The 72,089-nt window shown below is 41.2% G+C and overlaps 1 protein-coding gene across 1 annotated transcript; it reads right to left on the bottom strand.

Moving 5' to 3' along the window:
- Positions 1-12,615: 12,615 nt before the first annotated feature.
- On the bottom strand, positions 12,616-52,193 carry asl (argininosuccinate lyase). The gene is made up of 16 exons (XM_060848285.1): positions 51,938-52,193; positions 47,268-47,462; positions 45,241-45,324; positions 38,996-39,052; positions 35,920-36,017; positions 30,750-30,827; positions 29,646-29,723; positions 26,638-26,690; positions 25,047-25,109; positions 22,863-22,977; positions 21,068-21,152; positions 16,943-17,002; positions 15,955-16,038; positions 15,237-15,317; positions 14,046-14,152; positions 12,616-13,113 (listed from the first exon to the last, which is right to left on the bottom strand). Exons 1-16 carry the CDS (start codon positions 51,950-51,952, stop codon positions 12,966-12,968), a joined length of 1,401 nt encoding a protein of 466 aa, XP_060704268.1. The 5' UTR covers positions 51,953-52,193; the 3' UTR covers positions 12,616-12,965.
- Positions 52,194-72,089: the final 19,896 nt, after the last annotated feature.

The following is a 72,089-nucleotide window of genomic DNA, read 5'->3' as shown; positions in this document are numbered from 1 at the left end:
TTTTGATTAGGTGCACCAGCACGTATACTTCAAGAGGCTGCAGTTAAATTGATTCCTTTGGAAACTTGTCAACAGGTCAATTGGTACGGCAGCCGCATAAACGATAAAATGATCTGTGCGGGTTTTGCAGGTGGAGGCATTGACGCCTGTCAGGTAAAGTCCAGTTTCCTTGGTTGATAATTTGAGAATACCACTTCATGTGCTCGATGCACACATACAGTCCACAAAATTCATGATATGTGATTAGCCTGGCCCCATTTTGTTTTTCAAATGTAGGCAGAATGCAAATATTGCGTTGCCTTTTATTCACATGATCGTAGCACACAGCCAGAGGTCAAGCTGCACACCTTTGCAGTTTGTATGAAATTCTGAGCAGCTTGCACAAGTTAAGCTGACCTGTACCAGACAATAGCTCTTAAATGAGAGATTAATTTTGCTAAAATGAGAGAACAGTGATGCTAGAATGACATTTTGCCTTGGCACAAGAATGATACTGCCCAGTACTGAGTGGCTTTTAAGCTTTTCTGAAACAGCAACAGAGGGTTTATTACAGCAGGCAGACAGGAGGAGAGTGTGCTGCACAGCTGGCCCTTCAGACAAACAGTCAAGGCAGGGGGTGGGGGTGGATAGCCATCACAGTCAGTCCCAGCAAGGAGTGCTGCAAGAAGTTCACTGACATCACACAAGCAGTCAAGGTCAGTGAATGCAGTTTGAAATGTCATAATAATTGCACCAGTAGCCTCAGCAGTCAGCTCCATGCAGCACATCTCCATCACTCACCTCACAACAATCTCCATTTCGGATTTCCACCCAAAATTCATAGCTGTGAAGGAGAAGCTGTGGAACTGGAGAATTGATATTGCATCCACATTGGTTACCACCCACTTCCGTAGGTGCTCACCAAATGGTTGTGCCTTCATCAAGGGGAAGTTGTTTGGATAAAGAAGATCTTGGCAAACTGTAACCATCATGCTAGAGATGGCAGAATTCCTTTCAAAAGGTCTAGGCAGCAGGAGTGTTTCTTTAAGCACTCCGGTCGTCTGCTCAATTGATATTTTGCGTGACATTATAAATCTTGTTTATGCTGTCTATATTGCAAATAAAAGCACCTGAATCTTAAAGTGCTGTAAGCTGCAGGGCTATGGGCTATGTACAGGAAGATGGGATTAAAAAGGGCATCTGGGTGTCTTTTGGTTGGCATGGACAAGACCGGCCAAATAGCCCCCTTCTGTGCTGTGTCATTTCTAATGTTCTAAGGTAAATTAATGTTCAAATACTCAATTTTATTGCATTGCGCCTTCCTCCACATTACGTATAAAATAAAACAAAATGCAAATATATAATGCTTTCTTTGTGCTTGCAAACAGGCAACACATAATGATACTGGTCTGCCTTTTATTTTTCCTTAGGGTGATAGTGGTGGACCCCTATCATGTCAGCTTAAAGGTACAGATCGGTTTTACGTGATTGGAGTTGTGAGCTGGGGACAAGGCTGTGCACAGCGCTTTAAGCCTGGTGTTTACACAAGTACAAGCACATACGGTGATTGGATTGAACAGAAAACTGGAATATTGATTTCCCAAAGTGAAGACTCTGGTGTGGAATTTGAAATTGACAATGGTGATGCAGGAACAGAGAGTTTAACAGAAAAACAGTCAGTGCCCCCCACTGTACCTAATGGTCTGGTGAAGCCCATCTCACTGGTGCGCAGAAACACACCAGGACGAGCTACTCCCCTTTTAAATCTGATTATTATTTTGTATCACTTTTATATTAGTTGTAGTTCCTGAATCAAAACCTTTCTTTTTATAATTAAAACACTTTTTCCTTAAAGAGACAGACAATCCTCAGTAAAATTCATGAATCTATAAGGTTGCCAGATGAGTGGGTTGCAATATACTGAATGATGTGGAGAGTTTTGATACTTGTTGGAGCTGCACTCATACTTGGCTGACATGTACGTAGTACATGATTGACAGGCTTTTGCAAAATTAGGAGATGAGTTATTTCTCTCAACTCCCAACATTTGACCTGCTTATGTTGCCACAGTGTTTTTGATACTGTTCAATTAAAATTCTAACGATATAATGACTAGCAGTGCCATTGAAATTCAAGGAGATGTGATTAAAGATTGTCTTGTTGGAGATGGTTATTGTCTGACATTGTGTGATTCATTTGCTGTCTAGCAATCCTGAAGAATATTGTTGCTCCTCTGATGCATATGAAGATGGATTGCTTCATTACCTAAGTGTGACCATGTTCAACATCCCCAATGCTGACCCTTTGCTGGATGTCATTGTGAAGGCTGGGGAGATTTTAGACCAAAAACACTGTCTTGAAGAATTCTTGAAGCAATGTTCTGGGAGAGATTGACCTCCCATAAAACCACGATCATCCTCCTTTATGCTGTGGAGCATGTACACCTGATTGCTACTGTGAAGCCTTTTTGAAACCAAATTTGGCCAAATGCTGCTTTGATGTCAAAGGTCAGTGTCAGGCTCGACATCCCTCTTGATCTTTTGTTCAAGGCTGTAATAAAGTCTGGAGCTGAGTGATTGTGGCAGAACTCAAACTGAGCATCAGTGAGCAGGTTAGTTTTGAGCAAGTGCTGATTGACAGCATAGTCAAGGACATGCAATTTTCTGATAATTGAGAACAAACAGATGGGGCGATATTGGCTGGATTGAATTGGTCCAGATTTTTGTAGTTTGGACACACTTGGGCAACTTTTCATGTTGTCAGATAGATAAGTGTTGTGGTCAAACTGGAACAGCTTGGTGAGAGGAATGGCTGGCCAGTTGTGGATTACAAATCCTCAGCATGACAGCTGGTGAGTCATTAGTGTCTGTAAGCTTTGCTTTGTCGAATGCACTTAGCCATTTTGAAGGTAAGCAGTTGATCCTCATGTATTGGACAAGGAGAATTCTTCCTCTGGGCCCCAAAGATCTTTCAGTTAAGTCATCATGAAAAGTTGGGAATAATGCATTTCTCACCTGCCCTCCAGACTCTGTTTTCGTTTCCATAAATCTCCAGGCTTTAAGATGCAAGTTTGGCTTCACCTAACATCTGATGTGCTGTGGCCTTTTCAAATTTGGAGAGATTACTGGCATCATTCAATAAAAAGGCACTTTGTCTTTCTTTCATTTTGCATTTGAAAATGAGGAAGAGACTAATATAAATTTTATTAAACTGGAACATGACTAGTTCACCAAAAGGTTCGAAAGCTCCTGTTGTCATTTTTTGAGCAGTTTACGAATACTCGATACTTGTGTTATGTCAGACCTTTTGTTTACAAAATGCATGATCTATTCAGATTAAACATATTATCATTTATTTGGATATTGCTCATACAATCTTTCAAATAAATCATGAAGACATTTCTATAATTTGAAGCCTACCAGCCATGGAGATGTTTAGACTATTTACAGTGTGGAAACAGGCCTTTGGCCCAACAAGTCCACACCGACCCGCTGAAGCGCAACCCACCCATACCCCTACATTTACCCCTTACCTAACACTACGGGCAATTTAGCATAGCCAATTCACCTGACCTGCACATCTTTGGACTGTGGGAGGAAACCGGAGCACCCAGAGGAAACCCACGCAGACACGGGGAGAATGTGCAAACTCCACACAGTCAGTCGCCTGAGTCGGGAATTGAACCAGTGTCTCTGGCACTGTGAGGCAGCAGTGCTAACCACTGTGCCACCATGCCGCCCACTGTGGCAGTGATGTGCTCACCATAATGTGCTCCTATATTTAATGTAATTAACATACCACCGAGGCCTTAGTATCTGAGTTTGGGAGTGCAGAGACAGCCTCTATGCTTCCTTTTATAGAGGTCTGTGATTTTTTTTCCCTCTGAAGTGGAGAAGAAAGTGTTTGATGGAAAGGCTTCACAGCAGAGCCTGTACGGATAATACTGTGCCTGAAGAAGACAAGAGGTGGAAGGAGTAGCACAATAAGGCTAAAGGGAAAACAGTACAACAGGTTGAATCATGCTTGGTTTAATGGGCCATAGGTATCTCAGCACACCTGCGACACTGTCCCGCATGCTCAAAAATCTTTTTGCAAAGGATGAGGAGAAAAATATTGTGCACTACATCGCTCATCTTAGCCCTTTCTGCCCTGAGACAATGGGAGGGATTGAGAGAGATGGAAGTGGCTGGCATAGCTGTTGTGTTGGTGCAGTTAGGGAAAGCTGGTGAGTTACCCCAAGTGAGTGAGTAGGAAGTGCAGAGGCTTGCAGGGTTAATATTGGGGGGGGTGGAAGGGGATGAGGCGTTTGAGGGCAAATTGAGGGAAAATCTTTGTGCAACATGAGCCTTAGTGAAGGGATATGCATTAGCCAAGTTTAAGCAAGTTTGAGGCATCCGAGAGAAGATGGTAGCACTTACCTTGTGAAGATAATTAATCTTGGGCATTTCTGAGTGTTCCTTCAGCCTGTGGACACTGCACGTGGTTACTACAGACCAGGCTGGCAAGGTCTGGCACTGATGTCTCCCCGAGGAAACAGGATGACCTTACTCCACACCACTCCATACATCAGGACTTCTAGTAATGTTCAAATTTGCCTTGTTGGCTGTTTCTGAGGCAATTCTTCCCACTGTCTTTATGGTAAAGGGCATTTCTTGGCTTATAGTGTTTGAACTGGTGCACAACTGGGATTTAAATATGATATTAATGTTGGAATACATAGAATATCCCAGTAACAGTGAGTACCTATGTATTGCTGCTGAGTCTAAGATAGAGTGAATGGTGCTGTCAAACATGGTGCATACTGAATGATGTGAACAGTGGAAAATGGTATGAGAAACTCACTAGAGTATACTGAGAGAAACCATCTATGAATTTAAATTTAACTGATTTTTGGGAAAACTTCCGTCCCTGGTCTAAAAATTGGAGACCCACCATGTAGGAGTGAAAATAGAAAACATGTGACAATGAAAGGATGGTAAATATTTGGACCTCTCCTGCAAACAGTGGTCGATAATACAGTTGGTTCTGCTATAATGCACATTTCTTTAACGTGAATTAGCTATAAAGCAATTTGAAGAATTTAGACCATTATTTACAGTATGCGAATTTTCCTTATCTGTATTGGTTGTAATGCAATTCTGGCCCCATTCATTTAAATGGTGCTGTTATTATGTAATATTCTTATCGCTAAAACAGAACTATCACATTCTATCAAAACCAATTGTACTCCAGCAGTTAATTTTAAAATTGAGATTGACAGATTGCTGTTAACCAAAAGTATTCCTAGGTTTGGACACTGACTGAAATATGGAATCGGGTCATACACCATCCATTGATATTGAATGTTAGTCTCAAATACTTAAATGGCATATTTCTGTTCCTGTTGGTTCTTATAATCTTTATTTTCTTATTACTACTGAAATGTATACTGAAACATTGATGATCAAAAAATCTCTTTTATGCTTTGATTACTTTTGTGTTATGAAGTTGAAGGTGTGTATTACACCTTTAAGGGAGAATGACTGCAGGCACAAAGTGGACTGGACAATTTGAAGATGTCACATTTGAGCTGTAGCTCAGATGCTGAGTTGTTTTCACACCAATTCTAATTCAACCAGTTTAAATTATGCCCCAAGATACTAAAACCCAATTGAATTTGAATTTTACTGTTTTGACAACATCAAACCAATGAGATGATCTGATGGTTTGGGGTATAAAAAGCAGGCATTCTGGACAGTTAGCTACAGAAAGAGCACCATCCGCCATTTGAACAACTGCCCGCAACCCTTCTCTCTGAAAGGTACCTGTTTCATATGAAACATCTGTGCAGCAGATGACCTGGGGAATCTACAAACAGATGAAATTCAACACCCAAAATGACAACTGGTTTTGAAATTGATTTCCTGTAAATTTAATAGAGGCTTTATCAGGTCAGAGTATTGATATAGAATGGGAGGTAGATAACAATTTTTTTAAGAGAAAGAAGGTTTACATTAGTAGTTAGTTGTTCTTTAATGTTTTCTTTTGGAGTTAAAGAATAAAGTTGTTATTTTTTTCCTTTTTAATGGTGGAATTTGGGTAGTTTTCTGTCACTCATATTTTAACAGATTACGAGTTGAAGTGAGCTTTTCTGTGTTTGGTTTGAATAGCAGAAGGGTTTACCCCGTGTTGTAACAATTGTAACAACATGAGGTGGATACTTCCAAAATGAAGCTCAACCCTGATAGCAGCAAGTGTTTTAATTTGCCAGATATTTAGCAAGGTGCGTTAGCTCAAATTGTTAATGACATAAAGTTGACCAAAGCTTTGCATTGCTGCTTTTCATAGTTAAATACTTATCTAAATTTAATTGGATAGTGTTTGGTGATATTTAAGTACTTATCCTATCAAGATTAGAATTAAAAGATTAAAATTAATCATTTCAAGATTTATCTGTTTAATGCCCAACCTTTCTTAGTCAACATCTTTCCAGAGCAATTGCCAAACATATTGAACTGCTCCATTTAAGTTCACCAGTGTCAACATCAACACAGAATTTCATAAATCAAGTTCCTATTTTCAACTGAGAAACATCTCTTTGTATCATCCAAATAATTGTCATGAAGCTGCATTATCATTAACTATCATTTTTGGATATTATTGGACTTGTATCCAGATCTTGAATTTTTTTTTGTAAGAGTACTTTGGCTACAGAAATTATATTGTTGCCTTTTTATAAAGGACACACCTGCTTGACTGGAGTCGCCAAGTCTACGATACTTTCAAAGTGAGGTCACATGACACAGTTTGTAGGTGTCATAAAACTATTGGATTTGAACATAGTCAGAAGTAACTTGTTTAGTGCGACATCTCTCTCTTCCATGAAATCTCTCTCATCAAAGTTTGAGAGTTGTAATTGCACTGGAAAGCCTCATCATAAGTGGAACACTTGCAAAGGAGAATTTCAAGTTCAAACCACTGTCACCAGAAATGCAATTCAGCCAGCCATTAACATCCAGGAAAATACCGCGTGTAAAATTGAGTTTAAATTACAACTAATTGCTGTAAAATACTTCTGCATAATGATCAAGCAGGTGAAACAAAAATTATAACCTGTTTAATTGTGGTCTGTGTAGTGCACTAATATCAATCCTGTCAACCCTACAAAGTCCTCCTCACTAATATCTGGGGGCTAGTGCTAACATTGGGAGAGGTATCTCACAGACTAGTCAAGTAACAGCCTGATGTAGTGATACTCACAGAATTAAATCTTACTGATTATGTCTCAGGCACCACCACTACCATCCTGGATATGTCCTGTCCCACCAGCAGGACCCAGCAAAGGTGGCAGCACAGTAGTATTCAGTTAGGGGCGAATTGCCCTGGGAGTCCTCAACACTGACTCTGGACTCCATGAGGTCTTATGGCTTCCAGTTAAACATGGGCAAAGAAACACGCTAAAGAAGGGCTTATGCCCGAAACGTCGATTCTCCTGCTCCTTGGATGCTGCCTGACCTGCTGCACTTTTCCAGCATCTCAGCATCTGCAGTCCTCACTTTCTCCAAAGAAACACCCTACTGATTACCATTCACCATCCTCCCTTAGTTGATGAATCACTACTCCCCCAGTTTGAACAACACTTGGAAGCTTTGAGGATGACAAGGTCACAAAATTGACTCTGGATAGGGGATTTCAATGTCCACCACCAGACATGGTTCAGTAGCAGCACTACTGATTGAGCTGGTCAGTCCTAAAGAACACAGTTGCTATACTGGGTCTGCAGGTGGTGAGGGAATGCACAATAAGGAAAAGCATATTTGACCTCATCTTTACCAATGTGCCAGCTGCAGATGCATCTGTCCATGACTGTACTGATAAGAGTGACCACCACACAGTCCTTGTGGAGACAAAGTCCCAACTTCACTTTGAGAATAACCTCCATCATGTTGTGTGGCACTAGACAGACTTCAAATACTTCTAGCAATTAAAGCCTGTGCATCCAGGACACTCTGAGGGCCATCAACAGCAGCAGAATTGTGTTCCAGCAAACCTGTAATCTCATGGCCCGGCATTATCCCCCACACAGCCAGAGGATTAACCCTGGCCCAATGGAAAGTGCAGGAGGGGCATGCCAGGAACAGCTCTAGAGACATCCGAAGATGTGGTGATAAAGTCAAGCAGAGTCAGCATAGCTTCATGAAGGAAAAAAAATCATTCCTTTTTAAATTTAAATTACAGTGTGATGGTGTGACCAGTGGAGGAGCAGAATAAGGAAAGGGATCAGTGCACCCTTCCTAACTCTGTTGTATTAATGGAATTTCAGAACTCAACTTGTGTAGATTACCAATGTGTCCAAGTTATTTTAGTCAGTGCATTTAATGTCCATACAAATGAAAAAAGGCAGTTAAAACTATATAATCTCTTAATAATGTGACCAACTTGACAATTAACAGCGAGAAATTTAATTAATTATAAATGTTTCCAAATTATGGGCCTGGATTTTTGCTTCAGTGGTGTTGTGCTATCAGGAAAATTCCCAGCTTGCTGCATCCACCCCAGGAAAGGTGCTCCTAGTGGCAGGATCTTTGTCCTGGGATTTGAGGGAGGGTTAGGGAGGGTAGGATGAAGTTGGGTCTGCCTTCCTGCATTCAGATTGGAGTTGGCCCCAGGGACCATTAAATGCCAAAGCAAGCCGATTCCCAAATACAACTTGGTCTGTAAGAATTCCTTCCAGTTGCTTTGTTAAATATTAGGCCTTTTGAACCTCACCCCTGAGCCATTCCTTATGCTGATACATGTCGACTCTTGTCAAACTATGTTCCCAGACACCATCATGGACCTCCCAATTCACTATGTCAAATTAGTGCCAACTCATAACGATCATGTCATCACTTTAAGAGGGAACATGGTAGCGATTAAGTATGTAAAAAGGGTTGAAACAATGACTGCAGATGCTGGAAACCAGATTCTGGATTAGAGTGGTGCTGAAAAAGCACAGCAGTTCAGACAGCATCCGAGGAGCAGGAAAATTGACGTTTCGGGCAAAAGCTCTTCATCAGGAATGAGTAAGTATGCAGGACGTAGAACATGTGACCAGCAGCCAGTACACAGTTGAGTTTGCAGAAGGTTGCATGATGGTGTGTAGTTGAACTTTCCTGTAAAAGTTACTGAATCTCTGTGACAACTCCATCTGCTCAGCAACCCTGTAGCACCTCTTGAAACAAGCAGTGTTTAGGATACCTGTCCTTGTTTCAGATTGGTAAGCTTGTGGAAGCAAACACAATCACAATAATGTCCTCCCACCAACCCCTGTGATCCCATATTGGCACCAGATAGCCAAGTTAATGCCAACTCATCTTCACACCCACCACTATATAGCCCTGTGCTAACCTAGTGCCACTCCTAATCAACTGTGCCTCCCCACACTTTACACTACCTCTTCCAGTATCCACAAAGGCAGGAGCCTCGCTGACATGAAATAAAATACACTAGCTATCTACTTCAGATATCACTATATTTAAAACCCCAATTCAAAAAAACCATTCATTTACATCCATTCATATACTTAATCCCTTTTATATAAAGAAGAATTAACTCCTCATCAAGGACACAAAATCCTTTAAAACCCTGTTTCAGCTGCCAAAAACACGGTGAATATACAGCCCCCACCTCCTGACCACTCACCCATGATAATGAGTAGGTGTGGAAAGCAGCCGAGCTGTAATAATATGATGATCAACTATAAAGGTATAACTTAGGGATATATTAAAAAACAGCTACTGAAACTCTATGCACAATTTTTTTTAAACTCAGTCACTGGCTTGCTACTTTCTCAATTTTTAAAGAGCAGGTTATTTAAATAACTTGACAGAGGTGACTGAGGAAAAGATCAAGGGGACTCAAAGCACAGAGTGTGGAAAGAAGGGTCTGGTGGGGCCATTACATTAGAGCTGGTAAGGTAAAAGGTGTACTGAGCTGTAAGTTACTGTATGCATTACCATCGATGAAAGGATTTTAAAGTGGATTGTACTGCTTGCACCCATGGTAAACTTCTAACAAGCTGCAAACAGCTTATGCCCTTTCAGTTGGCAGAGGGGAATGCTGACCAATTCAGTTGCTGGATCAGTGAAACATTGGGCTTCTTGCCCATTTCTGCCTTAAACTATACCTAGACTTTTATATCTTCCATTAGGTTTGACTCCAAGAGAGCAAAAGGGTCACAGTGCATGCTTAAACCTCCATTACAAGAAGACTAGAATCAGAAAGTCTCTTCTCTCACGTCACAAATTACACTTTCACTGAGAGATTTCTTTTCTTATGGATGGTTTTCAACAATAAGTTAGATTAGTAAATATGTGTAGGCAAAGTGGGAGGCAAATCTGTTTAGGAGACAATTGACATAATCCATTCCACCAATTATTGTTACGTTAAACATAAAGCTCGAAACTGATTCTAGAACATGAGAGATAATTAATGTTTGTTCCATTAAAATCAAGATTAATATTAATATTTCTTTGTCACCCAAGTGTCTTCTTATTGAAAGGAAAATATATGGGTAACGTCATGGCAAAGGGAAAATTATTTGGAGCTTAGCTCAGGTTAAATCAATATTCTATCTGCCAATTCAGGTGCATTCAAAATTCCACAGTTCTGTTGAAGCAGCACAGGGCTTTTGTGGTGAAACTTCATCCATCAATGAACACTTCCAAAACACAAATTGCATTTTCTGGTGCAACTTTGATTTGTGTAAGTGTACCTATAATATTAGCTAAATTTGAAATTTAACTCGTAGGTTGTGATAGGATTTGAAAGACACTGGCTGAATGGAAGATATTGGTATGATAGTGGTATGGTGGCTCACTGGTTAGCACTGCTGCCTCACAGTGCCAGGGACCTGGGTTTGATGCAGTCTTGGGTGATCATCTGTATGTAGTTTCCTGTTCTCTCTGTGTCTGCAGGGTTTCCACCAGGTACTCTGGTTTTCTCTCACAATCCAAAAGAGTTGGAGGTTAGGTGAAGTAGCCACGCTAAATTGGGAGGAAGTGAGGAACTGCAGATGCTGGAGACCAGAGTTGAAAATGTGGTGCTGGAAAAACACAGCAGGCCAGGCAGCATCCGAGGAGCAGGAGAATCAGGCATAAGCCCTTCTTCAGGAATGAGGCTGGTGTGCCAAGCGGGCTGAGATAAAAGGTAGGGGGGAGGGAATTTGGGGGAGGGGCACTGGGAATACAATAGGTGGAAGGAGGTGAGGGTGATAGGCCGGAGAGATCGGGAAGAAGATTGCAGGTCAACATGGCGGTGCTGAATCCGGGGGTTGGGACTGAGATAAGGTGAGGAGAGGGAAAATGAGGAAGCTGGAGAAATCTACATTGATCCTGTGTGGTTGGAGGGTTCCTAGGTGGGAGATGAGGCACTCTTCCTCCATGCTAAATTGCCCCTAGTGTCCAGGGATGTATAGGCTAGGTAAATTGCGATAATAAGTACGGGGATAGGGTGGTGGTTCTTCAGGGGGTCAATGCAGACACAGTGGGCTGAGTGGCCTCTTTTTGCACTGGAAGCATTCTCTAAAAAGCATGTTCATGAACAGCAATTTTGAGACTTCGTCCAACTGAACAATCTGCTGTGCAACTGTTCCTAGTCCTTGACTTGGACCACAAATATTCCTCGGATGGATAGTCAACCCGATCTCCGGTTTCTGTCAACGTAATTCTGAAATGGGTAACAAGACTTGAGAAAAACCAGAGGTGGACTAAATAGATTTTGCTGTGAAATGGATCATTGGCCAAAAGACCTACACTGCCACCTGATAGAATGATTTGGAAGTGCCGGTGTTAGACTGGTTTGTGCAAAGTTAAAAATCACAAAACACCAGGTCCAACCAGGTTATGTGCTTCCAAATAAACCTGTTGGACTATAACCTGGTGCTGTGTAACTTTTAACCTGATAGAATGGTTTCAACAGAATCCAGGCAGAGATCAGGCATTGAGTCACCATGACACTATGTAGAGACTATATAGTTGGCCTTTCTTTTAAAAAAAGAACAGATCAAATGGACCAACCTTTGTCTTTAAAATGCATTCACTGCAGCACTCAATAATGCAAAACGTATAAAAGGTTCTGTTTTTTTTTTGTTTGGTCCAGGCGTTTTTCACTGCTTTGTGCACATTTGAATCCCCTGCTACTGATATTCTAGCATTTTACCCATAGAGAATAGATATCCCTATAGCATGGATGGTGATCTTTCTCTCAGCAGTGAGGCAAACAGTAATATGTAAATAAATATCTGAAATAAGAAAAGCTGGTTTGAAATTCTTTTCAAAAGAAAGTGCAGATGGATTCCTGTAGCTGTCCTTGGTTACAATCTGTGAGAGGGTGCTTATGAATGCCTCAGTTTATATTAACTATTATACCCCTGACTTGCCCATTGTGCCTATTGTAAAAATCACCCTCAAAATGAACAGGACAGTGTTAACAGCAACCCACATATAAAGCAGCATTCGAGCATTGAACCAGGCTGGATATCTGCATTCTCAAAATGGTTAATAACTGCATCAGTTTGAGATTCATCGTTCACTCCCAATGGGCAGTAATACTTGGCTGAGCCAGAGATTAAGCTGGAAGTGCATGTCTGCGTAGCACACTGAAATCAGTCTCAGACTATCCCATCAAGTTTTATTTTGAGGAAGCTTTTATCTTAGAGATCAATTATGAATGATACTAGAATACAGTAGCATGGTCTAATCTTTATCAATATAAACATTCCCCAGTTTAAGTGTAGATTTCAGCTCAATCCATTGTCAATTATCAATACTCAATTTGATACTAAGGCCACAGCAACTTGCCAGCCCAATATCACCTTAATCAAAAACATTTGCTGTTTAGCAGCAGTTTCTCCCCCAGTAGAACTTTGCCCATATTTAATAGCTGGAAAGATTTGATGTACATCTGATACAAATTTCTTGGATGATCAAGTCATCTACTGCCAGCATAAACGTGAGCAGACAACTTTAAGTGCTCTGTCTTCTTTTTAGCCAAGCTCTCAGTTGCTCGATCTGCGAAGTCACACTACTGCGTGCAGTGCCTCCGGCTGCTGCATACTGCTCCACGCTGTTCTCGTAACTCCATACCTTTGACACATCGGTCTCAAACAGAGGGCTTTATAGAAAAATAACTCATTTTATCAAACACAATTAGACCTTTGTTTCAATATACAATGCAAAGTAATATGAACCAAACACTTGTGGCAAAAGCTCAACACACGCTCGCCCTAAACTATCATTGGAATTACTCTAGATGGTCTCTTTCTGTTTAGTTTCACACCTATATCCCCATTTCAAATGGAGAAATTATGCTACAGTGGACACACAAAGAACAGAGAGGGAATTCAAATGAATTGTAAAACTCTTTCCTAGGTGTACAAAGATTTTCCAATATTGGAACAGCCTATTTTGTGCCTTAAATCTAAAATTATTTCCTTCCTTATTGTGGTACTTACAAATGAATACAAAATAAGACCTTTAGCCAATAAACCTTAAGCTATGCTAATAGTTGAAACAATACCAATTTATAGGTATAAAAGCGCCATCGATCTACTTTTCCCACAATAGATCTAAATAAGTATTAGGAAAAACTAACAAACAAGTTATCCCTTCAAATACAATGGAAAAGCATTCAGTTTGCTTTCAGGCATCCATTGTTTCTCGAATTGCAATGGTCAGATGCAAACAAGAAACATTGAAAATAGTTCATTTTTATCCTATCCCTACTGGTGGTGTTCTCATCACTCCTGCACTTCCACATAAACTATTTTCACCAGCACTGTTTCAGCCTATCCTGGACTTGCTGCTGCTTCTTCTCTACCTAAAACAGCTGCACAGCAACAACTGCCTACCCACCCTTAGGCTGACCCTATTCGCTCCTCACATTACCCTCTTACACATGTTTACTGTCTCCATTCTTTAATACCAAGGAATAATATTGAAGATGTTCCAACATGAACAGTGAACTCTTTCGGACTTACTACTTTTCGATGTATTGATGTCTATTCTTACCAATGAAGGTGAATTCAATAGATTGATAATGCATACCTAATGGTCTTCAAATCAGCCAAGGACAGATCTTTTACTTCAATACCTTTCTTTTCTGCCAAATAGACAGCTCTTCCAGAAGCACTGTGAGCATCTCTAAATGGCATCTACAGTGAAACAAATGTAGTCAAGAATTCAGGTGTAATCACAAACATAACTAAAGGATATGCCCATGTGAACAGGCCTGTGTGCACACGTGCGCGTACACACACACACACACACTTGAATAATTTGAGAATTTCTAACTATAAATGTACAATAATGTCACCATCATTTGTGGACTTTTTGTGGTATTTAACAGGACTAGGTAGCACATTTCCATTCAGAGTAACTTTAGAAACTAGAATACGAGAGTGTTAACCAGCCTGAGCTGAAAATTCTGAATAATTGAAACCAAGATTAGATCCCTGTAATAATTTACTTAATGCATGATAAACGATCCATCTGAATCTGTATTTCTAGGGATTATTTTATGTAAAAACAAAGAGTTAGTAGATTTTAGTCTATTATTGCTCCTGAGGTACCATCAAATGGCGTGAGGAACAGAGGAATCTGTGTATTCAGAAAAGCCTAAAGGCATATGGAACATAGATGCACACACCAATTTTGTTAATGGAATTGATAATATTTTTAAAATTTCTTAATTAAAATTGGCATGGAGTAACCCTTTTGGGAAAGAAATAACTTTGTGACTTGTGTATTTGTTAATTGGTCACAGTAATTATTCTAATGAAGTAGATTGGATATATTATAAGAGATTATGCAAACTAATCACAATCATCCTCAGTAAGAGGCTGATCAAATTGAGAGTTCTGTGGAGTAGATCAGAGTTGTACAGCAAAGCAGCGAATCTTAATATCCAGTCAAAAACTTAAAGGCAACTCATTTTACTGTACTAAATATTCTGTGGCTCCTGATATAACAGCACGATGGTAAAACTAAGAGCTCTAAGCTGCGATGCATTAGCTGATTGTAAACAGAATTGTTTGGAATTGATCAATGGAAAGAGCAGATGAATTTAACTTTCTCAATATTGTTATTGACTGGTTTCCTTCCTAAACTGCAATGTCTTTCTTGCCCAAAGAATACCAGTTGCTGAATGTGGACAGCTGCTACATTCACCGAGTATCACTTACAGGCATTTAAAAAGGACACACAGCTTCAGCTTTCACATATCGAATAAATACTCACTTTCTTTCGAACTAAGTAATAGGCCAGGTCAGTAGCTAGCACGTCTGAGCTCAAAGCCTTCTTCATGGCGTCTTCATGAACCTTCAAGGAAAAGTCGCATCATACACGATTAATGGGAGTATCTTCTCCAAGGGGCGAGGGGGTCAAAGGTTCCTCCCACACCATCCACATAAGATACTAGCCTTAAGTAAATTTGAAATGATGATTAAAAAACATGAGAACTAGAAGACTGTCAAGGACTTGATTAATATTCTCAGCATAAGACGTTGGTTCCTGATTTCTAGAAATAGTTAATAAAAAAATTAAAATGTTTTCCCAAGCATTAAGGCAGCACCTCGACAACAATGCCCAAAATACATGGGGTAGGCGGGGGGCAAATGAGTCAGACAAGTCTGATGTGATACAATATATATTTGGGGCAACCAAGGTTATTTAATAAGAGTCCATAGTGTTGGTTGTGTTACATCAGCATTGGTAGAGGATTGGCGAACTAATAGTGGGGGGGAGGGACAAGGGGGGACAATTTTAAGATGGAAACTTGTTACTGGTGGAGGGCCACAGGGATTACTGCAAGGACCACAATTTGTTTTTACTGTTTATGTTAATGACTTGGATAAGGGAAGTCAATGTACTACCGCCAAATTTGGGAATGACACAGAAATAGGTGGAAAGGCAAGTGTTGAGGATGACAGAAAGACCAAAAGGAAGAGGCCATTACCTTTAGTGTAGAGAATACACCTGATGCTACTTGCAGTACTGCAGTGACTGCATCAATGGCTTCAAACATTGCCTCCTTGTCTTCCTGTAAAAGACAACCAGATTCTCATAATTTTTAAAAGGGGAATTTCCTTCTTTACTTCCATCCTTCCTCATCCTAATTTCCTCCCCACCCCCACCCCCTCTCCACCTCCCAGACTGGCCAATATATTGCTGATACACAGGGAAATGGCACAGGAGTGTGGAATTTGGGCTAGTGCCAAAATTGGGAGAGCTGTTTCACAGACAGTCATACACACTGAATCATACCTTACACACAATGACTCAGGAAACACCATCACCATCCCTGGGTATGTCCTGTCCCACCAACATGATAAACCCATCAGAGGTAGCAGCGGTGTGATATCCATTCGCGGTGGGGTTGGGGGGGTTGGCAGTTGCCCCAGGAGCCCACAACACTGACTCTGATCCTGGAAAGTTTCATGGCATCAGGTCAAACACGTGCAAGGAAAGCTTCTGCTAATTAGCATGTACTGCACCGCCCCACCACTGTCCACCATCAGCTGATGAATCAGTGCTCACCTCATGTTGAGCAGCACTTGGAGGAAGCTCTGAGAGTGACAAGGATGCAAAATGTACACCTGGATGGGGGATTTTAATGCCTACCCACCAAGGTGACTCAACAGCAGCACTACTAATCAAGCTGGTCAAGTCCTAAAGGAGCTAACTGCTAGACTGGGTCTCCAGTAGGTGGTGAGGGAACCAAGACAGAAACAGTCAAAGTTTGGTATTTAGAATATGAAAGAGCTCTATGAGATATTATGAAACATTTACCTGAACTATTTCTTTGACATTATATTTAAACACTAAATTTCATCTTTAAATATCACTGTAAAGTCCATATAGATATTGAGGAATTAAACCAAGTTATACGAATGTCTGCAACTTAACTGAAGTAGAGTGAATATCCTGAATCAGATCCTGTATACCTGCAAGTCCTTATTGTATGTGCTTGGCAGACCTTTAAGATTCATTAAAAATCCAGAGCACTGTAAAATAGAAAATAAAAAGTCAACTTCAATAGGAAACCAGATATGGGGATTGATGACTTTCAAATGTTGTCATATTGAGTGAGTTGGTTGGATACAGAGACAGAAGGGCTGCTGGCAAATTATCAATTTTACCAGTGCACGTTATATTATCCCAATCAGTAAAAATTGCATTGAAACTTCAACTTATGCACTGGCGCTTTATTGAAAATGAAGCATTGCTGTGAGACAGAATCAACGAAAAACTTTCTTTACACAATTTGCAATTGCATCAGACAAATCATTCATTGAGGAGATGTCTCTTCAGTCAAGAATCTACAGCTGGTTACAGCGAGCCTAAGCTGGGGCAGGCACTGACATGAGGAGGGATTGTGTTCATATAACAGCTGCTGAAAGTTTACACAAGAACCAGACTCAGCTGTAATGCCTGTAGTGGATGGAGAGTCAGCCAATGCTCATTCCTATAGTTCATGTGAACCATGGACACTTGGGTATGGTATTGGAAGTCAAGGCTGCTATGAAACTGGAACTCAGCCAAGAGGATGGGGGTGGCAAATTTAAATTGTAGCTCCCAATAGGGAAATGGGTAATTATCTGACGAGTAAAAACAATCCAAGGCCATGGGGAAAGGGTGGGGGAGTGGGACCAGCTGAAATGCTCTTGCAGGGAGTTGGTATGGGCAGGGGGTTGAATAGTCTTTTTCTGTGCTGTAACCAATTTTCTATGCCTTGCTGCAGAATTCAGGTTCTAATGAAAGAAATTAAGTCCACATGAACTCTCACAAATGCTGAGAGACAACAGTGCTGAGTCATGTCAACTTTGCAGATTGGAGTGAATATATGTGGAAATAGTAAACATTCCCATATCTGATTGTGACTAAACACACACGTGGTTTAGAATATGCAGTGATTTCTCAATATCTTGGTGACTTCTCCTTTTAAAAAGGAATGCAATTTAGAAATTGAAACACTATATTTCATGAACAAATTCCTCTACGACACAAATACCTAAAGGGAAAGGTAAATGAGCTGTGAAAGAGAACAAAGGAAGTGGCTTTTAAGAATGCCAGATATAGTAGTTAGCCTGAGGATGGGGATAATTTATAACCCAGCAAAGGAGAGCCAATAGACTAATAAGGCAAGGGAAAATCGAATATGAAAGCAAGCTAGCAGGGCAGGGCTAGTAAAGGCAGACTGTAAATTCCTATTGGTATGCAGAATGAAAAATGTTAACAAGGAAAAATGTGGGCCCAGTACAGATGTGGAACTGGAGAATTTATTGTGGAGAGCAGACAAATGATGGAGAAGCTAAACAGTTACTTTGTGGCTATCTTCACAGCGGTGATACAGAAAATCTCCCAGAAGTATTAGATAACTCAGAGACTCGTGTAGCTGAGGAGCTTAAATAAATGAACATTAGTGAAGAGAGAATACTTGGAGAAGTAACTGGTTTGGGTATTGAGGTCCTCTGAACCAGGAGAGCTTCAATCCAGAGTGTGGAAGGGTATCACAATAGGTTATCTATAGATTCTGGACAAGTTCCTGCTGAATCAAAAAGTAGCAAATGTTACGCCACTAATTAAGAAAGTAGAAAGTGGAAGAGAAGAGAACTGTAGCTCTGTTGGTTTTATGCTAATAGTGGACAAAAATTAAAAATCTATTATAAAGGATGTGATAACTGACTATTTAGAAAAGAACAACAAAATTGGACAGAGTCAACATGGATTTATGAAAGAGAAAGGGAAATCATGTTTGACAAATTGGAGCTTTTTGAGGATGTCATTTGCAGATAGAAAATAATCAAGAAACTAATGGATTCTGGTCTTTATATCTAGAGAACTGAAGTATAAGAATGAAGAAGTTATAGTGCAGTTATGCAAAACCCTCATTTGACCCCATTTAGAGTACTGTGAGCAATTCTGAGCACTACATCTTAGGAAGGACATCGTGATCTTGGGAGTACAATGTAGGTTTACAAGAATGATACCTGGACTTCAGGGGTTCAGGTATGAAGACAGACTATACAAATTAGGCTGGATTTCTCTAGAATTTAGAAAGTTAAGGGGCTTTCTGATTGAAGTATTCAGGACATTAACAGGAAAAGACAGGACAGACAAAGATAAATGATTTCCACTAGAACTAGGGGGCAGTGATCTCAATTTTTAGACAGACTTTTCAGGAGAGACGTTAGGAAGCTCTTCTGCATAAAGGGTAGTTGAGTTTGGAACTCTCTTTCATAAATATCAGCTGATGCTCAGTTGTACATTTTAAATCTGAGATAGTATCTTTGTTTAACAAAAGAAAACTAAGGGATGTGGGCCAAAGGCAGGTATATGGAGTTAGGCCACTGATCAGCCATGATCTTATTGAATGGTGGAACAGGTTCAAGAGGCTGAATGGTCTACTCCTGTTTTTGTTAATCTTCCTGTAGACAAAAACCAGTCGTTATGATGTATTTGGATTTTCAGAGGCTTTTGAGAAGATCCACACAGGTTAGTAAATAACACCACAAGAGATTGCAGCAGGCGGTGACATATAATGGTATGGATTAACAATGAGTTAATGAAAGAAAGCAGACAGTAGGAATAAATTGATCAATCTCAGGATTATAGACTGTTACTTATGGGGTATTGCAAGGGTCAGCGCTAAATCCACAATGGTTCAGTCTATGTCAATTATTTGAACGTGGGACCAAGGGCAATATTTCCAAATTTGCCAATGACACTAACTTGAGTGAAAAGGTAAGAAGAGGCTGCAAGGCGACTTGAAGAGGACTTGGGCAGGATAAGTGAATGGGTTGGACCATGGCAGATGGAACATTATATCAGTAAGTCTGAAGTTATTCACTTTGGTAAGATTAAACAGAAATGCAGAATATTTCTTACATGGTGGGAGGTTGGGAAGATCTGGTGTCCAAAAGGATCTGAACATCCTTGTCAATGAGTTACTAACAGACAGGATGCAGGTGCAGCAAGTAATTAAGAAGGTAAATGCTCTGATGACATGAATACAGAAATAAAGATGTCTTGCTACCGTTATACAAAGGCTTGGTGAGACCTGGATTACTGTTTACAGCTTTGATCTTTGTGTAAGGAAGGATATATGTGTTGGCAGCACAATGGCTCAGTGGTTAGCACTGCTGCCTTACAGCACCAGGGACCGGGTTCAATTTCAGCCTTGAGTAACCACCTGTGTGGAGTTTGCACATTCTCCCCGTGTCTGCGTGGGTTTCCTCTGGGTGCTCTGGTTTCCTCCCACAGTCCAAAGATATGCAAGCTAGGTGAACTGTCCGTGCTAAATTGCCCATAGTGTTTGGGGATGTGTAGGTTAGGTGCATTAGTCAGGGGTAAATGTAGCATAATAGGGTAGGGGAATGGGTCTGGGTGGGTTACTCTTTGGAGGGTCGGTTGGACTTGTTGGGACGAAGGGCCTGTTTCCACACTGTAGGGATTCTATGATACTTACCACAGAGGGAAGGCAACAGAGATTCACCAAATTAATCCCTGGAATGACAGGACTGTCTGATAAGGAAACAGTGAGAAAACTGGATTTATATTCTTTAGAGTTTTGAAGAGTGAGAGTTGACCTCCTTGAAACTGACAAAATTCTTAAGGGACACAACAAGGTGAATGTAGGTAGGATGCTGGTGACATGAGAAACAGGCAACATAATCTCAGGATAAGGGGCAAGCCATTTAAGACTGGGATAATAGGAAGTTTCACATTCACAGCGATGATCTTTGGAATCCTCTCCCCCAGAGCTGTGGAAGCAGAATCACTGAACAAGTTCAATAGAGAATGCAATAGGTTTCTGGAGATTAATGACATGAAGGAATATTATGGTAGTGCAGAAAAATGACACTGAGGAGATGATCAGCCCTGATCTAGGATAGATTCGATGGACTGAATGGTGCACACCAATTCCTATTTTTAGTTTGTATTTGAACCTGGTGTTGACATTTGAAAAGTGCAGCTCAGTTATAAATACGCATGGAGTCAGAGCGAAGAAACAGCTGAATGAATTAGGGGCCTCAATTAGGCGGTCACAGACATTTCAACATACTCACCCGTCCAAACACACGACCTGCCTTGCCTCGAATCAGTTCCAGGCTGTCCGCATTCTTCTTCTGGGGCATCAGGCTACTCCCAGTGCTGGAAGCACATGAACATTTTTATAGCAAGTATTTAAAAAGTACCCCATCCAGCCAAATAGACACACCTAAATGAACCCTTCTAAAGGGAAGTGACAGAAGCCTTTCAGATAGTTTCATTACTAATCATATCGAGTGAATGCAACTTCCTCTGGAGGAGTATGCATACTCAACAACTACTTGAGGAATCAGTTCTCTAATGTCACTGCCATAGCTTAGAAACTTGCCTCAAATCTAAAGCAGATAGGCAGAGCCAGTCAACATTCGAGCACTGAGTGCCCACTCTCTCCCAGTATAACACAGAGGGTAGCTCCTTTGTGTGCCCTGCACCCCCATTTCCCTACTGATCCTCTTCCTAGATTTCCTACAATGCAGATACAGGCAACTCAGCCCATCGTGTTGACATGGACCCTCTGAAGAACATCTCACTCAAACCCACACCTGCACTCTATCCTATAACCCTGCATTTACCGAGGCTAATCCACCTGACCTGCACATCTTTGGACTGTGGGAAAAAAACGGAACACCCAGCGGAAAACCACGCAGACACGGGGAGAATGTGCAGAATGTCACCCAAGGCTGGAATCGAACCTGGGTCTCTGGGGTTGTGAGGTAGCCGTGCTAACCACTGAGCCACTGTGCCATGCTTAACAGCCACGTAATCCTCTGGAGCAGCCAGAACTGGAGTTCTGCCCACCTACCTCAACTGTACAGTGGGTGAGACACATGCATCCCCTTAAAACTTCTAAGTTCCTCTATCTGCCAGACACTAATGAAAAACATTTAGATGCAACAGCTGAGGCAGGTACAGCTGACATGATCTACTTTGATGACACATCACCCTACCCAGGAGTTTCAAGACTCTCACAAGAGGCCAGCATTAATGGTATATTCAAACATCTACGAAATATAAATTAGACTCAAGTGCAAATATTGAAACTGGGAATGAACTCTAGCCTCCTTGTTAGCTGTCGTAACAGTAACTATTCAATATTCCACTAGACTGACCAGAGTGATTAACTGAGCTAATGAAAAGAAAATCAACTACCTCTTCTTTTTCTCTATTAGTTTCTGTGTAAAGTCACAGTTTCACTTTACAGAAAAAAATCTTACAGGAAGGCAAACATCTACATTCAAACCAAAAGCACAACAGGAGAAATATCAAAAATAGTTACCCATAAAGAAATTCTATGAGCAATAAATGGCAGCAATTTTTATACCTTGAACAATGAGATGAAATAGATTCAGGCTTCAGATTGAAATGCTCTTATTTAAAAGATCACAAGATGTAGGAGGAGGAGTAGGTAATTAACCCATCAAGTATGCTGTGCTATTCAATGACATAATGGGTGATCTGATAATCCTCAACTTCACTTTTCTGGCTTTTCCACATAACTTTTGATTTGCTGACAGATTTAAATCTGTGTCTCAGCCTTGAACAAACACAATTACCCTCATTATAGCCCTCTGCGCTCAAGAGCTCCACATATTCACTCACCTCCGAGAGAAGAAATTCTTCCTCACCCGTGTCTTCAACGTGTGACCTATTAATGGATTTTCGTTTTGCACATTACCAGGACCTCTTTCTATAAACCGTGAGCATAATTCTTCAACTGCCATCTGCACCCATGGAACGTTTACATATTTAATTCGAGATAAAATTTTTAGCAAACCCAAACATTGGCATCAACAGAAAGTATGACTAAATTACCTATAGGCATCAGACAAGGTTATGAATCCAAATTCTTTGGTGCTGTAAATGATGAGGTCCTCAGATACTTTGCTCAAGTGTATCAAACACAAGGAACACCAGAATAGAATCTCACCTTTAATTAATCAGAGGAAAGTATTAAGCGCATAAACTATGAAAACACACACAAGTACAAATGCACACATGTACATTTTTGTTATGACATTATTTATTTCAAATATAATGGGACAAGTTATTGATATTTGTCAAAAAAGGAGAAATGAGGAAAGGGCAAAGGTCCAGTTGAACGTTCCTGCAGGGAACCAGCAGTCACATGATGGGCCAAATGGCCTCTGCACTGTAGCCTTCAATAACTATATTGTTCTATTCTGCTTCAGAGGTCTCATTGAATTTCCTCAGTTCCTACCTGACCAAAAATATATAAATACACGTTGATTTAAACACTGCAGGAAATGAAATCAGAAAATGCTCGAAATGCTCAGTAGGTCAGGTAGTATCTGTAAAGAGAACAGAGGTGCAGCCTGTCCTACTGACTGCTTCCAATGTTTCAGTTCTCAACTTGCAGCCAATTGTGCAATTAAGGAAGATATCATTACAGGTCACAACATAGCTTTAGATGAAGGTAATTTAATCATTCTAGCTCATTCATGGAGACATGACCATCCCAGCCCCATCTTTCAACTGTTTGTGAAATAACGCTGTCATTTTTGCTTCCACTACCATACTCAGAAGTTCAATTCACTGCTTGAAAAATACTAGTTTAAAAAAAATCTGGTTTGTTGACTCCAGACCTAGTGTAATTTGGTTGACTCTTCATTGTCTTCTGAAGTGACCCAGCAAGACACTTGGAGGGTAGTTAGGGATATGAAGTAAATACAGGGCCATGCCAACAATTTTCACATGCCAAGGACAATTAAAATAACAATCTTGGAAGAGTTCTAAACTTGCCTTTTGTTAGTATGTCAGTATTATTATATTTTACAGATAGTTGATTTCCTTTTCTGTATAAAATTCCCAAACAACAATCCTCACATGCCCTTCTTTTTTTTAAAATTAGCATTAGTACCAACAAGCCCCCATACAGAGAAATTTGCCAAAGAAAATTCCTCCCACTTCATATCTCTCGTAATACATCCACTTCATGCTTCTTCTGTAATTGAATCTTTATCATGCTCCATTATTCAGTTTCACATTCTGAATGCTTTCCTTTGACATGTTTTGTTATTGTAAACCTTCTAATCCCACAGAAATTGTTACTCAAAATCATCTAGTTCACTTTTTGTCTAACTTGTCTCATTTGAAATATTGGGTAGACTTGGAAACTCATGATGATCTCTTGTGCACTTTCCACCAATCCCTGCTCCCATCATTGTTGGAGACCAAATTATGTTTCCAACCTCTTTAATCATTAAAAGTCAACCATCACAAAGAACAGCCAACCTGACAACACTCACTGAAAGAACTCCCCCTCTTTCACCCTAACGTCAGGCAAAATTCATTTGACCCATTCCCATTCATAGACAGAAATGTTAAGTCATAAGACAATCATAAGATCATTTACCTCGTAAATAGCTAATTTAAGTTTTTAAACTTTGTCCATCCCAGTCCGGCATCGGCACCTCCACATCACAAGGTTTTATTCATATTTAACATTTCAAAATGTGAAGATAGACAAATAGAATATATATTATAGCAACAATCTACATTCATATAGTGTGGTTGATGGAGTAAGGGCCCAACATTGTACAAGAGCATTCTTAACACTGGCACCAAGTCACAAAAATAAACTAGGACAGGTGCCCAACCATAAAGAGGTTGGTTTTAAGAAGGGTCTTGAAGGAGGAGTGAGAGGTCAAGAGCTTTAGGGAGAAAGGTTGAGATTTCATACCCTTGGCAACTGAAGGACAACAGGTCAGAGGTGAAGGGTTGTAACTTCTGTGTAAAATCCAGACATGAAGGATGCAAAATACTGGAGTCGTGAGACTGTAGAAGATTAAGGCTACCAAAAAGACTGAAGCCACACACAGTATTTGAAAACTAGAAACTTAAAAGTTAGTCAAAAGACAGCAACATCCATAAGAATTGCCAAAGGTTAATGGATCAGGTGATGCCACGTTACAAAATCAATTTACTCTTTATATACTCATTAACAAATTATTTACTTAGTGAAGGGACTATACTTACAAACAAAGTCTCGTCCACTGGTTGCGTCCATGCTGTTCAAACTGATGGCATCGAACTGCAACTCTGAAAGTCAAACAAACAGATCAACAATTGGTTTAATGCAGTTTAATTCTCAATGGGAAAAAACAAATTCATTGAAGATCCATTTTAAGTATTGTATATCTCTGACAAATTAGATGAGGAAGATGACACAACATATTGGATTACTTCTCAAAATAATTGGCAGTCAGATGTGAGTCATTCTTCTCTCCACTGCCTGATTGCTTTGGGTAATCTGTAGCGGATAGCATGCAAATTTCCAGCCTAATTACTCAAGAATATTTAAACCCACTAGGTCAATTTAGGAAAGTCAATAATTTTATTTCATACAGTCATAGAGTCACAGAGATGTACAGCACAGAAATAGACCGTTCAGTCCAACCCGTCCATGCTGACCAGATATCCCAACCCAATCTAGTTAGGATCCTATTCATGTACCCAATCAAATGTCCCTTAAATGTTGCAATTGTACCAGCCTCCACCACCTCCTCTGGCAGCTCATTCCATACACGTACCACCCTCTGAGTGAAAACGTTGCCCCTTAGGTGTCTTTTATATCTTTCCCCTCTCACCCTAAACCTACGCCCTCTCGTTCTGGACTCTCCCACCCCAGCCTATCCATACCCCTCATAATTTTGCAAACCTCTATAAGGTCACCCCTCAGCCTCCGATGCTCCAGGGAAAACAGCCCCAACCTGTTCAGCCTCTCCCTGCAGCTCAAATCCTCCAACCCTGGCAACATCCTTGTAAATCTTTTCTGAACCCTTTCAAGTTTCACAACATCTTTCCGATAGGAAGGAGACCAAAATTGAGCACAATATTCCAACAGTGGCGTAACCAATGTCTTGTACAGCTGCAACATGACCTCCTGTACTCAATACCCTGACCAATAAAAGAAAGCATACAAAATGCCTTCTTCACTATCCTATCTACCTGTGACGCCACTTTCAAGGAGCTATGAACCTGCACTCCAAAGTCTCCTTGTTCAGCAATACTCTCTAGGACCTTACCATTAAGTGTTTAAATCCTGCTAAGATTTGCTTTCCCAAAATGTAGCATCTCGTATTTGTCAGAATTAAACTCCATCTGCTACTCCTCAGCCCATTGGCCCATCTGGTCAAGGCCCTGTTGTAATCTGAGGTAACCTTCTTCGCCGTCCACTACACCTCCAATTTTGGTGTCACCTGCAAACTTACTAACTGTACCTCTTATGCTCGCATCCAAATCATTTATGTAAATGACAAAAAGTAGAGGACCCAGCACCGTTCCTTGTGGCAATCCACTGGTCACAGGCCTCCAGTCTGAAAAAACAACCCTACACCACCACCTTCTACCTTTGAGCTAGTTCTGTATTCAAATGGCTAGTTTTCCACATATTCCGTGAAATCTAACCTTGCTAATCAGTCTCGCATGGGAACCTTGTCGAACACCTTTCCTTGTCTTTGTTTTGCATTTCTTGAAGTTAAGTAAGCTGGCTTAATTATCATAACTATTTAGCACAATCCTAACCAATTACAAATACTTGAACATTTTTATATGTTTGGAAACTTACCCTTAGAAAGGAATTCTCTGTCAATCGGAAATGGATTTCCAGCAATAGCACCACTAGGATTAAAATAATAGCTTTCAATAAATAGATTGTAAAACATTTCTAACATTGATGCAGTTATTGGACCACTGTTCTGGTTTGCTCGTGAGGAGATGGAATTACCACATGAAGAATTACTTTGAATCCCTACAAAATGCATTCATGTAAAAGATGAGAGATGACTTTCTTCACTATAAAACTGCAACATCTCTTGACTCCCCACTGGTATAACAACAAGGCATTTGATTCATACCAAGTCATTCATGTGTCGTCCATGTGTCTGTGGTTTTCTATCAGTTCAGTGGATTGAGAGAGTTAATAGAGCTTTGTGTTTAAAAGATAGTAACTTGATTTCAAAAAACTCAATGCAAGGCACCACATGACTAAATTTATTGCATTTCAAATAAAAACACTCATCACAAAAATATGAAGAAAGACATTTACTTTGTGTTTTCAAATGGGGAATAAGTGCCTGAACTTCTTGCCAGTCAACGTCAGAAGTACTTTTGGAAAAAATAGAACAGGAAACTAATCCCTGAATAACAGAATGATGGTTAACGCCCAATCTTAGTTTGGATGGTTGACAATGAGGAACTAAGATCTCAGTTTTGTGGCAAAGATCATCAATGCAACACTGAGGGGCAAAGCAGAGAAAATTAAAGGAAAAAATGTACTTGGCATTCAAAAATGCAACAATCCTGATGGTTTTGTATTCAATATATCTGTGCATTACATAACTAATGGAAATTTTTCTAAACCTGCACATAGTTCTTTTTCAAATAATCTAATTCCCTTTTGAATCTAATTCAATTGAACTTGTCTCCAAGACACTCTCAGGTAATGCTTACCAAACCTGAATATGCAGGATCAGGGCTTTTCCTCATCTAATGTTTGCTTCTATTATTAATTATTTTAAGTACGTGTGGTCTCATTCTCAATTCCCTCTCTCACTCTCAAGTGGGAACATTTTCTAATTCCTGAAGAAGGGCTCATGCCCAAAACGTCGATCCTCCTGCTCTTTGGATGCTGCCTGACCTGCTGCGCTTTTCCAGCAACACATTTTCAGCTCTATAATTACTGTGTCAAGTTCATGATCTTGAATACCTCAATAGGTTGCAACATAGCTTTCTCTTCTACAAGAGATACCATCCCAACTTCTCTAATAAATCTTCATAACTGAAATTCCTTGTCCCTGGAACCATCTATGTAATCCTTTTCTGTATTTTTTCCACTCAGAACTGGATACAACATTCTAGCCAAAGCTAAACTAATGATTTATGTAAGATTAGATTTCCTACAGTGTGGAAACAAGCCCTTTGGCCCAACCAGTCCACACCAACCCAGACTCATTTCCCTCTGAATAATGCACCTAACAATGGGCAATTTAGCATGCCCAATTCACCTGACCTGCACATCTTTGGACTGTGGGAAGAAACTGGAGCACCAGAGGAAACCCACACAGACACAGGGAGAATGTGCAAACTCCATACAGACAGTCACCTGAGGCTGGAATCGAACCTGAGATCCTGGTGCTGTGAGGCAGTAGTGCTAACCACTGAGTCACCGTGCCCCCCCCCAGTAAGTTCAATTTAAGTCCTCACTCAATGATCTTATTAATAAAGTCTAGGATGCTGTGTGCTTCATTAACTGTTCTTTCTACCTCTCCTACCATGTTTATTGACTTCTACATATATAGATCCAGCTCACTCCAAATCATTTTAGAGATGTACTAATCACTTCCTATTCATGTACCCATCCAGATGCCTTTTAAATGTTGTAATTGTACTAGTCTCACAACTTCCTCTTCGCATATGGAATGAATTACCAGAGGAAGTGGTGGAGGCTGATACAAGTACAGCATTTAAATGCATCTGTGATGGGTACATGAATAGGAAGGGTTTCAGGGATATAGGTCAAATGCCAGAAAATGAGACTAAGTTAATTTAGGATATTACTTGGCATGGATGAGTTGAACTGAAGTTTCTGTTGCCATGCTTTACAACTCAATGACTCTTTATTTTATATAATCTCTCCGGGTTCCTACCAAAATGTATCTGCTCACACTTCTCCGCATGGAACTTGATCTGCCATCTACCTGCCCACTTACCAACTCATCCACATCCTCTGAAATTCTATACCATCTTCATCACAATTTATATTCACCAAGGTGTACATGATTAATTTTGTCAGGAAGATTAATGGGGTTGTAATGTTCAACACTGAGAAGGAAAGCAACAGTTGCAGAGTGAGGGTATATTTGCTAAAGTAATTTTAGTATTGATAAATGCAGGATATGAAGAATAAAGTTATATTTTACTTGGAGTAGAACAGCAGAGATCATGGATCAAATACAGAAATCAGTAGAAGTAGCAATCAGGATAGACAAAGGCAAATCAAGCATCAGGATTTAGTTGTAGAACTGAAAGAGAGAGAGTCTACAATAATATTATATTGGAACTTGGTTAGACATCAGTTGCATTTAAAAGGACACAGAAGCACTGGAGAGATTGCAAAAATATTTACAAGGATGGTAGAAGTTATATCTATAAAGAAAAAATTAACAGGTTATGTCTCTTTTCTCTTGAAAAGACTAAGGAGCAGTCTAACAGAGTTCTTTAAAATCATGAAAAAGAGTTTGATCATTTAAGACACAGTGACAATATTTCCACTTGTGGGTTACAGCAAAACTCAAGTTTACAGACAGTGTCCAAGAAATCAAAGCAGTGGTTTGGGCAAATAGTAAATGTGCATTTACAGGGATGCTAGGTAAGTTTAAAATAGAGAAGGGATTAAAGGATTATATTTAAGAGACAGATACGGACAAACAAAAGTGAGGAGGTTTGAATGAAAAACCAATGCAGGTTAGGGTGAATAGACTTTTTCCTGCGCTGTACATTCGACATAATTGTATATATTACTTATCTCTCTAAGGTAATATAGGGAGATAGATATAACATACATAGATATCGCACCTTCCCAATGGCAGGACATTGGTTCTTTTCCTAATTTCCTCAAGTCTCTCGGCATCACGAGACAAGGCAACAGCATGGCTAGAGCACAAAACAGAAATGTTCTTTTCACAAAAGGTACCAACAAAATAACTTCTTACAGTTCTGTAGTCAACACCTTAGTTCACTTATATTAATGTTTTTTCTGAAAACTGGTGTTAACCATGATGGGTAACAGTATGCTGGTGCCAAATTAAAATCAGTTACATTAACGTAACAATTTCAAGATGCCTCACATTGATACATTGATGCCAACTTCGATCACTATCACGTCATGCAGTATCCCACCAACCACAGAGGAGCCAATCATTCATTTTTAGCAACAAATGCCGGAGGTACTCCTATAGGTCAGACGATGGAAGAATTCACTACTCCTCTTGGAATAGTGTCACAAGATCTTCTTCCAAGTATGTAGACAGGCAGAGTTGATTGCACGTTTTGGTAGGGGATTTTTAAAAATATATACTCTTTATTGGAATATGGGTGTTGCTGACAAGGTCAGATTTTGTTGCTTATTACTATTTGCCCTTAAACTGTGCAGTTTGTTAGGCCATTTCAGAGGGCAGTACAGCTAAATGTGAATCACATTGCTCTGGGTCTGGACACTGACGTAGGTCAGACCAGGTAAGGATGACAGATTTCCTTGCCCAATATCAAAGTAAGATTGCAACCATCTATTGCATAATCTTTAAACATTTTTATTCGGCTGATATCGAAGAAAATCCTAGCCTTCAAATTGGAAATAAAAATTAACTCCAACCATCCATAAGTAACATCCACCCATGTCTCATAATTGAAATCACTGAACTTCACCTACCAGTTAAAAAAAAGACCTGTAGTCTAATTCTAGCTGTTTCTTTACAAACCTCTGAACAGATTGTGTGATATTACAGAAGTCATTAGAAAGTAAGTGTTAATGGTGTGAAAGCACCACATAGTATGCGATGGTTTGATGACATTTTTTTTTGTCTTAACAAAAATAACTGTGGACCTGATAAATATTCTCACTTGCCACGCAACTTCCAAGTTTCAGCTGTTTAATTTAACACCAACTAAAATAGTGATCACCTCAGAATCCAGTGACTCCATCGAATTGGCTGTGCTCTTTGCATATGAGTGTATCCAGGAAAAAGGATATCAATTTCCCTAATGGATAAAGGATGCATTATGATTAACACATGGAACAGAAACTATTTTAAAAATGCAGTAACAGAATAATGTGCTTGAGGGACAGACAGAAAAAGTAGTTGGCAATTCACAAAAGAAAATAATTGAAATGAGCAGAGACAACCGTTTGGTCGGCGCAACATCGAGGGCCAAAAAGCCTGTACTGCGCTGTATTTTTCTATGTTCTAACCCATGAAGAGGGGAATCATTTAAGACTCCAGAAGGTGCTAACTGTAAATGGCAGCCTGTGATAGACATTTCAATAAGGCAAGAAAAGGCTTAGAGATTTGAAACTGTTTCGTTGCAAGTTTATTGTTTAACACAAACACCAGTTTCCACCTTTCCCTTTTGGACCATTTCCCTGTCCGCAAGCTAACTCCTCACTTGGGAAGGTTCAGCTCTTTTTTCCTTTTGTTAAAATCAAATCTGTTCAAAGATGTTATTACCTACTTTGGAGCAGGTGAGACTTGAATCCTTGCATTCTGGCTCAGAGGTACCATAACAGAGCCTTAAGAACCCAGCTCTTTTTAAAAAAAAATCCACAAATATTTATTACACATAACCGAATGGCTTTTTCCCCATCACCAAAACACATGTGCCTAGTCGAGGAGCACTGCTTTCAATGCTGGGGCTACAAATATTTGCAATATACATTAATCTCTAACTTTCACTTGTTTGACATCGCCCAATTTTGAATTCCTTCCAAATTTGATTGATATGTGCTTTCTCCAATTCATTGGTGCCCCTCACAAAAACAGCATAATGATACCATAAAGTTTTCCATTATAATACCAACAGAACTTTTCTGGGTCTGCCTTCAGTTCAGAACACACTAATGTTAACAGAACTACCCTTACTGAAAAACACCACACTCCAAGGGTGTCATGGTCCATTGTCAGTATTTGTGGCCTCAGCACTGATCCCTGTGGCACTCTACTAGCTGCAAATTTCTATCCTGCAAATTGCCTCTTTAACCTAACTCTGTCTTATAGTAGTTAACCAATCCTCTACCAACACTAATATACTACACCCAACACACAGGCTCTGAACTTGTTATGTAGACAAACATGTGATACGTTGTTAAATGCCTCCTGAAAATCCAAATATATTGCAGTACATCAACAGCTTACAATTTATATATCTTGCTTGCTCCTTCCTCAGAGGTTCTAATGAAATGTTCAGGAATGATTTTCTCTTCATAAGGCCACGCTGACTCTATTTGATTCTACTATGCATTTCTATATGTTCTGCTCTTAGATCCTTTATAATACATGCTAAATATTTCCCAATAACAAATACTAAGTTTATTGCTGTATAATTTCCTGAATTTTATCTCCTTCCATGTTTGAATTAAAAAAGTGGTCCATGGGCAGTTTTCCAATCCTCCAACTTTACAGAGTCTAAGAAGTCTTGGAAGATTGCCATCAATGCATCCACTGTCTCTAGAGTTATTTATTATAATATCCTAAGATGTATTCCATCAGATCCAGGGGTTTACCAGTCTTTAGCCCAACTCGTTACCCTAGTACTTTTTCTCTGGTGATAGCTGTTGTATTTGCTCTCCATTTCTTGCTCCTTGATAATTTAGAATTCTTGGAATGCTATTAGTGTCTTCTACGATGCAGACTGATATAAAATGTTCTTCAGTTCCTGACATTTTCTAGTTCCCCATTATTATTTCCACAGCCTCATTTTATATTCATACTTTTCCTCCCCTTTCTTTTCATACATTTGAAAAAGCTCTTGCTGCCTTTCTTGATATTACTTACAAATTGACATGCAAAGTCTATTTTCACCCTCTTTAATATTTTTCTGTGTTCTATTATTAACACTTTCCCATCTTGTCCAACAGCCTTTTCTGGCCATTTCCACTCCATGTCCTCCCTTCTTATAGTAAACCATGGCCATCAGAACCAAAATCTCCCTGGATGATCTGATGCGATATTTCAACACTTTTTTTCTGATACCTCATTTTTAAGGGAAACTTTTTAACCAACATATAATGAACTTAGCTGGATTTTTTGAAAAATCTGATTGTTGCTCCTAATACTGGAGGTTAGTCTTACAGCAGTGAAGACAATTTTGGGTTTTGGGCCATATCCCCTAAACAGTGTTTTGCACGTACGACCCATGCCAGTATTGGTTGTAACTTACATTTCAGTTGATCTGCCAGTAATTTGTGCAATAGATCATCAATTATTGCATGGCTTCTTTTACGCAAGCCATTGCTGAATGGACTTTTTGCAGGAGTATGTATTACTATAAGATTTAAGTTTCTACACATCCCAAAATCCATCTTTCACATATTCATCGCCATTATTCATTAAGAATTTTGTAGTGATCAAACTGTCTACTGTCCCACTTTCCTAAGTGTCTGTCCACTGTAGTTTTTCTGTCCGTATTGTTGATCACCATGAATATGCTAAACCTGGATGCCCTATCTACAAAAATGTAATAAATGCTATTTCAATTTTTGTCCCAGATCTTCAGATCCATTAAATTCCTAAGCTAAAGGTATACTTACAACTGGGTGAGGTGATGTCTTCAATGCACATCACATTACAATGTGATTAATTCTACAAAAATCAGAATCCCTACAGTGTGGATGCAGGCCATTCAACCCAGCAACACAGACCCTCTGAAGTGTAACCCACCAAACTCACCACCTACCCTATCCCTGCATCTCCTGTGGCTAACCCACCAAGCCCACACATCCCATAGTTGGACACTGGGTAATTTAGATTAGATTAGATAGATTAGATTACTTCCAGTGTGGAAACAGGCTCTTCGGCCCAACAAGTCCACACCGACGCTTCGAAGAGCAACCCATTCCCCTACATTTAACACTACGGACAATTTAGCATGGCCAATTCATCTGACCTGCACATCTTTTGGACCGTGGGAGGAAACCAGAGCACCCGGAGGAAACCCACACAGACACGGGGAGAATGTGCAAAGACAGTTGCCTGAGGTGGGAATTGAACCTGTGTCCCTGGCACTGTGAGCCACCATGTCTAGTTAGAAGGTTATTTTGCTCAGTCGCCTGGATGGTTGTTTGTGATACAGAGATATGATAACCGCATAGGTTCAGCACCTGAATTAGCTAAGGTTACCATGAAGGACTCTCTTTCTCAAACTTTCCCTTTCCCTGAAGTGTGGCGACCCTCAGGTTAAACCACCACCAGTCATCGCTCTTTAATTAGAGAGCAGGACTGCGGTTCAGTAAAACCATGATGGCATTACCGTTTACACCTCTGGAGCAGATTAGCCTTGAACCCTGGACACTACCAATGCATCACAATAGCCCTTATAATCCAGCTCCTTTTTTTTTTAAAAGACCTCACTACAATACAAATTAAAACACATCAATTTACAAGCATAATCTACCAAGGGCAGAAGAATAATTCTTCCTATAACTTTATATCATACAGTTTTTATCCTCGTCTACAAAATAGCCACTTACTGTTTAGCCTTAACCAGCGCAGACACAAATTTTATTTTAATCTACCTGCTCAGACATATTGTGAGACATGTTATGACACACTTCTGGAGCAAGTGGGACTTGAAAACCCATGCCTGGTGGCCAGAGATAGGTTCACTAGCAATGCAAAGCCTAATGAACATCACTTGTTATCAATCAACTCTGGAACTGTTCTGGTTTACTCTTAAAGGGACCTACATTTCTTACAGTGACAGTCTGTCTGGTCTTCACTATCCAAGTTTAATCACTCCCCTCGATAGTAAAATAACGGTTTGTTGGATGGTACAGCTCATTAAGTAACAAGTATTAAGAATCAAGGAAAAGGTGGGGAAGGTAAAATACACCAACAATCCCACTTCATATCATTACAGAATTATATCGTGTGGAAACAGACCCTTTGGTCCAACTAATCCGTGCCGACTACAATCCCGAACTAAACTAGCCCCGCCTGCCTGCATTTGACGCATCGACCTCCAAACATTTAGATAAGTACTCGAGTAAGAAATGTCTTTTAAGTGTTGTAATTGTTCCACTTTCCACCACTTCCTCTGGAAGTTGCCTCTCATGTCTTTTTTAAATCTTTATCCTCTCACCTTAAAAGTATTCCCCAGTCTTGAAATTCCCCACTCTAGGGAAAAGACATCTGCCTTTCACCTTATCTACACCCCTCATGATTTTATAAATCTCTAGAAGGTCACCCTTCAACCTCCTATGCTCCAATGAAAAAAGTCCCAGCCTCCCCTTATAAGTCAAACCCTCCAATCCTAACAACATCCTGATCATCTTTTCTGAACCCTTTCCAGTTTAATTATTTCCTTTCTATACTAAGGCCTTCTGATGTAAGCGATGTGCAGTAAAGGTAAAATGGAATGAAAATAAATAAAATAGGACTTAGTTTTGCTGACCTCCAACAACCCGAATTGGCTTTTGATTCTGTGAGTATTACAGTGACTCTTGAGTCAATGCTAGTGGAATAGGGTTCTACAGCAGTTGTTATTTTCCCTCAACTTTAGGCAAAATGAAAAGGAAGTCAAAAAATAGTCACAGTCTTTGCTCCCGCTCATCAAAGTAACTCATGCAGGAAATGTGAGCATGCAAAGGGGACGGGAATACGTATGGCCCTGATTTGAATAATAATCTCATTTCATGGTCAACAGCCTTCCGTTGGCCAGTATCTGGGTTCATCATGATGAAAATAAATGGTCATTCAAGGGAGGTGTCAGACAGCTGCGTACTCAAGAGCAGTTCATGGGTTCAGCATCTAGTACACAGGAGCTTAAGGGTAAGTTCGAAAGATAAACTTGAAGAAAAATGGTGTCGGTGATTAACCTGGCTATACTAGTGCCATACATCATGACAGAATCATGATGCTGTAGCTAGATGGTCAACAACAAAGTGAACCACAATAGACAAAGCCCAAAAGTTTTACTTTGAGTAAATATAAATTCCCCATGGAAATCAGATTTTCTGCTCAGCTTGCATTACATAGATTGAACAAATAATTTCAGATAAATTTGTTATCTGTGGATTAATTAATTTTTAAAAATCCTTTACACTCTAACTGCAAAGAGACACAGAATAAAAACTTACACAGCAGCCCTTTCAACCATTGTTTTAATCAACTGCAGCAAGTGATCCATCAGAATGGAGATATTATCTCGTAGCCATAATCTCATATCAGTTACTACCTTTAAAAAAAAACATTGTGTTCAGTTAGGCATAGAATATATTAGAATGGCAAATAGTGTGAAGTTCATTATCTGAATCCATCAACATACAGCCCAATGTGAGGTCAATGATGCAAAAAAATTGGTCTAATTAGCATTTTGGGAATTGCTGCAGAACTGAAGTGGATTCTTTTCAAAAAGGCCTTCATCTCATACCAAAAGATAAACATTTCTAAATTGACATTTTACAGCTCATTGGCAAACATATAAAATACGTCAACAGTATGCAAGCTATCTTGGTAAAACAACATCCAATTTACGTTTTAAGTGAAGCTTACTTGCCTCAATTCACTAGAATTCACTCAAAATATTTCTTGCACGTCTTTTTCAACAACTAGGATAATTAAAACTGAGCCAAAGAGAATAAATTACCTCAGGGCGTAATCCGTGGTCTTTGCTGAATTAAATGCTCTCAATTAAAATGTCATAGTTCATCACAGTATCCTTGTGAAGGAAATTGAAATTACCTAGTATGTAAACAGTGAACTTGTAAAAGGTTTTCAAGGCCTTGGATAATACACTACTGGAATAATGTTTGGGATGACAGCCAGTTAATGTGGGAAATTAGAGAAGCTGAGATATTTCTCCTGAGAGCAGAGGTTGAGGAGTAATTTAACCAAGGCCTTCAAAATCACGAAGGGCTTAAATAGAGTAGATTAAGAGAAATGGTGTTAGAATTTTGTGGGTCAGACAAAGTTTAAAATATTGGTAAAATAATTGGGATCGTGGGGGAAAAAAGGAAAAAAAAGCAAAGCCTTTATAATAATAAACGCAGTAATGTTATTCTTTGTTGTGTGAAGAGTCATATTGGACTCAAAAAATGTTTCCTCTTTTAACATCCACAGATGCTGCATTAAAAACTCATACATGTCTGAAAAAGAAACACTTTTGTTCCTGTTAGAATTCTAAGCACATTCTAGTAATTTATTATTATTATGGATTCCTCCAATCTATCTACTTAAGCCTGTTTTTGAAAATCAATCTGAACTTGCTTTTCCTTTAACTTACTGTGAAAAGAGTGGTTTATAGGCTGTTAGGTCACTGATGTAAGTCATAATTTTGCCTCCCAGCCCAGTCTTTCAGGTGACTCTAAGGTTTACCTCCCTTTTTCCTGGGAACAAATCTGCTTTGGGTTACGATAATTGGCTGCTTCCAAATGTAACCCCTTAGGTGCTCAGGGACATTTTGTTTTAATGGTCTCACGGCCTTTATAAAACTCATTTTCACTATAACAAGCTGTAAAATGATTAGATTACGTGTGATGATCTTTTCTGCAAGATTCTGCTGTTTGGTGTACTGCATATATTTTCCTCGATGGCTTTTCTTCACAAAAGTCTCAGCCCGGATATTTAACATGTGTTGTCTTTTTTTACTTAAAGCTGTACCAGAAATCATGTGAAAAGTCAGGTTTCTGATTGTTTCTCCAGCCAGATACTTTCAGGTCTGCTTCTCAATCTTCACGACTAACATGATTTCTTCGGCAGTGTATCATGAGCTACCACCATCTTTTGCCATAAAAGCAGAAAATGCTTCACAAAAAAAAAATCATACTGGACTTGAAACATTATCTCTGTCTGTCTACTCTCTCTCTCCACAGATACTGCCAGACCTGCTCAGTTTCTCCTATAATTTTTGTTTTTAGATCAGACTTCAAGCATCACAGTATTTTGCGTTAATTCCATATTTTGTCATGTGTTTATATGCGATGTAATAAATTGTGGATCCAGACAGACTGGTTGAAGTGAAGTCAACAACTGCCTACAGGTTTATTGTTCAAAGTAACACTATTTACTAGACTTGAGTACTAAACATTATCAGATACAACAATCCTTTACTCGGCAGTGACTTAGGAAATTACTAATCCTTTTTTTAAGTGTCTTCACGTATTCTTTGCCTCGCCTTCAGGGAGTCACATATTCAAGTATGCTTCTTCCAGATAGCTTTAACTCCACCCATACTGTGGTATTTATACCCAGTTATGCGTACCTCTTTGACATCACAGCAACATTACTCAAAGCTCCTTTTTTCAAAAACAACAGTTGTAATCTATAACGTATTATTGGTGCACAAGGTTTGTGTAGGGATTTGTAGCTCAGGTGCTGGTTGCAGTTGCTGTGGGTATGTTTGCCAAGCTGGGAATTTGGTGTGCAAACATTCCGTCCCCTGTCTAAGTGACAGCCTCAGTGCTGTGGAGCCTCCTGCAAAGCACTGCTATAGTGTGTCAATTGGAATTTATTTGGTTTTGTTCCTGCTACTTCTGGTTGCTGGTTGCAGTGGTCAGTATATTGAGTCTAGGTCTGTGTGTTTGTTGATGGAGTCCGTGGATGAGTGTCAACCTTCGAGGAATTCTCCGGCTGTCCTCTGTTTGGCTTGTCCTATTATTGTTTACGATATCCCAGTTGAATTTTGTGGTTCTTGTTGTCTGTGTGTATAGATACTAAGAACAGCTGGTCGTAGTGATTAGTGGCTAGGTGATGTTCATGAATGTGTTTACAACTAGCAATCCGCATTCATGAACATTAACTAGCCACTAAATGCGACAACCAGCTGTCCTTAGTATCTATACACACAGACAACAAGGACCACAAATTGAACTGGAATAACACAACAATGATCATAGGACATTCCAAACAGAGGACAGCCAGAGAATTTCTAGAAGTGTGACACTCATCCACAGACTCTATTAACAAGCACATAGACCTCGACTCAGTATACTGACCACTGCAACCAGCAACTCGAAGTAGCGGGAACAAAACCAAATAAATTCCAACCGACACAGTATAGCAGCACTTCGCAGGAGGCTCCATGGCACTGAGGCTGTCACCTAGACAGGGGACGGAATATCTGCATACTAAATTCCCAGCTCGGCGAAATACCCACAGCAACTGCATTATTAGTGCACTGCAAGACATTATGGTGCTAACACAAATCCAATTTACCTGGTCATTCCTGCTTCGACCAGTATGCAATTTTCCTCCAGCTTCTCCAATCAATTCCTGAAAGTAAAAGAAAATCACACCAATTTTTTTTAAAATCAGAACAGATCAGAAGACATTAATAATTTTTGTTGACATTATATGAGATCTGCAAATACAAATATGGCCTAGATTTTGCTCTAATATCAGTAGTCACACTATCAGGGCCCAATATTCCAAGGCAAATCCGACATTAACTTTGTCTAAGACGACAGCAACAGATAACAATAAACATTGCCGTCAGAGGTTCCCTGCTCTTCCACAAGTTGCATTCACCAATAGAGTATGTACAAACATAACTTCAATGCAATGATCTTCTGAGCTTATGAGTTGCTCTGAAATAGAAAGAGCTGAGAAAAATTAGGGATAAAGCGTTCATAAGCAAAGTTAATTGAAAACAGCATAATGAGGGATAATTACTGCTGAATAATATCTCAGGCCCCAAAATATTAATCTTGTCAACATGAAATTTCATTCCTTGAGACAAATTTTTTTGCTGAAGATTTAGAAAATGATACATACTTATTATGTTTTCTATTAATCAGTCTTTTATCTTTCACTTAATATCAGTTAGAATGTCCCTTCCTCCCACCATTTTAAAATGGTAGCCCACCATCTCCTGGTTGTACATGCCCACAGTTTTATGGTCTGGGCAGCATAATATTGTGCTGAAAATGTGTTGCTGGTTAAAGCACAGCAGGTTAGGCAGCATCCAGGGAACAGGAAATTCGACGTTTCGGGCCAGAGCCCTTCAATCAGGAATGATGAAGGGCTCTGGCCCGAAACGTCGAATTTCCTGTTCCCTGGATGCTGCCTAACCTGCTGTGCTTTAACCAGCAACACATTTTCAGCTCTGATCTCCAGCATCTGCAGACCTCACTTTTTACTACAGCATAATATTGTGGTCAGTTACAATCTCAGTTAATCTTCAAGTACTTAACTACACTTGGCCAGTGGTCTGCAAATGTCAGCATCTGTCCACCCTCAGTATTAAGTCATAGAGTCATAGAGTATTAGGCTTGCTTCCCCACCTCAACAAAAATACACCAGTCTCCAGTGTCTGTTTCAGTGCGGTGGCTTCGACAGTGAATGTGTTAGTGCCAATTCAACCAGATTGAAGGTCATTGTGACATGCAGTGTGTGAAGCAGGAGGTCGAAAATAAAATACCGTATTTTTTAAATATTCTTTCATGGAATGTGAGCATTGCTGATTGTGAAAAGTATTAATTGTCCTTGAGAAGGTCAGGGTGAGCCACCATCTTGAGTCATTGTAGTTCAATTGAGTGGCTTGCTCAGCCATTTCAGAAGCCATTTAAGATTCAACCCAATCACTGGAGCACTGTGTGTAGACTGGACCATTTAAGGATAATCTTAGCTTCATTTTCCATCCTAAATCTCCCAATTCTCTTTGTTTTGACCCCTCTACTGAATATGCATCACAGCTGAGTAGCTACAGCACTTTGGGATTAAAAAGAAATACAATCTCACAATCCTTTGCGTGATTGATTTTCTCATTGTCTCAGTCCCAAACAGCCTTTATTTTGAGACAGTGATCACCTGGTTTTGGATTTCCACAGCCTGAGAAAACATTGTGGCGAAAGTGAGGACTGTAGACGCTGGAGATCAGAGTCAAGATTAGAGTGGTGCTGGAAAAGCACAGCAGGTCAGGCAGCATCTGAGGAGCAGGGAAATCGATGTTTCGGGCAAAAGCCCTTCATCAAGAAAAAGCTTTGAAGGGCTTTTGCCCAAAACGTTGATTTTCCTGCTCCTCGGATGCTGCTTGACCTGCTGTGCTTTTTCAGCACCACTCTAATCTTGACTGGGAAAACATTGTCCCAAAGTCAACCCATTCAACCATTTAAAATGTTTTAAAGGGTAATGACCCCAATTTTACTTTCTCCAGAAATGACCAATCAACGTCTCAAAAACAATCTCCTCATTTGCCCTTTGTCTGGGGAGCTCGGGTAATTTGCAGGTTTACAGAGTGTGTAAAAGAGCAGATATTCAGTAAGTCAAGTCTTCACTCCCTTTGTATTTCTCTGTGGTTTGCAAGGGTTTCCTAAGATGTGAAATTATATCTGTCCCTACAGCACGCCTGGACCCAACACTGCAATTTTTTTTCCTGAATTGGTAAGGAGGGCCATCAGCCCTGCTCAATTTTTATTGGAATCTTCTCCCAGTGTGGTGGGATACATGAGATCCCAGCAGTGACAGTAAGACTCAGACTCCCCACTGACTCAAGTCCCTTGCAAGAGTTTTGAAAGGATCCAAAGAGGCTTAGCTCCCCCTCTTAACCAAGGATTTTCTGGGTATTGATCTCCATCGATCACCAAAAGGCCCCAAACCTCCCAACCTCTACATTCGATGACAAAGTGGTGTTCCAATTTCTTTTGAATTTTTTAGGCTTAAAGCTGAGTCTGAATTTGGGTCTATGTTTGTTTTCCTGGACCTTGTATGATGGCCAAGGGAGGAAAACCATGAGAAACAGGTTCCTCACAGGTGGAGTACAGTTCTGAGAAACCATTGGAAAAAGCTAGCCAATTACAGGAAAACCTGTTATTCTTGTTGAAGACGCTATGCTGCAATCTATGAACCAGTTAAAACAAGTTTTCCTCATTTTTAGAAATTTCTAAAAAAAATACAAATTTCTCCCACTAATTGTATGCATTGGAACAAGTGAACAAATATTCTATTCTTGCACAGACTTCTCTCTAAATCTTTCACAGTTTTCAAGACTGGAGAGAAAAGCACAAATGGCCAGGGGGCTGACAGCAGAAACAAATCAACCTGAGTCTTTTGTGCAACCTTCATCTCTTTTGTGTGTTATGATCTCTGTAAAATCTTTTAAATCAATTCAAACTTTAAGTTATTAACTAAAAGAATGAGAGGGCATGATCATTACTCTTAATATTTTTGCACTCAGACAAAAATAGTTGACTAAATACTGCTCTTTGTAGGCAACATAACACTAATTGGCTTTATGGTATTTGCGGGTGATTTTTATGTTCTTGAAAGTAGACGACTAAAGACAAATTCTGGTGTGCAGCATGCAATCGTTCCTCATCGAAGACTGTGGTGCTGGAAAAGCATAGCCAGTCAGGCAGCATCTGTGCAGCAGGAGAATCAATGTTTTAGACATAAGCGCTTCATCAGGAATTCCTGTCACAAACTTGTCAGATCCTGTGCTTTTCCAACACCACACTCTTCGACTCTGATCTCCAGCGTCTGCAGTCCTCACTTTCTCAGAGATGAATTCTTTTCTGTCAGGTTTTATTAAAAATACACTTGTTAAAAGACAACTTGTTCATTAACTCACCATGAGCCATTACCTTGGGAGATGTACTAGTGACTCTGTGTTGACATATGCATGAAGTTTGTTTTAGATCTGTCACATATCACATGCTCTAGGGAAATCTAGCTAACAGACTTTACTTGTCCTATCTTTCAATATGTCCCTGTATCTCTGTTTCACTGCATGTGAGTGATAATCTTGGGACAATTTTGTTATGTTTTGAAGAATTTCCTAAATCTACCACAATAGGAAAGCCTGCTGTGATGATTCTTTATCCCCCAGCCAGACCAAATCTCCCAATGTCTGGAGAAGATGCCTCTCTTTGATTAGAGACCATCTCCCTCACAGAACTAGCTTGCAAAGTCATGCAACCTTTTCTGTCTGTTGACCACACACAACCTCTGCTGTGATAGTCATTGATCTGTAGAAGAGTCTGTATTCTGACCAAAAATAAAGGCGTCTTCAGCCCTCTGCCCCAAGTCAATGTGAAACACATTAATGCCACACATAGGCAGAAATGATAACAACTGATTCTTGATCCAAACTTTCTTTCATCTCAAAAAGAAACGGCTTATTGTGTTCAATACAATACCAATTACACTTTCCTGAGGCTTTGAGAGACTTGTTCCTGAACTTCCTGACTCCCCAAGACCGACCTGAGAACGATTAGGAGAAGCTGTCCCAGAAAGTCAGATTTTGATTCTGGTGAAGGCCTGTCTTGGTACACTGCCAATTTGTCATGGCAACGAAGGCAAACCAAACAAAAAGTCCTCCAGCACACATGCCTCACAGCCTCGACTGAATTGACTCTTTTAAAGGGAAGGGCTCATGATATAAACCCATTCCATGTGTTTAATTTTCTTTAATCCCTAATGAAAAAACAAACACTTGAATTCAAATCCCATTTCAAAGCATTTATAACCACTTGGAGTTGTAAATCAAACTGGCAGGAACTCTGGTGTGATGATGAAAGATTGTGACATCAGTCATGCAGCATTCATCCTGCAATGATTGCCCTCAAACTTATGTCAGAGGACAGTTTTTTTATTCAAATATTCAAAGATCAGAATGACAAATGCCGAGGTGATCCTCTTGAGAGTTCCAGTGAACTTGTCAGATCCAAAGTGTTTCCACACTCACATTTCAATATGCCTTTGAGCACTGGAGTACTCCGAAAGTATGGCTCACAATCATTGAATTTGACATAGAACCATATCCAAAAGTGTAGCCTCCCTTTCCAAAGCACTCTGACAACTTTAGACTCTCTCGTACCAAGTCCAAAGTATACAATCAGATTGTGCCCATCCGACTAACGAAAATCAGATCATCCTGAGGCAACTGCACTTTAATAGGTAAAAGTGCCTCTCTGGACTCCAGATGTGCGAATTAGAAAATACCTCTGTAAAAATAGTGGGTTTTATATTTGTGGGTGAGACTTCTGAATTTGGCTTCTCCTGCCAATTTTGTAGAGATGGAGAGGCTCTCCATCTGTGTAAAAGTTCAGGCCTCAAATTCAGTTGGCCACAAGAACACTACTGCTAATGTCACCAAGCATAAACAATTTTCACCTTCTTCTCCGTAAAACAATTCCAGCCTCTAATCTCTAACAATCAAACCAGTTGGATCAACTATCAAGTGGACATAATTTATCTTACATTTAAACTACAATTTACAAAACAAATTGTAAAAACCTTCAATTGCAATAGCAGTACCTTCAGAGTATCCAATCATAAAGATTTCTGCACAGTGATCCCCAAACCCCTCAACTTTGTTACATGCTGTTCCCTTGTTAAAATCTTCCTTAAAGTGGAATGCTTTGACACTTTTCCGTAACTCTTCATTCAAAACCTCATCAGCACTTTTCCTTTTGCTACTTTGAATGTTTAATAGTGCCATATAAAGCATTACTAAATAACAATAACCAACAGCTGGTAGCACCTTAAATAAAAAGAACTATTTACAAGCAAACTCCAGATCAATTTTGATTAATAAATATAGTCTTCCATTAAGTTGCTTACTCATTAAGGTTAGTCAATATTTACATTATTCATGAAACAACTTGGGAGGCATAGAAACTAAACTATTCACAAAGCAAAAAAACTAAAAAGAAAGTTAGCTTAAAATTCCCACTTTACAGTCAGTAAAATGGCCTAAAGTAAATACAGCATTTTGAAACAATTATTGACAAGGGGCTACCTTGGGGACTTAAAAACAGATTAGAATGAGCAAGTCAAGATAGTTAGGATTTATCCCTTACATACAGCAGATCCAATAAGAGCAATGTTCATTAGCTCAATCCGAGAATGATTAGTGATTACTGCATTTAATGATAAATTTGTTGACGTATGTAGCAATTAAAGTGCCAATCAATAACCTGTCATTGAGACTGTTTCTGATGCGTCAATTCTTTTCTTGTATTTCTTGCTATCCAAACACGAGATTAATTAATATCAAACTACATGTCCAGTTGATAACATAAACATACAGAACTGCGGATACTGGAAATCTGAAACATAAAACGAGTGCGAGAGAAATTCAGTAGGTTGGCGTAATCTGTACTGGGACAAACACAGTTAATTTCTCAAACCCAGTGACCCTTTGTCAGAATGGAGTTTTGAAACATTAATCGATTTTCCTCCCACTGATGCTGCAAGATCTGTTGTGTTTCCCCAGCCCTCTCTTGTTTTTGGATAGTTGATAAGAAAGTTATTCCACAGACTGACACTAAGATAATGGCATCGACTAGCAATGGATTTTGAACCAAATAGAATCAGAACATATGGGAATGTAATTCAGCTCATCAAATCAAATTGCAATACCAAACCTAAATTGGAATATTCCTGAGGTTGTCCTTTCACTTAGGCTTTCAAAAAAAACCTCACATTTTGAGAAAAATATACTTAGTGATCACCCTTACCTTTAGTCTTCGTTCATGGGCTGTATGAATGTCTTCATCTCCTTCTTTAATCTGGAAAGTTTCATTTAGCCATTCTTCATAAATCTATCAATTGGAAAGTAAAATCTTTCAGGCTCCATTTGTACAAAGGTAATCTCATCTCCTTCAGTGCGAATCAGAGTCGCAGCTTTCAGAAACACTGGCGTTTAGGCTTTGGAAGAAGATGAGCACTGCTTTCTGCACCAAGTTTATTTAACAGATTTATGCAAAACAGAAACTGGGATTGAGATCTTTAGTGCAATGAAGGTTACGAGAAGATTAAATGGCGGCGTTCAAAATAATGAAAAATTCTGATGAAGTCAATGAGACACCATTTCCTTCTGCAGGAGTGATGGATTTAAGATAATTGGCAAGACCAAAACAGAAAATTAAGGAAACATTTTTAAAAACATATATAAAGTTGATACTCGGAGTGCTCCAAGTGCAAGGCATAACAAAGCAGATTCAATAGTAACTTCCATAAATAAATTAAAACACGAATCATATCTAAAGAGAAGGATTCAAACAGCAAGATTTTCCATCAGACCTAAGAAAATCTGCTAACTGAACTAGATAGAGTCATAGAGATGTACAGCATGGAAACAGACCCTTCGGTCCAACTCATCCATGCCGACCAGATATCCCAACCCAATCTAGTCCCACCTGCCAGCACCTGGCCCATATCCCTCCAAACCCTTCCTATTCATATACCCATCCAAATGCCTCTTAAATGTTGCAATTGTACCAGCCTCCACTATATCTTCTGACAGCTCATGCCACACACTTACCACCCTCTGTGAAAACGTTGCCCTGTAGGTCTCTTTTATATCTTTTCCCTCTCAACCTAAACTTATGACCTCGAGTTCTGGACCCCCATTGCAGGGAAAAGACTTTGTCTTTTATCCTATCCATGCCCCTCATAATTTTATAAACCTCTATAAGGTCACCCTCAGCCTCCAACACTCCAGGGAAAACAGCCCCAGGCTTTTCAACCTCTCTCTATAGCTCAGATCCTCCAACCCTGGCAACATCCTTGGAAGTCTTTTCTGAATGCCTTCAAGTTTCACAAAATCCTTCCAATAGGAAGGAGACCAGAACTGCACAGTATTCCAACAATGGCCTAACCAATGTCCTGTACAGCCACAACATGACTTCCCAACTCCTGTACTCAATACTCTGACCAATAAAGGAAAACATACCAAACGCCTTCTTCATTATCCTATCAACCTGTGATTCCACTTTCAGGGAGCTATGAACCTGCGACTCCAAAGTCCCTTTGTTCAGCAACACTCCACAGGACCTTACCATTAAGTGTGACCTTACCATTAAGTGTATAAGTGCTGCTAAGATTTGCTTTCCCAAAATGCAGCACCTCGCATTTATCTAAATTAAACTCCATCTGCCACTTCTCAGCCCATCGGCCCATCTGATCAAGATCCCATTGTAATCAGAAGTAACCTTCTTCACTGTCCACTACACCTCCAATTTTGGTGTCATCAGCAAACTTACTAAGTACACCTCTTATGCTCACATCCAAATCATTTAGATAAACGATGAAACTTCAAAGCAGAATAACTCAGACTGCACCTCTTCCATCTACTTACTGCATCCAAAGTTCTTAATGATCAGATTCCTTACGGCATTGCTCAGGCACAAGGCTCTGGTTACTGATTTGATGATTCTTTGATTGAGACCACCACATGTTGCAGTGTATCAGGAGGTGAGACAGCCATTGTAGTTTAGTAGTCTATCATGGAATGCCCCACTTACATGCTCATCAGTCCAGCACTTTCCTGTCCATTGGATGTCAACTATGAACTATCAATCAGAAAATCCCAATCTACAATTTGCACATGAACACAAAAATAGAGTTTTGTTTCACTCAATTTTGAGTGGTTTTACTTTCACAAAACTCTTCAATAACTGACTGTGGAGAGACTACAGTTGAATTAAGGACATGAGATCTCATCACTTTAATAGTTAGGTCAAATCAGTGCCAAGTTTCTTACCTTGTCCAATCCATTTAGAATTTGATCCATTTCCGTTTTTGTTACCAATCCAGCTTTTTCTAAAGCCTTTACGTAGGCTTTGCTTCCTTTAATATCTTCAGCCCACATTCGCTTATCATAAGATATGGAGGAATTAAACTTCTCCATAATCGGATCAATGGTTCCTACAAATCTTCCACCCCATAGTTTGGTTTCCTAGTGGAAATGAAAATCATTGGCATTGACTACAAAGTTTGACTTGACTTGCATACCAAGAAATTCATTCACCATAGCAAGTTTTGAGAAGATTTGAAGCTCAGGTTGAGGTTTTGGATGTAGGTTTGCTCGCTGAGCTGGAAGGTTCATGTTCAAACATTTTGTTAGCCTACTAGGTAACACCTTCAGTGGGCCTCAGGCAAAACAATGCTGAAAAATCCTGCTTTCTATTTATATGTTTGGGTTTCTTTGGGTTGGTGATGTTATTTCCTGTGGTGAAGTCACTTCCTGTTCCTTTTCTCAGGGGATGGTAAATGGGATCTAACTCAATGTGTTTGTTGATAGAGTTCTGGTTGGAATGTCATGCTTCTAGGAATTCTCATGCATGTCTTTGTTTGGCTTGTCCAAGGGTGGATGTGTTGTCCCAGTCAAAGTGGTGTCCTTCCTCATCTGTGTGAAAGGATACTAGTGAGAGAGGGTCATGTCATTTTGTGGCTAGTTAGTGTTCATGTATCCTGGTGACTAGTTTTCTGCCTGTTTGTCCAATGTAGTATTTGTTACAGTCCTTGCACCGTATTTTGTAAATGACATGAGTTTTGCTCGTTGTCTGTATAAGATCTTTCAAGTTTATTAGCTGCTGTTTTAGTGTGTTGGTGCATTTGTGAGCTACCATGATGCCAAGGGGTCTGAGTAGTCTGGCAGTCATGTCCGAGATGTCTTTGATATAGGGGAGAGTGGCTAGGGTTTTTGGATGTGTTTTGTCTGCTTGTTTGAGTTTGTTGCTGAGAAACCGCCAGACTGTGTCCATTGGGTACCCATTCTTTTTGAATATACGGTGATTTGCCTCTGTTCTGCACAGTTCCTTTATGCTGCAGTGTGTGTTGGCTGGATGAAGTAATGTTCTGGTGCAGCTTCGTTTGTGGAAAGGACACCACTCTGACTGGGACAACACATCCATCCTAGGACAAGCCAAACAAAGACACACATGAGAATTCCTAGAAGCATGGCATTCCAACTGGAACTCTTTCAACAAACACATCGAGTTAGACCCCATCTACCACCCCCTGAGAAAAGGAGCAGGAAGTGACTTCACCACAGGAAATAACATCACCAATCCAAAGAAATCCAAACATATAAATAGAAAGCAGGATTTTTCAGCATTGCTTCGCCCGAGGTCCACTGAAGATGTTATCTATTCGGGTTACAAAACCTGAAAATGAACCTTCCAACTCAGCAAGCAAACCTACGTCCAAAATTCATTCACCATGTTACACTGCTGAAACAATAATGTATGATTACATGATAAATTGGGAATATAGTCTATTGAACTGTTAATTTTAAAGATAAACTTCTAAACCCTCCTGGCACCCTCAGCTGCTTTGTTCTACACTTTAGAAACAAGTGAGACATATTCCTTTGCCCTGACAAGGGTGTGTTTACATACAATGTCATAGCACCAACAGTTGGCTGGTTCCCTTGCTGCACCCTGGGCCATTTTACTGGATGGGGAGGGAGTTAGGGGATCTCAATCAGTTAAAGGCCGATTGAGAGAGATCGGCAGGGCTTTTCCAAGTTCCAAGGGCAGCGGGGAAAATGGTAGATGGCTGGAATTGGCCACCGTGCAGCAGGCCTTGGTGCAGGGAGGGGAATACTCAGAGATGCCCAGCTAGTCTGCTGGCTTTCAGCTGCAGTCACGGGACACCCTATGGAAAGGTTTCCCCCAAACTCGCCAACAGTGGCTTCTTGGTTTTATTTTAACTTTGAAAAATGTTGGAGAAGGGCATCCTTCAATGGTGTGCCCCCATCCTCACTTGCCTTTAAAGGCACCCTACTGATGGTTCCTATTGGCCCTCTGGCTTAGAGGATATGCCCACTATCCTTAACTGGTCAGCAGCCTTGTCCTCTGGTTCTTAATTAACCAATACACGAGTAAAAATTCCCGGTGAGTTACTGTTCCCCCACACACTGCAACTTTCTAATTCCACCCTCCCTCCTCTCCTCACAACTCTCCTTCCCCCTTCCCCACACTGGAGTCTGCCAGTCGGGGTCTGAATTCCATAGGAATGTGTTGGTGTCAGTGTTAGAATGGAAGCAGAAAGTATGTGTGAAGGTTCTACATGTTACTGCATCAATTCACAGAATGAACTGAGAATGGAACACCTCAAGCCGACAAAAACTATTTTAAATTAAGTGTTTGTTATGTTGCTTCTCCTTCAGTATTCCAATGAAATAAGGAGCACAGACCTTTACTGCTTAAAAATACATGTAAAAAACAGAAAATATTTCCCCTCATAAAGAAGGTGTTGAAATTCAATTAAGTTGTGCTGCATTTTGGGAAAGCAAATCTTAGCAGGACTTATACACTTAATGGTAAGGTCTTAGGGAGTGTTGCTGAACGAAGGGACATTGGAGTGCAGGTTCATAGCTCCTTGAAAGTGGAGTCGCAGATACATAGGATAGTGAAGAAGGAGTTTGGTATGCTTTTTTTTATTGGTCAGAGGATTGAGTACAGGAGTTGGGAGGTCATGTTGCAGCTGTACAGGACATTGGTTAGGCCACTGTTGGAATATTGCGTGCAATTCTGGTCTCCTTCCTATCGGAAAGATGTTATGAAACTTGAAAGGGTTCAGAAAAGATTTGCAAGGATATTGCCAGGGTTGGAGGATCTGAGCTACAGGGCAAGGCTGAACAGGCTGGGGCTGTTTTCCCTGGAGTGTCGGAGGCTGAGGGGTGACCTTATAGAGGTTTACAAAATCATGAGGGGCATGGATAGGATAAATAGACAAAGTCTTTTCTCTGGGGTCAGGGAGTCCAGCACTAGAAGGCATAGATTTAGAGTGAGAGGGAAAAGTTAAAAAAGAGACCTAAGGGGCAACTTTTTCACGCAGAGGGTGGTACGTGTATGGAATGAGCTGCCAGAGGATGTGGTGGAGGCTGGTACAATTGCAACATTTAAGAAGCATTTGGATGGGTATATGAATAGGAAGGGTTTGGAGGGATATGGGCTGGGTGCTGGCAGGTGCTAACTAGATTGGGTTGGGATATCTGGTCGGCATGGACGGGTTGACTGAAGGGTCTGTTTCTGTGCTGTACATCTCTAAGACTCTATGCCTCCTGCTCATGATCAAGAATTACTTCAAGTTATTTTGTAACAATTTGAACTGATGCAGGAAATACACATCCCAGTTAATTATGTTTCAGAGGCTGGTTCAGCTCAGCAACATATGCAACTCTTTGTGGAACTGATGAAAATAACGTGCATTGCAACACACAGGAAAACACTCCAAGACTGAGCAGATCTACCTCAAATTGCTAAATTGCATGTCATATCCACACAGGGGAGAAAAGACAGGGTAAGTAAAGAACTTACACACAACTCTGCCATAAAAGACATCAATTGGCATTAACCAAACGTGCCAACACCCAGAGAATGGGGATAAAGTTAAGTATAAGGATGCCAAGATTAAAAGTAACCAACAGACACATAAGTATCTGTCTCCTCTAGTGAAATATAGACTTTCATCCTGTAACCTCTCTCTGCTGTCCCATGTTAATAAGGGGTGTCTCAATCAAATGTGTTCTGAATGGAAACTATCATCTTGGCTAATAATGTAACATTGTACAAAAAGGAAAATATCATCAGGATTTCGCCCAGTTGTGAGAGCCCTCCAAATCACTTCAGTCCACGCTCCTCTACATTGGGGAAACTGGACGCCTCCTAGCAGAGCGCTTTAGGGAACATCTCCAGGACACCCACACCAATCAACCACACTGCCCTGTGGCCCAATATTTCAACTCCCCCTCCCAATCTGCCGAGGACATGGAGGTCCTGGGCCTCCTTCACCGGCGTTCCCTCACCACCAGACGCCTGGAGGAAGAACGCCTCGTCTTCCGCCTCGGAACACTTCAACCCCAGGGCATCAATGTGGACTTCAACAATTTCCTAATTTTTCCCTTCCCCTATCTCACCCTAGTTCCAAACTTTCAGCTCAGCACTGTCCCCATGACTTGTCCTTCCAGCCTAACTTATTTTCCACCTATCCACTCCACCCCCCTCCCTGACCTATCACCTCCATCCCCTCCCCCATTCACCCAGTGTACTCTTATGATACTTTCTCTCCACCCTTCAGACTCTCTGCCTTTATTCCTGATGAAAGGCTTTTGTCTGAAACGTCGATTTTACTGCTCCTCTGATGCTGCCTGACCTACTGTGCTCTTCCAGCACCACTGATGCAGAATCTGGTTTCCAGCATCTGCAGTCATTGTTTTTACCGTGTGAGAACAGTTTGTTACTGCCCCTGCACCTTCCCGAGCCACCATTCACAAAATAAGAGGGAGCTAGGCAACAAAAAAATATAGCACAGATATATAACAGGGGGCAAAGGGAAAATCACAACAGCAGGAGACAACCTCCCCTTGACCTGTAACAGTGGAGCTAAGTCTTGAATTTAAAACCACGATGAGGAAAACATTACCTTTGAAGTGGCCATTTCGAACTCAAAGATTCAACACAGTCGCAGATATGTTCACGCTTCAGAAAAGGAGGTATGTCCTTGATCCGTCTGTGTTATAAACACGTATCAGTGTTTACACAGCCCCAGAATGTTCGGTTCAGCTCTGGACACCGATCTTTAGACGGGCTACAGCACTCTGTGGAACACACTGTCAGCAAACGGCTGTGTGTCTCTCTCTCTCTCTGTGAGTTCAATTCTAACCCGTTTCAGCACAGACACTCCCAGCTCCAGGAAGCGGAATGCAAATCTCTAACTGAGGCTGCTGGGACTCGTAGTCCACATTCAAACCTGTCCCAATCATTCCGACCTCAATATAAACCACTCACCCAGCCCTGAAACAAAATAAACCTGTCTCCGCTGACAGGTTCAGTGTGTGATGGTGTTCTCTGTGATCCTGAGCTCTGCCTTCCAAACTTTATTCACTTGAATTTAGGTTTATCTTACTTATATTGGGAGAATAGGAGGAAGTCTTTACAGGAAACATAGTGTAAGGCTGTATGGTCAAAGTAAATGTGGGTTTGTAATGGAAATCATTGGCCAGTCTATCTCCAGAAATGGAATTAGACATGTTGAGGAAGGGAACAGACCCAATAAAAAAAAACTGCAGATACCTTTGGATCCAAGGTAGAGGAACAGGAGGCTGGAAGAACACAGGAAGCCAGGCAGCATCAGGAAACGGAGAAATCAACATTTTGGGAGTAACCCTTCTTCAGGACTGGGGGGGTGGGTGTCAGGGGAGCTGCAGATAAAGGGGGTGGCGGGGTAAGGGTGGTGAAGTAGTGATAGGTGAAGACAGGTAGACAGTACAACCTAGTTGGTCGATGGGAGGAATGAAAGGATGGTTGGTGGCTGAAAGGAAGTATTGGTAAGTGGAATTGTAGGGAGGGGAAGGGGCTGGGAAGGGAGTTGGGTGATGAGAGGGGAGGTTACTTGAAATTGGAGAACCTCATGATGAGTCCTCCAGGCTGTAGGCTGCCCAGGCAGAAGATGAGGTGCTGTTCCTCCAATTTGCAGTTTGATTCACTGTGGCAGTGGAGGGGGCCAAGGATGGTCATATTGGAAAGGGAGTGGGAAGGGGAATTAAACAGGGCAGTGACTGGGAGATCCGATCGGCCCCTGTGGGCCTGGCTGAGATGCTCAGCGAACCATTCCCAAAGTTTATGTTTGGTCTCCTCGACATACAGAAGACTACATTGGGAGCACTTGATGCAGTAAACTATGTTGGAGGAGAGGACTGTTTGGTGTAGTCGACAAAAAGGTAGGTGTAGCTAGGACCCATACCAGTGCCCATGGCCACCATTTGGATTTGGAGGGAATAGGAGGAGTTAAAGGAAAAGTTACTAAGGGTGAGACCTAGTTTGGTGAGGCGGAAGAGGGTATTGGTGGAGGGAGCCTGGATAGCTCTGTTGGAGAGAAAGAAGCTGAGGATCTTAAGGCCATCCTTGTGAAATATGGACGTGTAGAAGGACTGCACATCCATGGTGAAGATAAAGCGCTGGGGCTGGGAAACTAGAAGTTACTGAAGAGGTGGAGAGCATGGTTGGTGTAGGTGGAAAGTGCCTGAACCAAGGGGGAAGGGTAGAGTCGAGGTAGGACCAGATGTGTCTGGTGGGACAGGAAATCTCCATTTGCCACTCCTTGGCCCATTAGCTCATCTGATCAATGTCCCATTGTTCTCTGAGATAATCATCTTTACTGTCCACAACACCACCTATTTTGATGTCAACTGAAAACTTAGTAACCATACCTCCTGCATTCACACCCAAATTATTTATATAAATGACAAAAAGCAGTGGACAGAGACCTCCAATCTGAAGAACAACCCTCTACTACCACCCTTAATCTCGTTATCTTCAAGCCAATTTTGCATCCAATTGTCTGGCTCCCCCGGATCCCATGTGATCTAACCTTGCTAACCAGTCTGCCTTGCTGAAGTCCACAGAAACAACATTCTCCACTCTGCCATCATCAATCTCCTTTGTCACTTCTTCAGAAAATTCAATAGTTAGTGAAACCGTGATTTTCCATGCACAAAGCCATGTTATCTATCCCTGATCAGTCCTTCCCTTTCCAAATACACATAAATCCTGTACCTCAGAATCCTGTCCAACAACGTACCCACCACTGTTGTCAGGCTCACCGGTTTATAGTTCCCTGGTTTTTCCTTACCATCTTTCTTGAATAGTGGCATCACATTAGCCAATCTTCAGTCTTCCAGACCTCACCTGTGACTATCGATGCCACAATATCTCAGTAAGAATCCCACCAATCACTTCCCTAGCTTCCCACAGAGTTCTCGGGTACACCTGGGGTGCTGGGGATTTATTCACCTTTATGCATTTTAAAACGTCCAACACTTCCTCTTCTGTAATATGGACACTTTTCAAAATATCACTATTTATTTCTCCAAGTTTTCTAGTTTCCATATCCTTCTCCGCAGTAAATACTGACGCAAAATTCTCATTTAGTATCTCACCCATCTCCTGTGCTTCCACACATAGAAGGTCACATTGATCTTTAAGGGGCTCTAGTTCTCCCCTAGTTACTCTTTTGGAATTAATGCTCTTATAAAATCTTTGGATTCTCCTTAACCCTGTTTACCAAAGCTATCTCATGTCCCCTTTGTGCCCTTCTGATTTCTTGCTTAAATATACTCCTACTGCCTGTATAATCCCCGAGGGATTCACACTATCTCAGTCATCTATACCTATCATCTTTTTCTCGACCAAAGCTTCAATTTGTCTAATCATCCAGAACCCCTCCCTACACCGAACAGCCTTGCCTTTCACAATATCAGGAACATACTGTCTCTGAACTTCTGTCATCTCATTTTTAAAGGCCTCCCAACATCCCTGCCAACCCTTTACCAGTGAACAGCCTGCCCCAACTAACTTTTGGAAGTCTCTATCTGATACCATTATCATTGGTTAAAGTCCAATTTAGAATTTTAACTTTTTGATCATTTCTATCCTTTTCCATAATATTTTGAAACTGATATAAGTATGATCATTTGCCCCAAAGTTCTCCCCCACTAACACCTCAGCCACTTGCCCTGCCTTATTTCCCAGCAGTAGGTCAAGTATTGCTCCTCTAGTAAGTACATCCAGATATAGAATAACACTTAACAATTTCCTCCTGATGGAGAGAGCTGTCAAAGAGGAGTCTGAGTTCTGCGGATCACCATTCCGAACTCTTTTACCACAGAGGCCAGAAATGCTCTGAATCTAGATTTCACATGGATCGCAGTTGCTGTGTTAAAGTACAGAAGTCAATGACACTCCCAGGTGAATACAGCATTTCAAAACATTTTGCGATCCAACGACATAGGTAGGAAGAGGGGTGGGGAGGTCATTCAGGAGCTTAGGGATTTAGGCTGGAAGCTAAAAGCTAGGACGGGCAGAGTCATCATCTCTGGGTTGTTGCCGGTGCCACGTGACAGTGAGGCAAGGAATAGGGAGAGAGTGCAGTTGAACACATGGCTGCAAGGATTGTGTAGGAGGGAGGGCTTCAGGTATTTGGACAATTGGACTGCATTCTGGGGAAGGTTGGACCTGTACAAGCCGGACGGATTGCACCTGAACGAGAAGGGCACCAATATCCTGGGAGGTAGGTTTGCTAGCACTCTTCGGGGGGGTTTAAATTAATTTGGCAGGGGATGGGATTCGGACTTGTAGTCCAGCAAGTAGGTTAGCTATTTTTCAGGATATCCAAGAATGTAGGGAGACTGTGGAGAAGGTAGCATTGACAGGGAATACTTGCGGACACAGAGATGGGCTCAAGTGTGTATACTTCAACGCAAGGAGTATCAGAAATAAGGTGGGTGAACTTAAGGCATGGATCGATACTTGGGACTACGATGTTGTGGCCATCACGGAAACGTGGATAGAAGAGGGACAGGAATGGTCGTTGGAGGTTCCTGGTTACAGATGTTTCAGTAAGATTGGGGGGGGGTGGTAAAAAAGGAGGGGGGTGGCATTGCTAATTAGAAATGGTATAACGGCTGCAGAAAGGAAGTTCGAGGGGAATCTGCCTTTGGAGTGTTAGGCCGGAATCTCGGGATTCCGGTCTTCGCGAGTTCTTTGGAAGGAGAGACCGCACCAGCTTCTTTAGTTTGGAGCAGAGCACCGTTTATTTTACAGAATCACAACTGGCAAACTATACAACGAATTCTACAGCATGCAATTCGTTGGAGAAGGCGTTCTGCCCCTCTGCTCAACTTTGCCCCAGTTATACCCCTCGCTGGCCAGTGCTCCAGGTCAGGTGTCCACGTCTGACCTTCCTGTTGGCTACTCGTTCCCGGACAAAGCGTTCCGCTCTCTGGTTGGATGGTTTGAACTGTCTGTCCGTTTGCCTTGGAGCGACCAGTCCCGTAGACATTGTGGGGCCACTGGTCCTGCTTATTCAATTAGTGGTTTACCAGAAACAATAGTTCATTACCATTTAAGTGAATAGTTTCGATGGTTCAATCGACAGCTCAACTAATCCAATTAGCAATGTCTACCGGTTACAAATTCCAGAGGTACAATTAACAGGCTGTCTATCAGCTAGCCTCTGATCAGATTAGGAGGCCAGGCCAGCAGTTTCCAGTTCAGTAATCATGATAGTTTAACCATTTCAGGCCCGGTATTAGAAGCACTTGTTACAGTTATAGTTTTTTCCCTCCCTAGATCCAGTGTGCCCACCCCACTAGTACAATTACCCCAACAGGAGGTAGTATGGGCTGAAGTCAGAAATAGGAAAGGAGCAGTCATCTAGTTGGGTGTTTACTATAGGCCCCCCAATAGCAGCAGAGATGTAGAGAAATAGATTGGGAAACAGATTTCGGAAAGGTGCAGAAGCCACAGGGTAGTAGTCATGGGCGATTTCAACTTCCCAAATATTGATTGGAAGCTCTTTAGATCAAGTAGATTGGACGGGGCGGTGTTTGTGCAGTGTGTCCAGGAAGCTTTTCTAACTCAGTATGTAGATTGTCTGACCAGAGGGGAGGCCATATTGGATTTGGTACTTGGTAACGAACCGGGACAAGTGTTGGGCTTGTTAGTGGGTGAGCATTTTGGTGATGGTGACCACAATTCTGTGACTTTTACCTTGGTTATGGAGAGAGATAGGTGCGTGCAACAGGGCAGGTTTTACAAATGGGGGAAAGGTAAATACGATGCTGCAAGACAGGATCTGAGGATCATAAATTGGGAGCATAGGCTGTCAGGGAAGGATGTCGTTGAAATGTGGAACTTTTTCAAGGAACAGATACGATGTGTCCTTGATATGTATGTACCTGTCAGGCAGGAAAGAGATGGTTGTGTGAGGGAACCTTGGTTGATGAGGGAGGTTGAATGTCTTGTAAGGAGGAAGAAGGAGGCTTACATAAGGTTGAGGAAACAAGGTTCAGACAGAGCGTTTGAGGGATACAGGATAGCCAGGAGGGAGCTGAAGAAAGGGATTAGGAGAGCTAAGAGAGGGCATAAAAAATCTTTGGCGGGTAGGATCAAGGATAACCCCAAGGCCTTTTATGCGTATGTGAGTACCATGAGAATGACGAGCACGAGGGTAGGTCCGATCAAGGACAGGAGTGGGAGACTGTGTATTGAGTCGGAAGAGATAGGAGAGGACTTGAATTAGTACTTTTCTTCAGTATTTACAAATGAGAGGGACCGTATTGTTGAAGAGAAGAGTATGAAACGGACTGGTAACCTAGAGGGGATACTTGTTAGAAAGGAAGATGTGTTGGGCATTTTGAAAAACCTGAGGATAGACAAGTCCCCCGGGCCTGACGGGATATATCCTAGGATTATGTGGAAGCAAGAGAGGAAATTACAGAACCGTTGGCAATGATCTTTTCTTCTTCACTGTAAATGGGGGTGGTGCCAGGGGACTGGAGAGTGGCGAATGTTGTGCCCCTGTTCAAAAACAAAGGGAATAGGGATAACCCCAGGAATTACAGGCCAGTTAGTCTTACTTTGGTGGTAGGCAAGGTAATGGAAAGGGTACTGAGGGATAGGATTTATGAGTACCTGGAAAGACACTGCTTGATTAGGGACAGCCAGCACGGATTTGTGAGGGGTAGGTCTTGCCTTACAAGTCTTATTGAATTCTTCGAGGAGGTGACCAAGCATGTGGATGAGGGTAGAGCAGTGGATGTAGTGTACAAGGATTTTAGTAAGGCATTTGATAAGGTTCCCCATGGTAGGCTTATGCGGAAAGTCAGGAGGCATGGGATAGTGGGAAGTTTAGCCAGTTGGATGAAGAACTGGCTAACCGGTCGAAGTCAGAGAGTGGTGGTAGATGGTAAATATTCAGCCTGGAGCCCAGTTACAAGTGGAGTTCCACAGGGATCAGTTCTGGGTCCTCTGCTGTTTGTAATTTTTATTAATGACTTGGAAGAGGGAGCCAAAGGGTGGGTCAGTAAATTTGTGGATGATATGAAGATTGGTGGAGTTGTGGATAGTGAGGAGGGCTGTTGTTGGCTGCAAAGGGACTTAGATATGATGCAGAGCTGGGCTGAGGAGTGGCAGATGGAGTTCAACCCTGTCAAGTGTGAGGTTGTCCGTTTTGGAAGGACAAATAAGAATGCGGAATACAGGGTTAATGGTAGGGTTCTTAGTAAGATGGAGGAGCAGAGGGATCTTGGGGTCTATGTTCATAGATCTTTGAAAGTTGCCACTCAGGTGGATAGAGCTTGTAAGAAGGCCTATGGTGTATTTGCATTCTTTAGCAGAGGGATTGAATTCAAGAGTCGTGAGGTGATGTTGCAGCTGTATAGGACCTTGGTAAGGCCACATTTGGAGTACTGTGTGCAGTTCTGGTCGCCTCATTTTAGGAAAGATATGGAAGCTTTGGAGAGGGTGTAGAGGAGATTTACCAGGATGTTGCCTGGAATGGAGCATAGGTCATACGAGGATAGGTTGAGAGTGCTAGGCCTTTTCTCATTGGAACGGCCAAGGATGAGGGGCGACTTGATAGAGGTTTATAAGATGATCAGGGGAATAGATAGAGTAGACAGTCAGAGACCTTTTCCCCGGGTACAACAGAGTGTTACAAGGGGACGTAAATTTAAGGTGAAGGATGGAAGGTATGGGGGGATGTCAGGGGTAGGTTCTTTACCCAGAGAGTAGTGGGGACATGGAATGCGCTGCCTGTGGCAGTGGCAGAGTCAGAATCATTGGTGACCTTTAAGCTGCAATTAGATAGGTGCTTAAGCTAGGACAAATGTTTGGCACAACATCATGGGCCGAAGGGCCTGTTCTGTGCTGTATTGTTCCATGTTCTATGTTCTAATAATTACATGCAACATTGATGTCATTGTTTTTTTCTTCAGGTCTAGGGACCTTACAATGTTTGTCATTAATCTACAATGTAGATTATACTCTTTTTCAGGCATTTTCCAAACTTGCTTATCTCTAAGGGCTGTTTGAATTCTGTCATTCATAGTATTTATTGCTCTCATTATTAAATTCAATGACTCATTTTATATTTCTTACTGTCCTAATCACAGGAGATACAACAAGATGCTAATTCCTACTAATTGCTGTAAAATTCATAACATCAGTTCTAATATAAAAGTAGCTATATAGAGAGTTGTATTGTTGTATCTAATGTTAGAATTCTTTAGCCATTGGGTTGTGAGCAGCTTCTGTTCCACCTGACCTTGGAAAGTAAACACTGCCCCTCTGTCTTGTAGCTGCACTCATTCTAGTTGCATGCTGTCTTTTCTGATGAAATTTACTGACCCCACTCAAAATATTTGTAAATTTGCACTTTTACATCTTAAGACAACATCTATTCAAAGAATAAGTCTGAAACTCCATCACTTTCACAGTTCAAGGAGCTTGTCTGAACTCTAGGTTTTTACACGACACAACCTTGCCCTTCTTTTAACGACCATTAGTCTCTGTAATTAGGTGATCATGCTTTTCTTTTAATTCTTGCTAAATTATAAACTGTCCCCAGACATCTCTTATCAAATCTGCAGCTGTGGTACAGAACTCCCTGCATATTATTTGCAAAATTCTTTGTTCAAAATAGACCCTGTTACTGTGGATTTATCTTCTTCTCAAAGGCACCGTTGTGCTAATTTATGATCTCATTTTAATGAGGAATGAGGCAAGCTCATTTTGTTATCGCAACTAAAAACCTCTGCTAAAATATATTCATGGGTGGCCATATTGTGCTATCTTTGACCATGGGCTGCCCAACATCGCCCCGTCCAAGCCGTGAAGACTGGGACAGTCCAGGTCAATGATTGGAACTTTAAAATTCTCTCCAGTCTGACCCTATTATTCTTACAGATATCCGAGATCTCCTTACATATTTGCTTCTCAATTTCCTGCTGGCTATTGGTGAGCCTATAATACAATTTCAGCATGGTCATCATCCCTTTTTTATTTCTAAGTTTCATTCATATAACATCACTGGATGATCTCCAAGGAATATCCTTCCTAAGTACAGCCATAATGTTATCCCTAACCAAAAATGTCACTCCCTTTCCTCTCTTGCCTCCCTTTTTATCCTTCCTATAGCATCTATTATCCCAGAACATTTAGCTGCCAGTTTTGTCTAACCCTGAGCCACGTTCCTGTAATAGCTATGATATCCCAGTCCCATGTTCCCAACCATACCCTATGTTCATCTGCCTTAACTGTTTTATTAGTCCTACCTCGTTCTCTGCCAAGCTCTTGTTGGCCTGTTTAATATGTTCTCCTTGTCTATTGTACCAGCCTCAGCCTTTTCCCTTTTCTTATTATTGCTATGGTTCCCACCCTCACCCCCTTAATAGTTTCAAGCCTCTTGAGTAGCACAAGCAAGTCATCCTGCAAGAATATTGGTTCCCCCTTCTAATTCAGGTGGGACCTGTCCCTGTTATAAAGGTAATTTCCACCTTGAAGCGATCCCATAGTACAAAAATGTAAATCCTTGCCCCCGCACTAGCTCCTCAGCCACACATTCATCTGCTCTATCCTCCTAGTCCTACTCTCATTAGTACACGGCACGTTCAGATGTTACTACCCTCCAGGATATATTTTTCAACCTCCTGCCTAATTTCCTACATCCCCTCTGCAGAACCTCATCCCTTTCCCTAATGTGTTTCAACGTGCATAACGACCTCCTGCGGGTCATTCTCCCCTTCCACAATACTCTGCAGCCTTTCTGAGACATACTTGACACTAGACCAAGGAGGTAACACACCATCCTGACGTCTCACTGAGGCAGAAGCGTCTGTCTGTGCCCCAAACAAGAGTCCCCTATTACAATTGATCATTTGGAACCTGATATACCCTCATTACAGTACAGCAGTCAAGCTATCAGAAACCTGGCTGTCAGTATTATATTCCCCTGAGAGCCTCCCCCCAATAATATTCAAAGTGGCATACCTGAGAGAGATCCCACGGCAAGCAAACATGAAGAAAAACATGAGGCAGTGATAACAATCGTGTCCTTTGTTTTCTTTTCTTTTGACACTTTTATTTCTTATATATAATGTTTATTACGTTAAAAATACTTATGTAAACAGATAAACTTATAAGTTAGAAGTATAAGCAGGCCACTCAGCCCATTGAACCTCTTCCTCTACAGAATAGAATCATGATTGTACCATGTTCTCACCTATCTCTCATAACCTTACACTTCCTTGCTTATCAAGGATCTATCTACCTCTGCTTTCATAATGTCCAAGCACTCTGCTGTAGGGACACAAGCACTTGAACAATGTGGCCAACTCTTAGAGCAGCAGGTAATATGGCCAACTCATGAGAGCTGTGCTCTCTGTGCAAGAGCTGGAAGCGTTCTGAAAATGGAAGCTACAGACACTGCATCACGAGGAAACCCCCACAAAACAAGAGCAGGCAGAACTAACCTCTGGAGGTGTTGGCACAGAAGTGTGCAGAAATATGTCAGTTGAAGATAACTAAGCATTGGGAGTGGAGCTTGGAAACAGGATTTAACTCCCAGCCAAAAAGTCAATCAGTTACAAGAACATAGGATCAATACAAGTGAAAAGAACAGCAACTTTAACACCAAGATGATCATCTCATTTCTTAACAGATAGTATTCAGAACTGGTTGTATGTGCTTGTAATTATCCACTTGCTTGAATAAATCATTTAGTCACCTATCAGTCTGCATGAGTGAGTGTCATTTGGAAAAGCACACAGTGCACCTAAATCTTCTGGCTGTCCCACCTTTCCTGGGTCAGTCTGTCTCCTTTTTCCAGACTTCTATCCTTGGCCAATCTTCTTGAGTTATGCCCATTACATTTCAGCCTGCCTCCCTCAATTATCCTCTGTGCCTTATGCAGGTTAGACAACCCTTACCCAATCTCAGCTACTGCATGGCATCAACAAACCCTTCCCAAAGGGGACAAAGCAACAGTTACTCACTCCAAAGTCTTGCAAGTACAGTCTCTACCTGCATGTTTCTGATAAAATGGTTAGGGAAGGAACACTAGGACTGTGACTTACAATGACTGATTTAGAAGAGGGAAAGATAGAAAGGGGCTTGAACGGAGGATCAAATCATTTGAAACTAGGTGGGCTAAATAGCCTGTTTCAATGCTGTATATAACATGTCGTCCCATGGTGGGTCGTTTCATTATGCAAACTAGGAAGATGTCAAGGCATATTGCAATTACAAGAAACATGTGCATTGTATCAGATATACTGCCCATTATAGACATCCTGGTAACACTTAAAGTTATATAATTGTGTTCCACAGCTTTTCTGTGGGAATCCATAACAACAATAAATGGGCACACATGTTGTGAATAGTTTTTGTAGATATTTTCTAATCAACCTGTTCAAAGATGTTATGACACTTTAAACTTGAACCCAGGACTCCAGGCGCAGAGGCGTGACATCTACCTCTGCACTGGAAAAGTCCCAATAAACTGACAGTCACCATAACTCATGTCAGGGGTGTGGCTGAGAAAGAGAGCCCTTCGTGGCAACCTCAGCTAGTGCATTAATCCAACTCACACTGCATTGTCACTTCACCTGATGAAGGAACAGTGCCCTGAAAGCTTGTGACTTCAAATAAACCTGTTGGACTCTAACCTGGTGTTGTGTGACTTCTGAAATTTTCTTAACAAATGTTTCAGTACATCCTCGCTTTTCAAATGCTCGCTTGTGCTAATTTTATTTAAGAAAGATTGTGAGGTTTCTCACCTCAACTACCGTCCTAGGCAGTGCATTCCAGACAGAAGTGGGTACTGCACATGCTGGAGATTAGAGTCAAGATTAGAGTGCATTCCAGACCCTTACAGTAGCACATTATGGAATGGATAAATGCTACAATGCTCCACTCCTACTGAAGAGACTCATTTATCTGCTTTAATGTTGCATTGCACCAACTATCGAATATGGCCTCACCCTACCAAAAAGCTTTTAGAAGGCATATGGGCTTTTCATTAATTGATACATTCATTATTGATTGTCAGAAAAAAGCCCATCTGTTTCACTATTGTCCACCAGGGAAGGAAATCTACCATTCTCACCTGGTCTGGCCTATATGAGTCTCCAGACCCACAGCAATGTGGTTGACTCTCAACTGCCCTCTGAAATGGCTTAGCAACCCATTCAGTCATACCAATTGCTACAATGTCTCAAAGAAATGAAACCGGATGGAGCACCCGGCATCGACCCAGGCACTGGAAAAGACAACGGCAAAAACAGACCTGTCGACCCTGCAAAGTCCTCCTCACTAACATCTGGGGGCTAGTGCCAAACTTGGGAGAGCTATCTCACAGACTAATAAAACGACAGCCTGACATAGTCATACTCACAGAATCATACCTAACAATGTCCCAGACGCCACCATCATCATATGTCCTGTCTCACCGGCAAGACAGACCCAGTAGAGATGGCAGCACAATGGATTACAGTTAGGAGAGAGTTACTCTGTGAGTCCTCAACATTAACTCTGGACTCTATGAAGTCTCGTGGCTTCAGGTTAAATATGGGCAAGGAAACCTCCTGCTGATTACCGCGTACCATCTTCCCTTAACTGATGAATCGGTACTGCTCCATGTTGAACAACGCTTCAAAGAACCACTGGGGATGGCAAGGTCACAAAATGTACTCGGGTGGGGGATTTCAATAACCACCACCAAGGGTGGCTCAGCAGCAGTATTACTGATTGAGCTGGTTGGGTGCTAAAGGACATAGCTGCTAGACCGGGTCTGCGGCAGGTGGTGAGGGAACCTACAAGAGGGAAAAAAATACTTAATCTCATCCTTACCGATTTGCCAACTGCAGATGCATTTGTCCATGACGGTATCAGTAAGAGTGACCACTGCACAGTCCTTATGAACATGAAGTCCCGCCTTCACATTGAGAATAATCTCCAACATGTTGTGTGGCACTACCACTGTGCTAAATGGAACAGACTTCAAACAGATCCAGCAACTCAAGACTGGGTCATCAGGGTCTGTAGGCCATCAACAGCAGCAGAATTGTGCTCCAGCACAATCTGTAACCTCCTGGCTCGGTATATCCCCCACTCAACCATTACCATCAAGCCAGGGGATCAACCCTGGTTCAATGGAGAGTGCAGGAGGGCAGGTCAGGAGCAGCAGCGGGCATAGCTGAAGGTGAGGTGTCAACCTGGTGAAGGCACCAGGACTACTTGCATGCCAAACAGCATAAGCAGCAATAGATAGAGTTAAGTGACTCCCCCACCCAATGGATCAGATCTATGTCCTGTAATCCCACTACGTCCAGTCGTGAATGGTGGTGGATGATTAAACAACTCAAATATCCCCACCCTCAAGAGCCCAGCACATCAGTGCAAAAGATAAGGCTGACGATTTCACAGCCATCTTCAGCCAGAGGTGCCAAGTGGATGATCCATCTCGGTCTCTTCCATTGGTCCCCACCATCACGGATACCATTCTTCAGCCAATTTGATTCACTCCACGTGATATCAAGAAGGTTGGAGGCACTGGATACTGCAAAGGCTACAGGCCCTGACAATATTCTGGCAATAGTACTGAAGACTTGTGCTCCAGAACTGCCCCTCCCCTCACCAAGCTGTTCCAGTACAGTTACAACACCGGCATCTACCTGACAATGTGGAAAATTGCCCAGATATGTCCTGTACACAAAAAGCAGGACAAATCCAACCCAGCCAAATACCACCCCACATCAGTCTACTGTTGATCATTAATATAGTGATGGAAGGTATCTTCAACAGTGCTATCAAGCTGCACCTGCTCAGCAATAATCTGCTCAGTGGCTCCCAGTTTGGGTTCCAGCAGGACCACTCAGCTTCTGACCTCATAACTGCCTTAGTTCAAAGATGGACAAAGGAGCTGAATTCCAGAGATGAGGTGAAAGTGACAGCCCTTGACATCAAGGCTGCATTCCACTTAGTGTGGTATCAAGGAGCCCTGGCAAAACTGGAATTAATGGGAATCCGGGGCAAACTCTCCGGTGGTTGAAGTCATACCTGGTACATAGGAAGATGGCTGTGGTTATTGGAGGTCAGTCATCTCAGCTCCAGGAATCTCTTCAAGAGTTTCTCAGGTTAGTGTCCTTGGCCAACCATTTTCAGCTCTTCATCAATGAACTTCCCTCCATCATAAGGTCAGAACTGGGTTTGTTCGCTGATGATTGCACAATGTTCAGCATCATTCATGACTCCTCAGGTACTGAAGCAGTCTGTGTACAAAAGCAACAAGTTCTGGACAATATCCAGAGTTGGGCTGACAAGTGGCAAGCAACATTTGTGCCACACAAATGCCAGCCTGTGACCAAACCAATAAGAGACACAGCTCCTTGACATTCAATGGTGTTATAATCACTGAATCCCCCACTGTCAATGTTCTGGCAGTTATCATTGACCAGAAATTCAACTGGACTGGTCAGAGGTTAGGAATACGGCAGCCGTTAACACATCTCCTTACTCCCCAAATTCTGACCATCGTCTACAAGGCACAAGTTAGGAGTGTGATGGAATACTCCTCACTTGCCTGAATGACTGCAGCTTCAGCAACACTCAAGAAGCTTGGCACCATCCAGGACAAAGCAGCCCTCTTGATTGGCAGTATATCCATAAGCTTTGAAAAATGTGGTGCTGGAAAAACACAGCAGGCCAAGCAGCATCCGAGGAGCAGGAGAATCCATAAGCATCCACTCCTTCCACCACTGACACTCAGTAGCAGCAGTGTGTACCATCTACAGGGTGTACTACAGAAATTTACCAAAGATTATCAGAGAGCACCTTCCAAACTCACCATTTCAATCTAGAAAGACAAGGGCTGCAGATATAATGGAACATCACCACATTCAAGGTGCCCTCCAAGCCACTCACTATCCTGACTTGGAAATATATTGCTGTTCCTCTACTGTTGCGGCATCAAACTCCTGGAATTCCCTTCCTAATGGCATTGTGGGTCAACACACAGCAATGAACGAGAATGGTTCAAGAAGGCAGTTCACCACCACCTTCTCAAGAGCAACTCGGGACTCAGCCAGCAACACCCAATTCCCACAAATTAATAAATAATCAAAATCACGCTTTTTAAACGCATATACAGGAATTTATATTTGAAGCTCATTAAGGTTTTCTAAGGTTTTTCCAAAAGCTACACTTTCCCATCCTCCCTGGGCCAGAAGGTCACTAATTTTAATGAGATGAGATGGGATCCAGTCAAGCCAATATTCATCCAATTGGATGTCTGCATGAAGGAAGCAAAATTGACTCTGCTTTTTCCTTATGTGTTATTTCGACTCCTTTTTCTAAAAGACATTAACCTATTTTTTCTAATCAACTTCGCCGGAGATGTCATTACACACCTCTGGAGAAAGTGGGATTATGAACCCAGGTTTCTTAGTCTGGGGTAGGGACAACACCACTGCACCACAAGTTTTTACACCATCTGGAAAACTTATTAATACATTCACCCGAGGGTATTTCACGGTCATAGAAATCAGGATCATTTCTTGAGATCCCACATGACCTCTAGTGGTGAAATCATGATGTGGATCATTGTCAATTCCCTGCCACATTATCCAACTCACAGTGAACTCATTCACAACTTTAATGGTTTCAGTAAAATTGACTACAAGGAAATGAAGAGTGAGGTCATGGAGTAAATGTCTTTGCACAGTATCACACAATGGAATGTCTCATCATGGAGCACAGTTGCAACAGAGACAATCTCATCTTTTAAGCAACAGCACAATAAATATTTGAAGTAGGGGGCAATCTCTGAATAGTCTGTGCTCACTGATGTCCTCTATGCTCTAAACACCAGACAGAACCTTCACAGCCCTGAAAGATATTGGGCTATGGTGAGAGATTCAGGAAAACTGTGTGAGATGTTCAGCTTGGACGTTAGAGACGGAGAGAGGGAAAGTCATAATCATAAAGCTCAGAAAAGACCTTTCAACCCTTCGAGTCTGTGCTGACCTATCTATACTAATCCTATTTTCCAGTATCAATCCAAGGGCTTGGGGACAGTCAGTCAATTCTTCGAGAATGTAAAGGTCACGGGGTCCATACTTCCGCAATCTGGGGAGGGGGCCACGGTCAGTCCTATTGATCAAATGTGTGAAAGTCCAGAAGGTCAATTTAAGTCAGTCATGAAGCTGCATGGAGATCAGTTAGAGATCTGGACAAGTCCTCCGTCAAATCTGTCCATCTGAATCAATCAAGGGGGGTGGGTTATTGTCAGTCCCAGGGGTTGGTCCACTGAATGTCAAGGGGTTGTCATTAATGGACACAACTGCAGGACATAAGTATAGGGATTAGAGGCAGAATGTTGGAATGCAGATGGAATTGATATTGTGAAGGGGAAGCAACTCAATATATATGAGGAGATAACAGAGCATTGCGGAACAGAGCAGAGTAGAGGGAAAGGGATAATGCAGGAGGGAGAGTCATCGATAGACAGCAACAGCCTGGCTTCAGTGGGAGGACAGGATGCCACTTGATCTGACACGTTTACTCAAACTGGGTGGGAGAGGTGATGGAAAAATATCCAGAGTGAGTGAGTTGGCAACATAGAGGGCATACAAGGTTATGGTGTGAGGGAATTGGGGAGGTGGGATTGAGTGAGGTAACATGTTGTATACATATGGCAGAGTGTGAGACTTGATAGAAGATGGTAGCAGTAACAGGGAGGGAGTGAGTGCGAGGTAGCAAAGCGAAGATGGTGGGGCTCACCCTAATGCCTTTCTTTCTAGGTTGCTGGACTTTTCTCCAGATAGTTGGGACTGCAGTAAGCCAACTGGCAACACTGGACCAGGCTGGCAGGGCCGTGGCCTTCTCTGCCAGTCTTTGGGAGAGAGGATGTTCATCCTTAGCACTGCCCTGTCCTTCAGGAGCTCCAGGCCCTTGCCTGCAAAGCAGATTGCCATTGCCCTCATACCTGCTATGTGTGGGACAAGTTAACCAGGCAATGCAGGGCTGCTCTAGGCTGACAGCACCTGACTGGGTGCACAACAGCCCTTTACATGGCACCAGTGCCAAAATCCCGGGGTGTCCGGGCAGTGGAGACTACTTCTATGTGCAGTAACTGGGAGAATCAAGTGGGCATCAGGCAAGTGGGGTGCTGTATGAGAGCGGAACCTAGTTAATGAGGTGCATTTGGCATGAGAGTGCAAGAACACTTAATAAAGCCTCACAAGAGGATAACCTCCATATTCTCCAGGAGAATAACGTTAGCCATTTTTTGGTAAAATTCAGCCCTGTAGTTGTACAGTCCTTTGTGTTAGTTCAACAAAGGTTCAACCTGCATTTGGAGACTGCCTTTTTGCTATAGAAACATAGGAAATAGGAATAGGCCATTTGGCCTGTTGAAAAGCTTTGCTGTTCAATATGATCATGGCTAACCATCCGAGTCAATACCCTGTTCCTGCTTTGATCCCATATCCTTTGATCCTTTTAGTGCTAAAAACCAGACTGAACTTCATCTTGAAAACATTCATGTTTTGGCCTTTGCCAATGTTTTTTGGCAGGAATTCCACAGGCTCACAATTTCCTGAGTGAAGGAATTTCTCTTCATCTTGGCCCTAAATAGCCTAACCCATATCCTTAGTCTGTGACCCACGCTTCTAGACTCCTTTGGTTCTTCCTACATTTATCCTGTCTAGTCCTGTTAAATTTTATAGGTTTATATGAGGTTTCCCCCTCATTATTCTAAACTCTAGGTGGAATTGTCCTAATGAGCATAGTTTTCCTTCATACACCAGTTAATTGTTGCAAATGGCAAATGACAGGAGAAGCCCCATATTTTAAGCCATATACATGACTGTATCTTGAAACTGTGTGCAATGGCAGTGTAAGATTATAGCAGAGTGAAGCAGACACTGCCCCAAATTTATATAACAACTTCATCATAGTAAAAATCCTAAAACTGACAATTTGATTAAAACTGTCAAAAGAGTCAGAGTTTATAGTAAAAAAAAATTGACATCTATTGTTAAAATTTACATCAGAACTTTAGAGGAGACCAAATGAAGGAGCTCTTGTAGTATAACACTATGTCCCTTTCTCTGACCCAAAAGCTCCAGGTTCAATGTTTATTCCCAGACTTTACATGGCCAGTTGTTGACCTGTAAATCCTTCTAATGTACATTGGCAGGCAGTAAGTGCAGTGAGACTCTAATTTGCATCCTCAGGTCAGTGGGGAAGGTTAATGATAGGAAGGGCATTTGACGATAAAACTACCTGCCAAATCCCAAAAATGCTGCTTGACGTCATACTGGTTAACCAACATTGTGGGCAACCCATGCAATATGGCAAAACTAACAGATGGTGTTAAGAGAAACGTTCTTGCAATTTCCAGTCTCTATCTTTCACTACTATTCATTTCAGTTCTAAATTTGTAACTGGTTAGCTTCCAATACTCCGTGGGATCTTCTGTTTCTATTCATGTTGGGGTGTGCGGTCAGTTTTTTTTACTTGTTGTGCAGTTGTGGTTTGTGTTACAACTAAATTATATCTCTCAGGAAAGAAGGGAGGGAAAAGGAGAAAGGGCATTGTTTAGATGTTATCGTCATCACATCCAGGCAGAAAAGAGCTGGCTGAGTGATCTCAAGTTTGCAAAAAATTAACATAAATTAAATCAAATTAAAACTTACACTGAAGTAATGAATAATGCCAAATGAGGTGGGCCAGATCAGTCATCATATTACAGAATCCCACTTGTGGGTAAGGATATTCATGGGATGTGGGCATTGATGGCTAGGCCAGTGTGTATTGTCCACTTATAACTGCCCAGAGGACAGCTAAGCATGAATCATATTGCTGAGTCACATGTAGACCAGACCAGGTAAGGATGGAAAATTTCCTTCTGTAAAGACATTAGTGATACACGTAGGTTTTTATAGCTGTGGTTATATGGTTACCATGAGGATAGCCTTTTATTTCAGAATTTCACCATCTGCCATGCTGTGATTTGAACATATGTCCCTAAAGCATTAGTTAGGGGTTCTAGGTTACTAGTCCAGTGACCTTACCACCTCTCTATAATTTACCTAGATTTACAAAAGTGGGCTTGGCAATAAAACTTGCAAAAGCTAACAAAAGTTCTTAACTTTGAAGCTTTTTCCAATGAGTAATCAGTAAAGACACTACAGTATAATGAGTTTTATTCATTTACACTGGACTGAATGAACTCCTAACTGCTCCAGTGACTGTATTTCCAGATTTACACATAACCATGTACAACATAACCATGGACCAGCCATGCAGGCATTTGCCCTCCACTAACTGACTGGGAAGTCTGTGTAAACAAATGCTGGGTGAGGAAGGGCATGTTTGGTTTAGAATAATATTGTCTTCCATTGTTGAATAGCTTGTCAAAATCCACTGCCAAATCCTGCAAAGTAGTGTCTTGAATAATGTGCCAGAGCACAACTGGAAGGTCCAATGTAAGAACATACTTAAGAGCAAAAGGGAGAAACAGACAATTAAAAACAATAAAATTAAATGTAGAATAACATTTATACTTTGTTAGATGTTGATAAGGTATTTTACTTGATGCTTGCCCATGCATAATCTATGGCTCATGACTGGAATAAAGGGATTTCAGAATAACAGGAATTACTGTATTGCAGTATTTATATTATAATCATTTTGTAATCATTCTAGTGATAAAGAACATTTTGTAGAAGTTAAGTCAAAGTTTTATAGATTGAAACTCGAGATCAAGCCATTGTTGATTTATTCATCTGACAACAATATTACATTTCACCAAGTGGGGACAGCATTGCACTTTCTGAAAATTTAAAGTAGCTCCTTGTCTGATTTGAGGCTAGTAACCCATCATTTTGCTATCCATTTGTGATTAGGAGTTAAAGGAAAACAGGTGTATACATCTGTAAAGAAACTTTCTAACATTAAAAAAATTGAATTTCTGCTGATTCTGTTCATTTCCAATTAGTTTTATTTCATTAGAACTCAGCATTTCACTGTAAGCGAGTGTTAGTCCTTCGCCATATAAAATAATCTACCAAATAGGATTCTTCATATTATACTTTTTCTCTGAATTCTCACTGGCTTGGAATGAGCCTAGGGTGGAGTCTTCCCAGGTCGTGAACAACATTCTGCATGTTGGAAAAGTTAGGAAAATCATGTGAGCTCATCACCAAGGAACTTCTCAAATCCAGAGCAAAAATGTCCCATTTCCTCAGCAAGTGTTGATAATGCGGTGAGTTTCTTGCTAGTGAGTGGCAAGAAGCCTATTTTCATCAATTAACATCTCATTATTTGTTAACCTTGTCTCATTTCTATGCAGCTTTCCCACCCACCAGATAGAAATGAGACAGTGACAGTTCCCAAAGTGAAAGTCTGAGTGGCTGCCTAGTAACTTCAGCTTGCTGCTTGTGTCTCCAGAACTCCATCAGGGCACTCTCCATGGATGTTAGTGCCAGTATTCCTTGTTCGTTGAACCTGGAATCTGATCTGTGTCAATCTTACCTCATAATCATAAACGATCTCTGACTCAGTTCTGCAGTTTGGTCAGTAAATGATGGACGCCGTTAGGTTGCAGTCTGTGGGCTTGGTTGATCAGGATTCCAAGTGGGACAGTCATGGTCAAAGGGTCCCTATCACTTCAGTCTGGGGAGTGGGCCAAGGTCAGTCCTGCATGGTCACTGTAAACAGTCCAGGGATTA

Source organism: Hemiscyllium ocellatum, chromosome 31 (assembly GCF_020745735.1).
Source record: "Hemiscyllium ocellatum isolate sHemOce1 chromosome 31, sHemOce1.pat.X.cur, whole genome shotgun sequence".
NCBI lineage: Eukaryota > Metazoa > Chordata > Chondrichthyes > Orectolobiformes > Hemiscylliidae > Hemiscyllium > Hemiscyllium ocellatum.
The sequence above is the reverse complement of the archived record's forward strand: the minus strand, read 5'-3'. Positions and strand labels throughout refer to the sequence as shown.

Coding starts and splice junctions, on each gene's coding strand:
- asl (XM_060848285.1), bottom strand. Junction 45,325..47,267: donor TTCTAAATGGATTGGACAAG/GTAAGAAACTTG, acceptor TCCAATTGATAG/ATTTATGAAGAATGGCTAAA. Junction 15,318..15,954: donor GTGTATTCTCTACACTAAAG/GTAATGGCCTCT, acceptor TTTTCCTTGAAG/GTTCATGAAGACGCCATGAA.